Below are 72,089 nucleotides of genomic sequence, written 5' to 3'. Positions count from 1 at the left end.
GCAAGTGTCCAATATAAACTGACTACAAAGTAGCTAGCTCCTTTATGAGGAAACCTCGTTATTCGCTATAGGTGGAATAGATCAGGGTATACTAGTGGCGAGACTAACAATATATGATAATGTTATTAAGAGTATATAGCAAGAGTATATATCAAGTGTATTACGAAAGTATATAACAGGAGTATATAACATCTTTCATTCTTTAAAGAAATTAAGTATTACGAAAACGTTTTGGATTGAAAATATAAGTTATTGTTCGGGTTGACCTTGGTTGTTGTGTACTTGCTGTAAATGTGTAAATGGTGCTCGTGTGCTGGGTATGGCGGATACAGAAATTGTCTTGGGAAATGGGGAAGTTCCCGGGGAAATTCGAGTAGCGCTGTTCGGGTGTTGTCCAGCGTCTGATCAGTCGTCATGCCAGAAGGACTTAAAGTCCTAATGTTTGATATTGATGTTGTACGTGGCGGTTCGAGTTTACGCGGTGTAATTACAACCACTATTTGCTTTTGGTCTGGTCTTGACGTTTGAAGTATAGTAGGAGATCGGATCTGTGTTGCTGAAATCGGTGAATGAGTTTGAGTTGTTAAGACTGAAGTTTGATTTTGCAAGGGTCGTGGTGTTATAGATGTGTTCTGCGTTGCCGAGGTCGGTGAATAAATTTGAGTTGTTGAAATTGAAGTTTGTTTTTGTATGGGTGGTGGTAATCTTCCTAGTCTGACTCTTGAAGTGGTTCGGTAAGTATTGGCCGCAGGATCGGGTAGATTGGTTAAATAAATTCGTCGTACTGTGCGGTCGCATTGAATTTTGCTCCGTGTTTGTGTGCTTGCCGAGGCCCGTAGTTCTTAAAATGAAGGTTTCGTATCTGCCTGGTCTCGTAGGTATAGTTTACTCTTTATTATTTCTGACTTTTACTTCGAGACTATTTGCGTTCGGGTGCTATGTCGATTTTTGTGCTTCAAACGTATCTCATTATTCGTATATCGAATTTGCGAGACAATCCTCGTCTTACTCGTTCGATGTGTTTTCACCGTCTAAACAGTTTGCTTTTATTAAGCATAAACCTAACGCTAAATTGCCTAAGTCGCGTAATTTTAGCCTTTGGTGTGTTTGCACCGTAATTCTTCTCGCCGGTGATATAAATTTAAATCCTGGTCCAGCCAGAAAAATTCCGTGTAAGATTTGCTTAAAAGTCGCCCATCGTAGCAAAAAAAGTATTCGTTGTCATGAGTGTGAAATCGATTTTCACTCAGATTGTGTCTATTCTAACAATTTAAAAAATTTCAAATTATCATGCGATTCAAAATTTGTTTGTTTTGACTGCGGGATGCCGAAAATCGACGATTTGTTTTTTGTTAATTCAAGTATGTCTCTCGAGGAAAATTCTCTTAATGGGATAAAAATTCCTAAGATGCAGGGTGTCAAAAAAAACTAAAATTAAGCGACGAAAAAAACTGGAATCCATATCCTTCTATTTGTCTAACGTTCGTAGTATTAGACAAAAATTGCGTGATCTCGACGTGGTAGCTCGCAATATGAATCCGGATATTTTTTTGTTAACTGAAACTTGGCTTGGTCCTGATATTTGCGATACTGAACTCTTCGAAAGTAATTACAATGTGTTTCGACGTGATCGTGCTACTAGGGGCGGTGGTGTCTTGCTAGCCATAAACCAAAGTTTATCTCCGGTTTTGCTGGATATTGACCCTGCTGTTCGTGTCTCTCCTGGTGGCATTGAAATTGAAGCTGTGTTTGCTTCTGCTAAGGCGGATGATAGGTCAATCTTGATTGGTTGTCTTTAAGTCCCTCCGCCATGTATCCATGATAATGTGATAGGTGTTTGTGCCTTACTTAATAGTATCATTGATGAGATAAACAAACATGATATTTTCATCTTAATGGGAGACTTTAATATGGCTAGTCTTGGTCTTCCGAAACCAACCCCCGATTGCCTCTCATCACTTGACATGTGTCTGAAATCTTGGTTTGCATCAAGTTGTCTCTGACAAGACGAGGAATAATAATACTCTTGACCTTGTGTATATTAAGGAGAAAAGATTTATTAAGAATGTAGTCTCTGTGGATAATTTACCTGGTTGTGATCATAATGCTGTGACTGGTGAATTAATTTGTACAGTATCTCAGAATAAGGTGGTGCAGCGTTCAAGTTTTGATTTTCGCAATGCTGATATTGTCTCGCTAAATGGACTTATAAGTCACGCTCCTTGGGACATGGTTTTTAATTTAGAAAATGACATTGACGAGGCCTGGGACAATTGGTTATCAATGTTTTCTGCTTGTCTTGATGATAGTATTCCTAAGATTACTTCTCGCCCTAAGCGAAAATCAAATCCTTGGATAACGGGTCAGATAACTCATTTAGCCAATGTGAAAAAATCACTATTTAAAAAACTCAAATCCAATTTTACCGAGTTTAATAGAGCTAGATTCAGGCGTCTGACAAATAAGATTAAGGAATTATCTCGTACTTCTTATGCGAATCATGTTAGGCAACTCTCTAATAATTTACGCTCTGAGCCTACAAAATTTTGGAAATTTGTGGCCCTCAAATCGAAACTCCCAATTCCAAACTTTATGAAGAACAATGGGGATAGCATTACTGATTGTGCTATCATTGCTACTAAATTCAATGAGTACTTTTGTTCTTGTTTCTGTAAATCTGGCCCAATTCCTAACCCAGCTGACACTTTGTATGATCTTCCGCTACCAGTCGATGATGAGCTAAACTTATTGTTTACTCCATCTTTGGTTATCACTGCTATCAATAACCTGAAATGTAACTCTTCCCCTGGTCCAGATGGGATAACCCCAAAAATGTTACAGCTTTGTCGTGATAGTGTGTCGTATCCTCTGTCTGACTTTTTAAATTACTCGTTGAAAGTAGGCAGACTTCCGGCTGCTTGGAAAAGGGTTAATGTTGTCCCTCTATATAAGGGTTCTTCCTTAGACAAATCTGATATGGCGTCCTACCGTCCTATATCCTTATCCTCTGTTTTCTGTAAAATTATGGAATCAATTGTATCTGATTTCATTAATTCTAAATGTATTAAGCCTGGCGTGCTCCCTGAAAAGCAGTTTGGTTTTAGAAAGGGTTTCAGTTGCGTAACGCAGTTAGTCCAGGCTTTCCCTTCATGGGCTTCTTTGTTGGACTTACGTGTACCATCTGATGTACATGTCATAATTTTTGACTGGAAAAAAGCCTTTGACTCTGTTCCTCATGATCGCCTCATTTTTAAGCTTTATGGTGTGGGTATTCGCGGTCCTATCCTAGCTTGGGTTGCTGATTTCTTAAGGAATCGTGAACAGAGAGTTGTCTTTCAAGGTGAGTTTTCGGGTTATCAACCTGTTACCTCTGGCGTACCCCAGGGATCAATATTGGGTCCTTTACTGTTTATTCTGTACGCCCATGATCTTCACCTTGGTATTTCCCCTGATACTAACCTTTGGCAATACGCTGATGATTCCTTTCTCTCTCGAGCTGTGCGCTCTATGTCGGACACTGTGTTACTTCAGAGAGATATAAATATAATCGTTGACTGGGGAATTAGAAATCTCTTGTCTCTAAATGTATCGAAATGTTCATATATCATTTTAACTAGACGTCGTAATGTATTTAATGTTGATTATTGTGTATCTAATCAAATCTTGCCTCGGGTCTTTAAATGTAAGTTACTTGGGATTTTTATTTCGAGTGATTTAAAATGGGCTGACCATGTCTTATATATTACCTCTAAAGCCAGGCGCTTGACTGGTTTAATTAATAGAACTTTTGGTCGTTCAAAAGCAGCTATTATAGCGTTTAAGGCTCTGGTAATTCCTGTTTTGGAATATGGGTCTGTGGTATGGTCTCCTCATTTACGAAAGGATATTGACAGTGTTGAACGGGTTTTGAGACATTTTACTTCTTATCAATTGAACCAGTCATGGTTTAATAATGTGCAAAATTGCAATAGAGTACAATATGGTGATCGTTTAAAGACACTGAATTTTTTACCTATGTATGCACTAAGACAGTTTTCTAGTCTCGTCTTTTTATACCGGGTAATCTACTGTCATTATACCTTTCCTTTACTAGATTATGTCATTATTAATGAAAGGCATGAAATTTTGACATTTGCCATTGGTAAAGCTAGATGTGATGCACTTTTTCATTCATATTTTTTTCGTGTCGTTAGGGATTGGAATTCTCTCCCAATTGACACAAGGTGTAGTAATACGCTAGCCTGTTTTAAATTTAAATTGTATCAAAAATTTTTAAATGACGATTGTATATTATAATTATTTTTATTCCTCCTCGATTTCATCTATTTAACTATGGTTTTACATGACTATTGGTTTTTATAATTTTCTTTGTTTTAATTTAATTTGTGTATTTTTTTTTCTTTTTTTGTATTTGTCTGGGTCAACAAGCTCTGTACTGGGAGTTACTCCTTTTCTTGTTGGCCTCCAATTTATATATTGGGAAATAAAAATTATTATTATTATTATTATTATTATTATTATTATTATTATTATTATTTTATCGCCCAGAACGGCTTTAACTCGCTGTGTAATTTTTCGCATGCAGATCGCCATCCTTCTTTTATGTAAAACAGTATCGTTTGTGCAGGTGGCTCAGATGCGTTAGCGTTGTTGAATTGAGTTTGTACACTCCCGGCTCATCGGTTTTTAAGTAGGATGAGTCAATTTCTGTCGTGGATTGAGGAGCACGTGACAACGTGACGGGCACTTGTAAATGAGTGCCAGGTATGTAGACCGAGGGGCTACTCACTTCCCCAAAAAAGTGTACACCAGATTTCTTATTTCCAAATATTTCCGATTTATTTCTATTATTTTCGTATTTCTTTATTTCCCGATATTTCTCATAAATAATCCAATATTTTCACGATATTTCCTGTAAATTTCCAATATTTCCATTATTCCCTAGTATTTTTAATATTTCTAATATTTCTCAGTATTTCTATTATTCCTTCGTATTTCTATTATTCCTTCGTATTTCTAATATTTCTGATTAATTCTATTATTTAATAGCATTTTTGATATTTCTAATTCTCTCAACCATCATCATAACAATCATCTACAACCTATACGGTTAAATGAAGTTGGAATCGTTTAGAAAAGACTACTTTTGAATTCAAAGATACTTGATTTTCTGATTATAAAGGTTTTCAGTTCTAATATGAATTCAATTCCAAAAATATTTTAGTTCCATTGTTTAAAGATTTCATTTGTTTCATAAGTTCATAAGATATGTTCCATAAGTTTGTCACTGCTAATTGAGAGTTAGTAACGTAGGTGAAACGTCATATATTCTCGTAAAATGAACTGTAGAAGCGAGTGTAGTCAATTTTCGCATCGTTCTCGAACTAGCTCTCAGTAATTCCCTAGCATTACGAAGTGTAGGAAGTGTCATACTTATGGAACATATCTTATAAACTTATGGTATTTTTTATTTATTATGCTTCCAAATTAAAACCTAAACATATATTAGCAGGGAGGAGAGACTTGAGAGGGAGTGTTAAAGTGAATAGGCGCGTTCGTTCGCTTCGTGGCTAAATCGTCTCTCTCTGGCGCTGACACGGGGCCTCATCGCGGTGTCCGCGCGCATGCGTCAAATTTAAAAACCGGCTTTGAACTAGCAGGGGAAGGTCCTGTTTGAATTTCTGCCATGGTTAACTATAAGAAGTGTTGTTTTTTAATTGTTCAAGTAACGCTAAGTATTTAACAAGACCCGACATGGTAAATATCGTTTTCAAACCATTTCCCAAACCAAAAACGAAGCTTGAAATTTATTGAAAGTGAATAGAAGCTAGTGGAAATCGGTCTTCCACAAGCTAATATCCATCTTTTACATCTGAGTTTTTGGCTTTAGAAAGGCGTGGAAGGATATTCCTTTCATATATTTTCAAGCGAATACCTTGAATCATTCCTACAACCGTTACAAAAACAATTTGGCATTTTTATTAAGCCTCGGTTTCCTCCCACAGACGTTGATTGTTGGTTGAACAGAGTGAGTGGGGCAGCAGTCGATGGAAGCGGAAGCTGGCGGCAGAGAATTTTTAAATTCTCTCTGCTGGCGGTAGTAAACGACCAGGGTCGGAAATAAGGATTATTTTAAAACTGGACAATGGGCCAGCGACCCCTCTGGTCTGGAATAAATAAACTGGTCGATGACCACTAGCCAGGGCGCGTGGTCTGCCAAACTAAAGAAGTGGATAATTAAAATAGTTGAGATAATGTGTAGACTCTGGTTACCCTTGAATATTCTTTGTGGTCCCGTGGACCACTGAACCCCCTACGATTAATTTTTAAACTGGTCCAGGCAATTTTTAAACTGGTCATTTTCCCTGTGCAACCGCCTTACATCGCACGCTGTAAACGACGTTACTCGCGCATGCGCGTTAGCTAAAATTGTGGAACGGAGATAAAAATTCCTACCCCCACTTTCTTTCCCATTGGCCACTGTATGACGGTTTTTTTAGCATTAGATCAACACTCCCTCTAACGTTCCTTACTCCCTGTTCAAATGTAAAAGATTCCCGCTGCAACTTTGGATAATATCTCAACTTGTGACGTCACACGTTACATAAAGCAGACGACGCTTCAAAGCCGCAATAAACTTTTCTCAAAACGAAGACGGATCGAGACCCCCTTAGGCATAACCAGGGAATTTTCTGAATCACGAACTAACAAACCTTTTAGAGTAGATCGCCTCCCTCAGAAATTGCTGAGGAAAATACAATCTCTGCTTTACCAAGATTTCGCCATATTTCCCCGAATTTCCGATGATATTTCTATGATTTATGCCCCAATATTTCTGATACTGCCACAGATTTTAGATATTTTTCATTATTTCCAAATATTTCAGATATTTCTCATTATATCCCAATATTTCCGATATTTCTCATTATTTCCCAATATTTCCGATATTTCTCATTATTTCCCAATATTTCCGATATTTCTCATTATTTCCCTATATTTCCCCATATTTCCGATATGTCTCATTATTTCAGATTTTTCCCTATATTTCCGATATTTCTCAATATTAAGATATTTCTCGAAATATTGAAATATATTTCTTAAGGCTTGTACACCATATTTCGTAAGTGGCTAGCCCCTCGATGTAGACCATCGTTATTTGGTATCTGAGCAGGCGAAGAACTAAGCGCTGGATGAGTGGTGAGAGTCTTAATGATGACAATTAAAGGTTTATGATCGGCCTGTACGATAAAGGGGACTCCAATGACATAATAGTGGAATCTTTCGCACGCGTAGACTATGCCTAGAAGTTCACGTTCTATAGGCGCGTAGTTTCGTTGAGTGCGGGTGAAAGAGGTTGAAGCATACTCAACAGGTTTACCATTTTGTAGTAGTACTGCACCGACGCCTATTAGGCTGCTTTCTACTGATATTGTCCTGGTGGCTTGCGAATTGTAATAGGCCAGTACTGGGGACGAGGAGATGAGGCGTTTAGGTTTTAGGAAGACAGCTTCCCTCTTTGCGTCCCACATGAATGAGACCTCTTTCTTCAGGAGCTCGCGTAGTGGAGCTGTAATTGTTGAGTGTTGGGGCAGGAATTTTGCCAAATAATTCACCATGCCGAGGAATCTTGGTAATGATTTTTTGTCTGTTGGTGACGGTATTCATTGAATCGCTTGAACTTTTGTTGGTGAAATTTCGAGGCCTTTGGAGGACAGGATGTTGCCCAAGTATTCTATCTTGTCTACCGCTAGTTGCTGGAAATAATTCTGACGCTGAGGAGAGACCATAAGGTAGCCGGAGGAATCTGTCTCGTCCGTAAGGTGTTGCGATTGTACACAAGTAAGAGCTTGGTTCATCCAGCTCTATGTGCCAGAACGCACTTTGCGCGTCCAGGACGGTGTAGATCAGCGTAGATTTGTTGAGCGGTAGGCATTGGATAGGAGGGTTCCGGGTCTGACCTTCCTTTTGGTTTTTCCACTATTACCATTGGGTGGACCCAATCGGTGAGCTCCGTGACGGGCACTATGATGCCTAACTATTGCATGCGTTGCAATTCTCGTGGTACTCTTGATTGCACCCACACAATGCAATAATGGTTAGCGTCCTTTTTCTACGATGGTAAAAAAACGTTTTAAACCCCATCAAAGGTGATAATGTTAAAGATAAAAAACACTTCTTGCTAAATTGTGAACTAAACTTTATTCATCTGTTTTATTTAAATACTAGTAATAACTAATATGGATGCGACTAGTATCGCGCTTTGTACAGACGCATCTTCACGTAAATAAACTTGTTCACTATACGTAACACAGAAGTGATTTTTTTTGTATTTAACGATAGGCTACCTCTTTTTTTATCAAAAGTGATTCTATTTAACCTACCAATTATATCTGATGAGAGAATAGTAACTCTACCAACTGAACATACCAGTTTCAGCAACCCTTCATAACTAGATATCACAGATACCACTTCCACAGTTTCCAATTTGAGCGACAATTTCGGGCAGTAGGTTTCCAATTTGAACGACCATTTCGGGCAGTAGGTTTCGAATTTGAACGACCATTTCGGGCAGTAGGTTTCCAATTTGAACGACCATTTCGGGCAGTAGGTTTCCAATTTGAACGACCATTTCGGGCAGTAGGTTTCCAATTTGAACGACCATTTCGGGCAGTAGGTTTCCAATTTGAACGACCATTTCGGGCAGTAGGTTTCCAATTTGAGCGACCCTTACGGGCAATAGGTTTCCAATTTGAGCGACCCTTGCGGGCAATAGGTTTCCAATTTGAGGGACACTTGCGGGCAATAGGTTTCCAATTTGAGCGACCCTTTCGGGCAATAGGTTTCTAATTTGAGCGACCCTTTCGGGCAATAGGTTTCCAATTTGAGCGACCCTTTCGGGCAATAGGTTTCCAATTTGAGCGACCCTTTCGGGCAATAGGTTTCCAATTTGAGCGACCCTTTCGGGCAATAGGTTTCTAATTTGAGCGACCCTTTCGGGCAATAGGTTTCTAATTTGAGCGACCCTTTCGGGCAATAGGTTTCCAGTTCAAGCAACCCTATCGGGTGAGTTTATTTTACAAAGCTCCTAGAGCTAGGATTTCTACCAACCATTAATTACGGCTGATCATACAAAGCTCCGTGAGCTAGGACTTTCACCAACCCTTTAGGGTTATAATACAAAGGTTCTACAGCTAGGGTTTTCAATAACTTAAAAAGGTAAAGCTTCTAACCCATCTGGGTTATAAGTTCATTTTACAAAGCTCCTAGAGCTAGGATTTCCATCAACCATTGATTACGGCTGATTTTTACAAAGCTCCGAGAGCTAGGACTATCACTAACCCTTTCGGGTTATAATACAAAGCTTCGAGAGCTAGGACTATCTCTAACCCTTTCGGGTTATAATACAAAGCTTCGAGAGCTAGGACTATCACTAACCCTTCCGAGTTACTATGCAAAGCTTCTACAGCTAGCACTTCAACTCAATTTGGGCAACCCTTTCTATAGCAGTGGCGTAGCGTGACTTTATCCCACCCGAGGCTAACAAAAGATTTTCTGCCCTCCCCTTTTTCGCAATTATGCTTATTAAGCTCTGTAATAAAGCTGTGATAATGTTTCACTGTTTTCTAAAGGATTAAAATGAAATGTATTTCATTAAATACACTTTTATTTTGCGTTTTTTTTCCAATGCAAAGTCTTTAGTATGGTGATAAAAGTTGATTTATACCTATTGTTCGATTGTCAAGATAAGGAGATTTGTTAATCTCGACTTAGACATTGAAGACTAATACATTTGATCAATTCCGAGAATCTTCTCTCAACTCTCATACTTAATGGAGCTTTGATGAATATTATCAGCATTACAATGTTAGGTAACCGCTTTCAAGTTTCGACTAAACAGTACAATCTAATCCCCTAGAATAGAGATCCTTTCACCCCCTCACGCTACGCCACTAAATTATGCATTACTTTCAAAGATACCTCTTTCATCATACAAAGCTCCTATAGAGCTAGGATTTCCATCAACCATTGATTACGGCTGACTTTACAAAGCTTCGAGAGCTAGGACTTTCACTAACCCTTTCGGGTTATAATACAAAGCTTCGAGAGCTAGGACTATCACTAACCCTTTCGGGTTAAAATACAAAGCTTCGAGAGCTAGGACTTTTACAGACCCTTTCGGGTTATAATACAAAGCTTCGAGAGCTAGGACTTTTACAGACCCTTTCGGATTATAATTTAAAGCTTCGAGAGCTAGGAGTTCCATCAACCATTGATTACGGCTGACTTTACAAAGCTTCGATAGCTAGGATTTCCATCAACCATTGATTACGGCTGACTTTACAAAGCTTCGAGAGCTAGGACTTCACTAACCCTTTCGGGTTATAATACAAAGCTTCGAGAGCTAGGACTTTCACAGACCCTTTCGGGTTATAATACAAAGCTTCGAGAGCTAGGACTTTCACAGACCCTTTCGGGTTATAATACAAAGCTTCGAGAGCTAGGACTTTCACAGACCCTTTCGGGTTATAATACAAAGCTTCGAGAGCTAGGACTTTCACAGACCCTTTCGGGTTATAATACAAAGCTTCGAGAGCTAGGACTTTCACAGACCCTTTCGGGTTATAATACAAAGCTTCGAGAGCTAGGGCTTTCACAGGGTTATAATACAAAGCTTCGAGAGCTAGGGCTTTCACAGGGTTATAATACAAAGCTTCGAGAGCTAGGGCTTTCACAGGGTTATAATACAAAGCTTCGAGAGCTAGGGCTTTCACAGGGTTATAATACAAAGCATCGAGAGCTAGGGCTTTCACAGGGTTATAATACAAAGCTTCGAGAGCTAGGGCTTTCACAGGGTTATAATACAAAGCTTCGAGAGCTAGGGCTTTCACAGGGTTATAATACAAAGCTTCGAGAGCTAGGACTTTCACAGGGTTATAATACAAAGCTTCGAGAGCTAGGGCTTTCACAGGGTTATAGTACAAAGCTTCGAGAGCTAGGGCTTTCACAGGGTTATAATACAAAGCTTCGAGAGCTAGGGCTTTCACAGGGTTATAATACAAAGCTTCGAGAGCTAGGACTTTCACAGGGTTATAATACAAAGCTTCGAGAGGTAGGACTTTCACAGGGCTATAATTCGAAGCTTCGAGAGCTAGGACTTTCACAGGGCTATAATTCGAAGCTTCGAGAGCTAGGACTTTCACAGGGTTATAATACAAAGCTTCGAGAGCTAGGACTTCCACAGGGTTATAATACAAAGCTTCTACAGCTAGGACTTTCACAGGGTTATAATACAAAGCTTCTACAGCTAGGAAGTTCACCTACCATAACGGTATACTAAACTTCTACAGCTATTTCTTTTTAACGAAACATATTCCTTTATGATACGAATAGTACGATTCTCTGTAAGACGCCTCGAATTTGTCTTGAAAAAGTTTGTTTCCGAACGCTAAATCTAACTGGCAATGATAGTCAGTTGAAACTTTCTCTTCAAGACCCGGCAGAAGAGACATGTTAAAAGAATCAAAGAACTGTTTCAGGGCCGTTTTACTTTTTAGAAAATTTATATTAAAATCTCCGACAACAACTGTCGGAACAGAGGCATCGTATCTTATATCGAATAAAGGATTAAAATCCTCAAATACTGATCTCAAACTCGCTCCCGGCGATTTGTACAACAAAACAACAGTCACCGGTTCATTTTCAATGGAAACATCCAACCAACAACGTTCCACATGCGAATTTCTGAAAGGTCTATCGGATCGCAAAACCCTATTATGCAAATCGTTAACTACATTTTCGGGTGTATCTTTTAAATAAATGGAAGAACCAAACGCAATTCTACGTGCGGTTCTTGGCAGATATATACCACCCACTTCCCTAAAGGATGGCACACTAAACTCATCGGTATCTTTCTTCCACGTTTCAACAAAGCATAATAACTGGGCATTTTTTATTACAGTGTCTGATAAGATATCTTCCAAATGTGCGTTTAAGGACTGCACATTATGAACATAAATGTACACATTTTCGTTCAAAAACGGTAATTCAATACTATTTGTATCTCGTAATCTTCGAAGTTCCAATTCTACTTGATTGTTTTTAGGCGCATTTGGAACTTGAAATTTACCCTCAATATACAAACCGGAGGCGTTTCTCGCCCTACTGCAAGCAACATATAAATGAGTTCTCTCTAATTTCTTTCTGGGATTGCAATGCACTACTACAGAGGAGTATGTATCGCCTTGACTCTTGTGTATCGTAATAGCCTCAGAAATGACCAAAGGAAACTGTCTCCTAGAGACCGAAACATTATTTTGCCTCCATTTTCTACTAAATGCCTTAATAACCTTCTCGACAGGAGTCCAATTCCTGTTATAGTTATTCTGCTCGTACAATCCAAGACACTTTTGCCTCAACAACTTCCCAACATTACCATCAGCAAACTCAATCCAAACCCTGAACGGAATTTGTTCCTCGAGCCTATTAGTGCCGTACTCTATCTTCCTTAACCAACCTGTCGCACCATTCGTAAGTCCATCAGACGTATCGACATTGTTAGTCATCATATATCTCGCACCGCAGGCGAGTGTTAGTTCTTTAGGAAGACCATACGTATCAGACGTTGCTAACGTTTGAATTTGGGAAAGAATATTTCTTTTAACTTCGCTACTAAGATCACCATTTACAATATCTACTGAAATTGAAATGCACTTTTCCGTACTCATTTTTAAAAGAGTCTCTTGGTTAAATTGGTTGACTTCAACATAAGTAGGAAAAAGATGTATCGCTTCTTTAGCCGGTACACGCTCTCTGTTTACTTCAAACTTACGAATAAGTCAATATCATCCAGATTCATACTTCCCACAGCCATTCTATTCAAAGCTTCCGCAAACCTCTTGTCAGCTTTTTGCCTCATAATTTCTTCAAGCTCACTAAATTGGAATTCCTCCCATATTGGGTTACCAATTAAAGACGCATATGGATTGTCACTTTCACTTTGACATTGAAAAGCTAAATGATCCCGGACGAGTCTAAGTTGGTTAAAATCTCCAACTAAAAGTACAGAGACACCACCAAAATAATCTAGGCAACCCATTATCTCTTGCATTCTCGCATTAACTCGGTTAAAAACCTTCGCACCAACCATTGATATTTCGTCAATAATTAACAACTTCACTTGACCATACATCAATCTACAATTGTGAAGAGTTTCACTTTCTAATCTGGAAATGTTTCCGGTAAATTGACTAACGGGTAGAAAAAAGGTACTATGCAAAGTCGCCCCACCTATATTAAAAGCAGCCTTGCCTGTAGGTGCGCATCGCAGAACTTTAACCTCCGAGGGATTAGACCCTGGTTGTTTATTGTAAAATCTAGTAAGAGATTCAAATATGGCACTTATCAAAACGCTTTTTTCAACACCAGCGCCTCCTGTAACAAATAGCCGTGAAGGCGTTTCTTTGCACTTTATATGGTGCAGAACTTCATAAAATATTTCTTTCTGTTTCACATTTAGCTTTCTAACAAGGGCATTGTATTCTGAATCATTAACTAACGTGACTGATGGAGCAACAGTTTTTTCCGCATTACCATCAAGAATATCTCTGTTAATATTTCCTATTGCCTCTTCCACTGTATTAATTAGAAATTCAGAATCTTCAACAATTAAAGACCTATCTATTTCATTTTGATGTTCCAATTCAGGTTGGATATTAGTAAGATCAGCTTCAATCGCTTCACTTTCTAAATCTCTCACAGCCTGTTCAATGGCCGCTTCATCAATTTCATCATGAAATTCTTTTCTAGATTCCGTTATAATCTCAAGTCTAAGCCCATACTCAGATTTTACAATTTTTGTCAAAATATCTCTACTCTCATCACGCCAAGGCGAGAATAACATGACTTGTTCACGATAAAACTGCTCAGGATCTTTCACTAAATTGAATCTACGATACCGTATAATTTTAGAATGACCACGTTTTCTAATGAACCCTGAATCATTTTTCAGTTTTAACCATTTACCACATTGAACTTCATCGTTCTCACCGTCATCAATATGACTTTGAGTTTCCGAAACTCTACGACTTCTGGAAAATTCATACCAAGCCGCAAACTGAGCTAACGTTACTGCCTCTAAATCATCTGGCCTTTGAACATAATGGTCTAACATTCCAGAAGCGAAAACATCCAAACTATCTTTGGACAATTGTTAAAGCTCAACTTTGCTTTTGAGAATATGAACACGATTTTCGGGCACATTTGTATTAACATAAATGCAAGCCCGACTACACCTGGAGACTGGAATTTGTAAAGCACTATAAGCCGCTTCCTGCGCGCTTACCTCGTGCGCGTTCAAAGCTGATTAGCAATCACCTTCAATTTTTGCTTCACCGTGCATTTATCTGACTGCGCTCGTTTAGCAGCTTCACGCAGAAGCATTGACATACCACGCTGAGATTTCCCTATATAAGACACAATATACATAACCAGAGCGTAAGGATCAAGTACAAACTGAATGTCCTTATTCGCTTGCCAAAGGCGCAGAGTGCACGGGTTGTACGGATTAACCCTAGTATCTTTAGGGTGTCTTTTCAACAAAACCACTTTCCTTTTAAGGTCATACGTAATGGCTTTAATATAATCATCTTCAGTTATACGCAACTTTTCCAACAACTCCTCAAAACTATCTACCCACAATTCTTTTTCTTTCGATCGCAAAAGCTCACGCAATTTCTTGGAATTGTTCTTACACTTAAGTTCGTCGTCAAGAGTACCGGGTTCTCTGAAACTCGGATCATAAATAATAGTTCTTGGCATGGGAGGAAATGGAATTCCAAAACGAAAAACTGAACTATCATTAACCTTCTTCCTACACGTTGTCGTGTGTTTATGCATTTGCAATGACGTTAACAAATCCCCATTATCATCGTTCAATTTACCAGCGCAAGAAATAACTTTATCAATAAATTCCTCTACCTCTTTAACATTTGACAGGTCATCTTTAAGCTTAGGCGCATCTTTAATCCATATCAACCCATGTTGATGAGGAGAACCTCTTTGCTGTATCTCAACTCTGAAGTAATAATCTTTAATAACACCAAGAGGGCCTAGCTTTTGCAGAGCTTTAAGAAGAGCCCGAATACGGTGGTATCTTGCACAAGTAACAGGATCATCCTGAATCAACTTTGCCTTTACCGAAAAACTTAAATTGCCAATATCATCATTCGCTAAACGATCCTGACCCGAAGTCACCCTCAGTATGTTCAAAAGCTCAGGCCATTTGCTTTCCGCAGCTGAAAGCGTTATAAAAAAGGTACCCGTGCCAAGCTACCTAATCATAGCCATCAACTCTTTCTGCCTATGCTGCCAATATGAAGGAGAGGACTGCAAATTTTCTAATACTCTAAAACCATCATCGTGCTTAATAATTGAATCGAGTGCACCTGCAGACGATAAAAACCCAGCAGTGTAGTTTGAGCCATCTTTTCTCTTGGTTTTTCTCATACAAACTTGTATGGAATCTCTAACTTTCATTGTTTCTAACTTAACAAAAGAGTAAAACAATTTAGACGGATTTTTAGCACAACGCCTATCAACATTACGAAGCTCCCACTTAGCAATGTCCCCAAAACTACCTTTAACCTTAAGGTCTCTCTTTTGACCCACATAAATACTGGGGAATGACAATTCCTCCGCGTCCTCGTCATAGAGTAAAGACATCGGCGTTTGACCTTCACCAGGAGCAAACTTAACATGCATGGTATTAGTGGGTAGGAAATCAGACAATGACACTAACAACGTGTCTTGATTCCCAACTGGGAATGAATTAACTTCGTTAGATTCATTCCAAATTTCATCGCTATCATTCTCATTCTCTACATTCATTGACCCTTGTGGGTTTTCACTTAATGCATCACCATGGTTTAATTGGCGGTCATTTTCGTCTACAATAAATTCAAGTTCTTCTGCAATTGGATCTAACATATCGCTCTTAACAGTTATACCATGCTTAACATACAACGGTGTTTTCACCAAAACTTAAGCGCTTCGAGCATTGCTTTTGGCCTAACAGTTTCATACAAATAGGGTGTGTTATATCGCATTCTTCTCATAAACTCAATTTGTATAGTATCTGTCCCACGTGGCAACCTTGGTAACACTGAAACGGTAGACTCAACATTAACAGGAACATTAACCACATTTCCTTTAATTCCTCTTTGTTGATCACAGCCCAACCTTCTTATTTGCATAAAAGGTATTCGTGGTGAAATCATTCTTTCCTCTAAATTAGACAAATTAACTAGTTCTGCCGGAATTTCAGGAAATTCAAATCCATTTTCTCTGGAAAATTTGGAAATTCGTTTTTCTTTACAGCTTTGTTACAAGCACTACATAAAAACACTTTGTCGCCTAACCCACGACGGTGAATACCAGGGACTGCCAAAAACACTGCAGACTTCACAAGGCTACCAGATGCTTTAAAAAACAGATTTGAACACCCTTCACAAGGCCACGTTGGACCTTCTTTTATGCTTTCAAAATAAGTCTGCACTATAACAAGAGGATTCATCTTCCTTTCTGCGGCAGACAATCTATTTCTTGAACGTTCAGAGTTCCTGAACTCAACGTTTACACGACTGGCAGCCTTACTTGACTGGTTATTAACTAGTTCATTGTTTCTATACTCTGGATCTTGGCGTTTACTAGCCATACCCAACTGATTTCTAATACGTTCCGCTTCAACGTAATCTACATCTTGGCGTTTACTAGCCATACCCAACTGATTTCTAATACGTTCCGCATCAACGTACTCTACATCTTGGCGTTTACTAGCCATACCCAACTGATTTCTAATACGTTCCGCTTCAACGTACTCTACATCTTGGCATTTACTAGCCATACCCAACTGATTTCTAATACGTTCCTCTTCAACGTACTCTACATCTTGGAGTTTACTAGCCATACCCAACTGATTTCTAATACGTTCCGCTTCAACGTAATCTACATCTTGGCGTTTACTAGCCATACCCAACTGATTTCTAATACGTTCCGCTTCAACGTAATCTACATCTTGGCGTTTACTAGCCATACCCAACTGATTTCTAATACGTTCCGCTTCAACGTAATCTACATCTTGGCGTTTACTAGCCATACCCAACTGATTTCTAATACGTTCCGCTTCAACGTAATCTACATCTTGGCGTTTACTAGCCATACCCAACTGATTTCTAATACGTTCCGCTTCAACGTAATCTACATCTTGGCGTTTACTAGCCATACCCAACTGATTTCTAATACGTTCCGCTTCAACGTAATCTACATCTTGGCGTTTACTAGCCATACCCAACTGATTTCTAATACGTTCCGCTTCAACGTACTCTACATCTTGGCGTTTGAGTCCGTGTCAATAGTTCGTTAGCAATAGTTCGCGCGTCATTTGTTCGCAAGCAATAGTTCGCAAACAAATAGTTCGAGAACACAAACAGTACGCACACAAATAGTTCGAGTAAATAAACAGTTCGCTAGAAAATAAGTTCGCCAATTTTTTAGATCGTTTATTAAAAAATGTTAAAAAGCAAAATTATGAGCTAGGCCGCGAAGATAATCAATTGTGTCACGATTTTCAAAGTCGGTGACAACCCTCGCAATTCTTTCGTTAAGATCCCTGTATTTCTTTTTACTCAAATGATGTTTCTGACCGGATAAATATTGCTCAATTTTGATTTCATTTACACTCTGTTCGTGCTTTAAAACAGTTCCTCCGTTATTAACTCAACTATATGCTATACATGCCGCACTTATTTTTTCGCAGCTAGATGGTTTTTAGTCATTCAAACAAGGAGTATATACCGATTATTGGAATATATCGGCTTATTTTAACATAAAATACTTTCTCTTACAATTATCATCTCTACAAATCGCTAAAAACGTCTCTTTTATCCCTGATTAACAGTTTGCACAGTTTTCTAAAGTAATGTTAGAACCAAAGTTTATATAATTATTTTTTAATAAAGAGAAATTGTTTTGCCTTAAACACCAACGATTAAAATTATGCTGTAATCCATGGCTGCTAGATATCTATCACCATGGAGTAATATTAAATGACATATTAACAAAATTAATGGATTTTTAATAAAAAAATTCGTTCTCACTACTGTGATATAAGTCAACGGAAAATGCCAATGAAAAAGGTATCATTTTATGGAGATACGACACATTACAAAGAAGCACAAATTAAAACAATCAAAGAGGAGTGAAAGCTATGCCGTTTTTACGAAATGTAAATGCAAACGCTTTTCTTTTACATGTCAACGGTTAAATACGTTCTGTGTGTGTTTATTGTTCAATTCCTATACGAGGAACACCTAGTTTAGGAGTAACACGTCAAACTTCATTCGTCATTCATCCTAAATCGACTTCATTACTCCTTTTCAATTGACTAACGGTATCATTACTCGTCCGATATTTACTTTGATTAATACCAAAATTGATTCCTGGCAAGACGCACTGAAATTGATTTCGTTCAACTGAGAATGGAAACTCCGAAGCGTAGTCTGCGTTAATTATTAACCTATAGGCTAGGTCCGATGCCATAACACGGGTGCGTTCAGATATTTACTCACCTAGTTGCCACCACGACACTTTATTCTATTATAACACCTTAATCTGATTATTTAAAGTGAATTTTGGACTCACTCTGAATCTGAACCGTTAAAGTATCTTTATTGCAGCCACGAATAACAAAACCAACATTTTAAATCTTTTCACCTTGGGCTCTTGAGTTTTCATTTTGTTCCACCCTTAACAGAACACCATTAACTAAGCATTAGCGAGTTTTGCTTCCTGCTTACAGCTTAATAACTGACACTGCAACCAGGGAATTAGATCATTTATATATATATATATATGAATCAGAAATGAAATATTTTCAAATGTATACTATATTTATTCTGAACTATTATGGCAAAAGAAATATTTTGCCCCGTTACCAAAACCACGACATTAAATCATTTATAAACATCTATAGAGATATGAAATTTTGTTTTTTTTTCAAGAAAAACGTGTTAAAATTATATACCCTCGTTAATCAGATTTTGCAAAAAAAATAATTCAGATTGAAGAATTTACATTAAATTATATTTTAAAATTGTAGCAAATCTTTGTATAAACAATTTTCAAGATAACAAAATATAGATTAATTTTCCTTCTAAATGTTCTGTTATTAAACACTTCAATTTAAATAATTTCAATGAAATATCTTTTCAAACTGACACCGCAACCAGGGCAAATGGAATATTTTACCCCATTAACAAAACCACGAAATCAAATAATTTATAAGCTTGAGTCGATATATGAAATAGATTGTTATTTTTAAAACAAAAACAAATTAAAGTTATATAACCTTGTTAAACATAATTTCTAAAAATTAATATTATGAAAAGATTAAGAATGCTAACAATAGGTGCATACATTAAGTTCACTTTACATTGTTAAGAAAGTTTTCCTTGAACTTATAATTTCTGGTTTCAATTTATGAAATAAACCTGTAGCTGAAAATATATTTTGTAGTCTGGAAAACTGTTTTCAAGTTACACACAATGAACTAAAAATGGCGCACGTTTGAATATAATGCACAGCAAAATTGCGCTTAGAATGAAAGCCAAAATTCGTGCAAGTCCATTTTACATAACGGGCCATCAACTAAAAACTTCAACCCTAAATTGAAAACAGTAATTTCAAGAGCAAAATGTTATACAACATTTTTCACTGGAAATCGCCCAGAGAACCCACAATTCTTCAGTTCAAATACCAATTTCGAAGGCCATAAATAATAACTAACGACATTGTTTTTTTAAATAATTTTCGTAATAACTGATGATATTGTTGGTTTTTTAAATTAAACTTTAAAATAAATAATGACCTAGTTTAATTTTTTATAATTAAATTTTATAATAATGATATTATTTGTTTGTTTGCTTGTTTTTAGTTTGATAATGATTAACGACATTAGTGGTTTTTTTTCAATAATTTTCATAATTCTAGGAGAGCGATAGCTCTCTTAGATAAGACCTCATACTGACTTTAATGTATAAGGATGGTTTTTTGATTGGATATAACTTTTTTTGTATTGTATTAACTGCTTTAAAAAAATTCCACAGAACTACAATTCGGGCCCTCAATATGTGGTTAAAATTTCAAGAAGATCCACTCATTAGTTTATTTTATAAAAAATAAAGTTGCTAAGGGTGGTTTTCATTTCCATAAAATTAATCAGCCCTTTTGGTGAAAAAGTTGAATTTTCCCATAAAAACAACATGGAGTTTTTTTCAAATTTGGCCATTTTGTCGCCACCCTTTTGAAATGAAATATTCGTTTGTTACGTTTCGGAACAGTTTTATATCAAAATTTAAACCTTTTTCTAGGACCATTTTTAAGGTTTTGGAGAAATATTAATTTTAAGTATGTTTAATTTTAAATTTTAAAAACTACCCCAATCTGCGATATTTTAGCATTTATACACTGTTTTATTAGGAAATATCAGCGAGACCAATGTTGGCCTTTTTTAACGTATAGTTGCCTCATAATAATCCGATTGTTCCTTCTTAATGCCTTTTGGTTGGAATGGCCTGTCGATAGTGAGATAAGACGGCTTTAATATTGCTGCAGTGACGTTGACGCGGCCGCTACAGCGACGCCATCAAAACACACGGGTCTAAATTGTCGCGGATATAGTCAAATTCAAACTAGCTTAATGGACATTTTAACTTTTCCCTGCTAATTATTCTGGATTACCAATAAAAGATAATTAAACTAGACTCCCAATTAAAGATAAATAAACTAGACTCCCAATTAAAGATAAATAAACTAGATTACGAATTTAAGTAATTAAAGTAGTTTACCAATTAAACGTTCTTAGAATAAATTATCAATTAGAGTTAATTAAACTAGACTACCAATTAGAGGTTATTAAACTAGATTACGAATTAAGGGTTACTAATTAAATTACCAATTAAGGGTTACTAATTAAATTACCAATTAAGGGTTACTAATTAAATTACCAATTAAGGGTTACTAATTAAATTACCAATTAAGGGTAATTAATCTAGATTACCAATAAAGGGTAATTAATCTAGATTACCAATTAAGGGTAATTAATCTAGATTACCAATTAAGGGTAATTAATCTAGATTACCAATTAGGGTAATTAATCTAGACTACCAATTAGGGTAATTAATCTAGACTACCAATTAAGGGTAATTAATCTAGATTACCAATTAAGGGTAATTAAACTAGATTACCGACGACTGGTAATTAAACTAGATTACCGACGACTGGTAATTAAGCTAGATTACCGACGACTGGTAATTAAGCTACATTACCGACGACTGGTAATTAAGCTACATTACCGACGACTGGTAATTAAGCTACATTACCGACGACTGGTAATTAAGCTACATTACCGACGACTGGTAATTAAGCTACATTACCGACGACTGGTAATTAAGCTAGATTACCGACGGCTGGTAATTAAGCTAGATTACCGACGGCTGGTAATTAAGCTAGATTACAGACGGCTGGTAATTAAGCTAGATTATAGACGAATGGTAATTAAGCTAGATTACCGACGACCGGTAATTAAGCTAGATTACCGACGACCGGTAATTAAGCTAGATTACCGACGATTGGTAATTAAGCTAGATTACCGACGACCGGTAATTAAGCTAGATTACCGACGACCGGTAATTAAGCTAGATTACAGACGACCGGTAATTAAGCTAGATTACCGACGAACGGTAATTAAGCTAGATTACCGACGACCGGTAATTGAGCTAGATTACCGACGACCGGTAATTAAGGTAGATTACCGACGACCGGTAATTAAGCTAGATTACCGACGACCGGTAATTAAGCTAGATTATCGACGACCGGTAATTAAGCTAGATTACCGACGACTGGTAATTTAGCCGCATTACCGACGACTAGTAATTTAGCCGTAGTTCCGACGGCTGGTATTTAAGCTAGATTACCGATGGACGCGCAACGCCCTAGGACTTTTTCTCCCATATTTTCTAAAGAATTTTAATTAATATGAAGACTGAAGTGACAGATATTAATAAAAACCGTCATTGTAGACAAAGACTGGAAAGTGTAAAAGATAAGGTTTGAAAATGAACTGCCTGAAGTAACAGATATTAAAATTTTCACTTTTGAAGACATCATTATAAAACATCAATTATTTTAAAAAATTCTTATCTTACTTTTTTTCACCAAAATTACTTCGGGAAAGTATTTTAAAAAGGAACATGCGCGTTATTTTAAAAATACTACGGCTTTACATTTTATTTTTATCAAAAATTTAAAATTAGGTAGAAAATTGACCCTATAACGTGAGAAAATCGTTGAGAGCTTACAAAATATAAACCGTATTAAAACTTTACAAAACGTATTCTTAAATTGTAAAGCTTTTTAAAATATAAAAATTTAAACTCTTCAAGAGAAATCTTTTCAGATATCCAAGCATTTGAATCTCCTAGAATCAAATGTTAGTTGTAAGTAAAACCAGTACCAAGCTAGTATCCCTTAAACCCTTCTAGGTGACAACTACTATTGAGGACAAAATAGTTGGTAAATATTGCTGAAAAATATTTTGGGAAAATGAAATTTTGGTGAAAAAAAGTAAGATAAGAATTTTTTAAAATAATTGATGTTTTATAATGATGTCTTCAAAAGTGAAAATTTTAATATCTGTTACTTCAGGCAGTTCATTTTCAAACCTTATCTTTTACACTTTCCAGTCTTTGTCTACAATGACGGTTTTTATTAATAAATAATGATATGTGGGGGCTTTTATTTTTAAATTTCATAATAAATAATGACAGCGGTTTTTATTATTACTTAACAAATAACGATAATAGATAGTTTCACACATGGAGGATTCATACCATTTTCACCAGGAAGCCTAAATATCTGGAGGACAAAGGCAGACAGGTTTTTGTCCGCCAGATAATCCGGCCTCCTGGTGTAAATGGTATGAATCTTCCATGTGTGAAAACTTTCTATACCGGGTTTTTTTGTAAGTTCTACAAATATTAGTGAGGAATTTTCTTAAAATTTCATAAATATGAAATAATGCGGTTTTTTTTAATTTCATAATAATGATATTGGTGGGTTTTTTTTATTTCATAGTAAATGATACAAGTGAGGGTCTTTTTTGTACTAGGACCATCAAATATAAATTTATGGTCTTATAGGAAACTTTACACCCATTTTCCTGCTAAATGGTAAATAAATTTAAATTTCATCGACACATTTATCGACACTGAATAAATAGTGTTATCTGTCCCGCCATATATGCATAGTTAAATATATTTGTAACAACCCAGATAGCAAATTAACGTTGATTTAAAGTAGATTTTTGGTGCCAATGTTTTGAAAACGTTTCACGTGTACTTCACACGTAAGAATAACGTTTATTTTTGGTACATAAGTTACCTCAAGATGTTTAGGATTTTCTGAACGTCAATAACACGTATTTACAAGGTGATAATTAAAGCGTTTATTTCAGGTCTGCATGTTACGTTTGCAACACGTTTGGGAATGGTTTTCAATTGGCCGTTAGTTTAGCGTTATTACTGTATGTTTCGGCAACGTTGTTATCACGTTTATAGAAATTGATAAATAAAGCGTTTATTTCAGGTCTACATGTTATGTTTGCAACACGTTTTGGAATGGTGTTCAATTGGCCGTTGGTTTAGCGTTGTTACTGTATGTTTTGGCAACGTTGTTAAAACGTTTATACAAGAGCGTTTATTTCAGGAATATATGTTACGTTCGTAACACGTTTGAGAATAGTGTTCAATTGACCGTTAGTTTAGCGTTATTACTGTATATTTGGGCAACGTTGTTAAAACGATTATACAAAGTGAAAACTAATACGTTTATTTTAGGTTAAATTAACGTTTCGAAATGGTGTTAAGTGGAATGTTAGTTTTGCGTTTTTGATTTAAGTTTCGAGAAAGTTGTAAATACATTTATACAAAAGCTTTATTTTCAAGTCTTTATAAGAAGTTCGTTCACAACACGCGTGAAAATGGTTTTAAATGACCCTTAATTTTGCCTTATTACTGTACGTTTCGGGAACGTTGATATTTCGTACATGTCTTGAGGTGGTCTTTCGTATATACCGCATAGACAACAATCTGCAACATTAGCTTGTCGTTAGGGTTAAAATGTACGAGGCGAGCGTCTATGGTTACGAGAAACGTCTAGCCCCCGATGGCAGGGCTTTCGCCAAATGTTCACGCAATTGCATTTTTTCTTATCCGCCTATTTAGGAATCAATCTCCTTATATACCCTAAATTTACAAAAATTCTTAAAATGGTGTTCACTAGAAGTCAAACATTAGAAATAGCTATGTTTAAAATGATTTTAGGAATAAAGTTTCTTAAGTCGACTTAACTATAATTAAGGTAAAATAGTGACGATTGAAATAATTTATATCATTCATATAACCCTAATTATTTAAGAAAAGCCTCTTTCATCGGAAAGACATCCGTCAAATATATATAGAACGAGTAATGAAGTTGGAACTCAACGCATTTCATAGTTAATATGAAGCGAGTAATTAAGACGTTTTCCCATTGAAATACTAATCATGGGAACTCTTTTCAAAGTTAGTAAGGGACTTATGACATTGTTGAGAAGTCGATTTAGGATAGAGACGGTTGGTTTTTTTCACAATCAACAACGAAAGCCGTAGTAGGAATTAGAGCTTATTTAAAAAACTGTTGACATGTAATGCATAGGCCTGAGCTATAAATTTTTATAATTATAAGAAGTTTTCAGTTTCTACTCCTCGGTTAATACTCCCTTATTGCTTTTTTCCCTTGTATTGGCGTGAATAGAACTCTTACAAAACTGTAATTTTTTCGTTTTTGCTAAATATAAAATGAAAATATGGTAAATATGTTTCGGCATTACTATTATTTTAGTAGTTGTATAGCTATAAAGCTTTGTATAGTTTCAAAACTCCAAGAAAATCGTTTAATTTTAATATTTCAAAAGCCTTGTTTTCTTTTGATTTAGCTATACTACATTTATACATAACAACTGAAAACTAGTCTTTGTATTAGTCCTGTCATTGCTGTGATATTGGTTCGGATTGCATCTATAAATGAAAATGCCGAAGCTAATACTGGCAATGTTTCGGTTCCACTTTGAGAACACGAGTTAAATAATTACACAGGTGCTATTAACTAATTAACCACATTCAACTAACTTATTACAGACGTTCAACTAACTTCTTGCACACGCTCAATTAACTTATTATAAACGTTTAATTAAACAAATTTACACGTTCAATTAACTTATTTCACACGTTCAATTATTGTCTTTAACATTTTTAATTAACGTGTTTATCACACGTAAAATTAAACTATTTCGCACGCTCAAATATCTTATTAGACGCCTCAGTTAACGAATTTCACACTTGAAATGTCTTATTAAACGCGTTCAATTTATTTAAAACACAGGTTCAATTAACTTATTAAACTCGTGTAATTTACTTATTAAATACGTGTAATTTTCTTATTAAACACGTGTAATTTACTTATTAAACACGTGTAATTTACTTATTAAACACGTTAAACCAACGTTATACACAGATTCAACTAACATAAAAATTTTTGTGCACGTTCGATTAAGTTGTTACACTCGTTCAATTAACTTTTGAGACACGTTAGATAAACTTATTACATACGTTCAAATAACCCTAAAAATAAACCTAATTGGAACCGTTCAACACACGATTTATCCACGTTAACCTACTTTAAAATGCACGTTTTTAAAACGAGAAATAAACGAGATTTCTCATGTATTTGCGACAAAATAAACACGTTTGTAAACACAGTGTTTCAAGGTGACATGATCACCGTTTTAAAAACGTCATTTTTCCGAAAGAGGGAGTCATTTTTCCGACCGAGGAAGTCATTTTTCCGACCGAGGGGGTCATTTTTCCGACCGAGGGAGTCATTTTTCCGACCGAGGGGGTCATTTTTCCGACCGAGGGAGTCATTTTTTCGACCGGGGGAGTCATTTTTTTGACGGGGGAGTCATTTTTTCGACCGGGGGAGTCATTTTTTCGACCGGGGGAGTCATTTTTTCGACCGAGGGAGTCATTTTTTCGACCGACGGAGTCATTTTTTGGACTTTCGGAGTCATTTTTTCGACCGAGGGAGTCATTTTTGGGACTTTCGGAGTCATTTTTTGGACTTTCGGAGTCATTTTTTGGACTTTCGGAACCGTTTATTGGACTTTCGGAACCAACTTTTGGATATTCGGAACCTTTTTTTGGACTTTCGGAACCATTTTTTGGACTTTCGGAGTAATTTTTTGGACTTTCGGAGTCATTTTTTGGACTTTCGGAGTCATTTTTTGGACTTTCGGAACCGTTTATTGGACTTTCGGAACCGTTTTTTGGACTTTCGGAGTCATTTTTGGGACTTTCGGAGTCATTTTTGGGACTTTCGGAGTCATTTTTTGGACTTTCGGAACCGTTTATTGGACTTCCGGAACCGTTTTTTGGACTTTCGGAGTCATTTTTGGGACTTTCGGAGTCATTTTTGGGACTTTCGGAGTCATTTTGTAAACCAGTTCCTTGAATTGGAGAAGCAGATGAGAGACCAGTTCCTTGTCTATAAGAAGCACAATGTTCACGGTGAGAAATAGGATTTTCACGTTCGTTGCCTTCTAGAGTTACGACAGTTATATTTTGACACCCTGGACCAGAAGATGTAACATAACGTGTATATGGTAGTTCACGACCTCCTCTACTTTTAGAAACCTCATTCGGACAACTATATTTAGTTTGTGAAAGAAGAGATGGAAGTACAATACTCCTTTTAAATACGATTGAGTAATAACGAATACCATAAATTGTTAATGGGGCAAGATATTGTATTAAGAGGTAGAAATATATGTGGTCAACATAAATAGCACTGTCATAGACAGTTTACACCCACAGAGAATGCATACCATTTACACCAGGAGGCCGAGCTACCTGGAGGACAGAAAGCCGTCTGCTTTTGCGCTCTAGATATCCTGACCTTCTAGTGTAAATAGTTTGAATCCTCCATGAGTGTAAGCTATGTATGACTCAATAGGAGTCGGGCAACCCTGACCTAAACTGACAAAGACAGAAGCCAAAAGTTCTCGTGTTTCCGTTCAATGCCAATAAAAATATTGGGCAAATCTAACTAACACTTTAAAACTACATGCCTTAATATGAAAGCCATAACTGAATGAAACTGGGATTCTCGACTGTAATTCTGATTCTTGACTCCGGCACTTGGTGAATTCGGTATTTTATAGTAACTTTGCCCTCCAGTACTAGACTCAAACTCCGGTTCTTGGCAGTAAATCTGATGCTGGAGTGTTTCTCCTTGGCAGTAAATCTGATGATTGAGCGTAACTCCTTGACAGTTAAGGAGAACTACAGAAATGATGGCTGAAATGAAATGTTTGAATTATATCATTTGCACAATCGTCCTCTTAAAAGTATAAATAATAACATTCAAATTTCTTTATATTGACGCAACAAAAATAAGAAAAAAAACGTAATAGAAAGAATAACAATTGGTAACAAAAGGGTAGCAGTTAGATTGACTTACTCCACAAGTCAATTTTAGTTAGTTGAGGTAAATATACTAGTCTCAAAACACTGGCTGTTGAACTTGGCCAGCTCGACCCTTCCAAAGAACCATGTGGATGTGGCATCATGGCGACGACTTGAAGCATAGGCCTCGGACTTTCAAAAATCTATTGTAATCTAACTTCTTGTTCATTCAAGGAAGAAATTAACACTTGAATATCGTTTATAAATATTTAAACTTTTAACTTTTACGATTATATTTAAAACTATCATTCACAGATTGCAAAAGTTTAATCTCAAAATACATCGCACATGATCGCACATCCACACTCACCAAGAACCGGCAGAAAAATGGGAATTGGATTGGGAGAAGGAAAATGACACAAACTCCGGGCATAGCACACTCGATCTGCGCTCACGGACGCTGCGCTACTCGCGCTATAGTAGCACGAGCAGCTAGCGTCGTGATGCGCGTGATCGAGTTAGCTATGCGACAAACCATAGGGTATCATCTGCATGGCCGGAAATAAGATAAACTTATTATAGGACCTGTGTCCAGTGAAGCCCAATTTGACTGGATAAATTATTGGACATTATCCACTGGAGTGTGAAAATAGTGTGGCATTTTCAAAAGTACGCAAAATTCGTTGGTCAAAATGTCCAGTGACCTTCTTAGTTTTTAACATAATTATGGGACATTTTAAAATTTTATTGGACAATATCCAGTGTCCTAGGCTTATTTCCGGCCCTGATCATCTGCACCATGGGCAAAGTACCCCTAGCAGGGCTGTAAATAAAGCATGACCCAAGGCATTTGACTAATGAATACTTAAGGGGCCATCAATTAAATTCTGCAATCCTAACTTGAAAACAGTGGGCTCAACAGAAAAATGTCATACAGTATTTTTCACTTGAAAACGCCCAGAGCACCCATAATTCTTCAGTTCAAATACCAATTTCGAGGGCCATCAGGGTTGGGACGAAATTTTTATATTGAAAATCCCTCACTTTTCCAGTTTATCCCTGACCATTTTCACAACTTCATCACACCTGTCTCGTATTTAGCATTGCTCCAAGCATCTTTTGATATACCAAACGAAATCCCTGACATATCCCTGACTTTTTAGGAAAAACCTTTAAATCCCTGACTTGTTCCTTTAATTTTCATATCCCTGACTTATCCAGGTTCCGTACGAACCCTAAAATAATAGCTAACGACACTACTGTTTTTTTTAATAATCTCCGTAAAAACTAATGATAATAGTTTGTTTTTTATTAAACTTCAAAATAAAAAATGACAGTACTTTGTTTTTGTTAATTAAATTTCATAATAAGGATATTATTTGTTTCTTTGTTTTAAGTTTCATATGAAATAATGATTTTAGTGGGGGGGGGTTCAATAATTGTCATAATAGATAATGGTATGTGGGAGCTTTTATTTTTTAATTTTATAATAACTAATGAAATTTTAGGGGGGTACTTAATTTTATAATAATGATCATATTTGCTTTTTCTTAAGCTACATAACAAAAAATAATACTGTTTTTTTTTCAAATTTCACAACAAATAATAGTGGGGTATTCTTTTTAAAATATAATAATGCAATTAGTGCGGTTTCTTTTTTAATTTCGTAATAATGATATTAGTTGTTTTATTTTTTAATTTCAGAAGTTATAGTTTTTTTTAATTTCGTCTGTGATAATAGTTTTCGTTTTTCATTTTTAATCTCATAATAATGTTAATAAGCGAGGTTTTTTTAAATTTCATATTAAATGCTAAAGTGGGGTTTTTAAAGTTTCACAATTATGATAATGGTGGTTTTTTATTACACAATAAATGATGTGGGGGTTTTTTGTACTATGGCCATTAAATATAAATTTATGGTCTTATGGGGAAAATTTACACCCATTTAAATAAAGTTTCTCCATTTTATAATTCAGCAAAATAAATAAAGTTTCCCCATTATAAATAAATACACAAAACGAAATAAAGTCTCCCCATTTTAGATACAAAATTTACAATTCAAATAAGTCCCTTTCGTCGTCTAAGCAGTCTTGGCTTTTTGAAACACTTTCGATTCCATCCTCATTTTTACGATCTTCTTTGATTGCTTCCTGGCCCATACCTTTTATTATTGGAGAAATCTGGAATCTTTGTAACCGTCAAAAGGGGCAAACTTTCCCCAGTCGATGCTGTCGCGTTCGATGCCACATTTTCCTGCAAAATGGTAAATAAATTTAAATTTTTGACCAATTATTTCTTCCCTTCCATGTATGGCCTTAATGTACGCAAAAAAATACCTGTTTTGATAGTTCCTTTGTGTGACGTTGTCCAATGTCCCGTAACAGTTGTTCGTCTATGTTCATAGCTGTATCATCACTGAATGGAAGGTCGTTCTGTTTGTAGTACAAGGAGCTTGATTGACTTCGAGGAACACCGCCTATACTCATTTGACTATCGGCAACGTTTCTTTGACTGAGGGAGTCACTTTTTTGACTTTCGCGACCGCTTTTCGACCGAGAGAGTCACTTTTTCGACTGAGGGGGTCATTTTTTTGACTTTCGCGACTGCTCATTTGACTTTCGCGACCGCTGATTTGACTTTCGCGACCGCTGATTTGACTTTCGCGACCGCTCATTTGACTTTCGCGGCCGCTCATTTGACTTTCGGGAATGCTACTTTGACTAAGGGAGTCACTTTTTTGACTTTCGCGACCGCTTTTTCGACTTAGGGGGTCACTTTTTCGACCGAGAGAGTCACTTTTTCGACTGAGGGAGTCTTTTTCTTTACTTTCGCGACTGCTCATTTGACTTTCGCGACCGCTGATTTGACTTTCGCGACCGCTCATTTGATTTTCGGGAATGCTACTTTGACTAAGGGAGTCACTTTTTTGACTTTCGCGACCGCTTTTTCGACTTAGGGGGTCACTTTTTCGACCGAGAGAGTCACTTTTTCGACTGAGGGAGTCTTTTTCTTTACTTTCGCGACTGCTCATTTGACTTTCGCGACCGCTCATTTGACTTTCGCGACCGCTCATTTGACTTTCGCGACCGCTCATTTGACTAAGGGAATGCTCATTTGACTTTCGGGAATGCTCATTTGACTAAGGGAGTCACTTTTTTGACTTTCGCGACCGCTTTTTCGACTTAGGGGATCGCTTTTTCGACTTAGGGGATCACTTTTTCGACCGAGAGAGTCACTTTTTCGACTGAGAAAGTCATTTTTTTGACTTTCGCGACCGCTCATTTGACTTTCGGGAACGCTCCTTTGACTAAGGGAGTCATTTTTTTGACTTTCGCGACCGCTCATTTGACTTTCGGGAACGCTCCTTTGACTAAGGGAGTCACTTTTTTGACTTTCGCGACCGCTTTTTCGACTTAGGGGGTCACTTTTTCGACCGAGGGAGCCACTTTTTCGACCAAGGGAGTCACGAAGGGGCAAACCTTTACCAGTTGATGCTGTCGCGTTCGATGCCACATTTTCCTGCTAAATGGTAAAACAATTTAAATTTTTGACGTATTATTTCTTCCCTTCCATGCATGGCCTTAATGTACGCAAATACAATACCTGTTTTGAAAGTTCCTTTCAGTGACGTGGTCCAATGTCCCGTAAAAGTTGTTCGTCTACATTCATAGCTGTATCTTCATCACTGAATGGAATGTTGTTCTGGTTGTAGTACAAGGAGCTTGATTGACTTCGAAGAACACCGCCTATACTCATTTGACTATCGGCAACGTTTCTTTGACTGAGGGAGTCACTTTTTTGACTTTCGGGACCGCTTTTTCGACTGAGGGAGTCACTTTTTCGACCGAGGGGGCCACTTTTTCGACAGAGGGAGTCAATTTTTCGACCAAGGGAGTCACGAAGGGGCAAACTTTCACCAGTCGATGCTGTCGCGTTGGATGCCACATTTTCCTGCTAAATGATAAATAAATTTAAATTTTTGACCAATTATTTCTTCCCTTCCATGTATGGCCTTAATGTACACAAATAAAATACCTGTTTCGATAGTTCCTTTGAGTGACGTTGTTCAATGTCCCGTAAAAGTTGTTCGTCTACATTCATAGCTGTATCTTCTTCACTGGATAGAATGTCGTTTTGGTTGTAAGACACCCAGGGTAATTGACTTCGAGGAACAGTTAACCGACTTAGATCAGCGCCTACGCTCATTTGACTATCGGGAACGCTCATTTGACTAAGGGAGTCACTTTTTTGACTTTCGCGACCGCTTTTTCGACTGAGGGAGTCACTATTTTGACTGAGGGAGTCACTTTTTAATCCAGTTCCTTGAATTGCAGAAGGAGTTGAGAGAACTGTTCCTTGACTATAAGAAGCAGAATGTTCACGGTGAGAAATAGGATTTTCACGTTCGTTGCCATCTAGAGTTATCACACTTATATTTTAACGCCTCGGACCAGTAGATGTGACATCACGTGCATATGGTAGTTCACGACCTCCTCCACTTTTAGAAACCTCATTCGGACAACTATATTTCAAGTGGCCAACACCATCACAAGAAAAACACCTTTTGTGAGACGTTGTGGATGATGAAATTTGGGAGTCTTCATTTTCTCCATACTGGCTCTTGAAAATCCTTGATAGTTGAAGTTCGGTTAACGCTTGGGCTGTCGTTAGTGAAAATTTTCGCGTTCTAAAATGAATGTTTGCTCCAAATCCAAACAAGGTAATTGTTCACAACGAAAGAATTGATTCTTTAGATGTTATTAACACTTTATGTTTATGCAATGTTTTGTTTTCGATTTGAAGATCCACTAGTGTTGTTCCAATGCAATTAGTCACATCTTCTACCGATTTGATTGATTCGTTTAAACGTTGCAATGGTGCGTCACTCAATTTTTCCCAAATGTTTAGTGGCAATCTAGAATAATAACGATCGGTGCGGACAGTACTGTCACACACGATTCTTAAGTTTCCTACATTCACTCTGACCAGATATGGAGGTTTTTCCGTTCTATAGGCAAAGGAAAAATTATTATTAGAGATAGAACACTAACATTTTAAAGGTGTGAAGTTGGCTCTAAATTGAGAAAACACAAATAACTATGTTAGTAGTTGTTTTCAGGGCGTGGATGGCCGTTTAAGGCTTAGCACAAACTTATCAATCCCTCTCATTTGGTTAAAGCAATTGGAACTTCTGTGTAAGTGAATGAGCCTGGTTTAGTTTTGGGAAAGAAGAGATGGAAGTACAATACCCCTTTTAAACACGATAGTGTAAGAACGCATAAATTGTTAATGGGGCAAGATAATGTATTAAGAGGTAGAGATATATGTGGTCAGCATAAATAGCACTATCATAGACAGATTACACCCATGGAGAATTCATACCACTGACACCAGGAGGCCGGGCTACATGGAGGACAGAAAGCCGCTGCTTTTGCGCTCTAGATATCCTGACATCTGGTGTAAATAGTTTGAGTCCTCCATAAGTGTAAACTATGTATGACTCAATAGGAGTCGGGCAACCCTGACCTAAACTGACAAAGACAGAAGCCAAATGTTCTCGTGTTACCGTTCAATGTCAATAAAAATATTGGGCAAATCTAATTAACACTTTAATACTACATGCCTTAATATGAAAGCCATAACTGAATGAAACTGGGATTCTCGACTGTAATTCTGACTCTTGACTCCGACACTTGGTGAATCGGTATTTGATGGTAACTTTGCCTCTTGATGGTAGCTCTGCTCGTTGTCGGTAATTTCAATCCTTCAGGGGAACTAAGGCACTTGACGGAAACTCCAGTACTAGACCCAAACCCTGGTTCTTGGCAGTAAATCCGATGCTTGAGTGTTTCTCCTTGGCAGTAAATCTGATGATTGAGCGTAACTCCTTGACAGTTCAGGAGAACTACAGAAATGATGGCTGAAATGAAATGTTTGAATTATATAATTTGCACATTCGTCCTCTTAAAAGTATAAATAATAACATTCAAATTTCTTTATATTGACGCAACAAATATAAAAAAAACGTAATAGAAAGAATAACAATTGGTAACAAAAGGGTAGCAGTTAGATTGACTTACTCCACAAGACAATTTTAATTAGTTGAGGTAAATATACTAGTCTCAAAACACTGGCTGTTGAACTTGGCCAGCTCGACCCTTCCAAAGAACCAGGTGGATGTGGCTTCATGGCGACGACTTGAAGCATAGGCCTCGGACTTTCAAAAATCTATTGTAATCTAACTTCTTGTTCATTCAAGGAAGAAATTAACACTTAAATATCGTTTATAAATATTTAAACTTTTAACTTTTACGATTATATTTAAAACTATCATTCACAGATTGCAAAAGTTTAATCTCAAAATACATCGCACATGATCGCACATCCACACTCACCAAGAACCGGCAGAAAAATGGGAATTGGATTGGGAGAAGGAAAATGACACAAACTCCGGGCATAGCACACTCGATCCGCGCTCACGGACGCTGCGCTACTCGCGCTATAGTAGCACGAGCAGCTAGCGTCGTGATGCGCGTGATCGAGTAAGCTATGTAACACCTCAACTAGAGGCGATAGCAGACTGGGAAATAAGGATATTTTTTAAACTAGTCCTTGGGGCCAGTGACCCGCCTTGTGCACTAAATAATAAACTGGTCTCAGGACTGGTCCCCGCCTTTGTTCTATAGATTTGCAATTAATAAACTGGTCCCGAAGACCAGTAACCCCCACTTTTTTTATTAAAAAACAAGTCCAAGCAATTAATAAACTAGTTTTGGACCAGAGGAAGTATGCTATTTCCCAGACTGGGCGATAGGTGAAGAACTGCTATCTTTAAAATAGAAGCTAGTTCTCATACAAATAAAATGTGCGCGAGGTACATAGGGAGAGATACGGTGCCGCAGGCAGGGCTGGAAATAAGCGCAGGACACTGGACATTGTCCAATAAAATTATCAAATATCCCATGTACTATTAGTAGCAAATAAATAAATAACTTTTTTAAAAACTAAGGGAGTCACTGGACAGTTTGACCAATAAATTTTTGGAAGTTTTCATAGCTTGACTATGGAGATGCGACACTATTTTGCACACTCCAGTGGACAATGTCCTATAAATTTTCAAGTCAAACATTGAACGCGTGCCCTATAAGAAATTTTTCTTATTTCTGGACCTGGCCGCAGGTCGCCCATCATCTTTTTCCTATCCATCTCAACTCCCTTATCCCTGGAGGTACACTAGTGTAACAACGGACGGACACACACACACACACCCAAACACACACAGACACGGCCGTTACAGAACCTCTCCTGGACTACGTCACACGGAGAGGTAAAAATATCATTTGTCTTTTTTACCAATGCCTAACCGTTTGGATTTTTTTAAAGCAATCTTAGCAAGAAAAAAGATTTTTTGATACAAAATAAATGTTTTATATTCTTATTAAGAATAAAACAAGAGGATAAACAAGACGGCCCAAGGGCTCGTAATAGTAGCCATATCGTACGAGTGAATAGCCCCTCTATACCCTACCCTAATGAGTGAATAGCGCTATCTTTTTCAATGCTTAAATGATTTACCGTGCATAAAATGAGAGTGAATAGCCCATCGATTCCCTACTCTAAACAGTGATTAAATTATGACCGTATAAATTTACTTATGCTGTAGTTCTAATATTCCGGCGAATCGAAGAACAGATAGTTTTTAGTGATAATCCCCTCGATGAGTTTACAACATAGACTTATGCCGATGCACGCTTATCGCATCTTATAAATTTCTAACAAGGACTTATGCCCAGAAACTTTTGAAAGAGAAAGTTTAGTTATAGTGATTACGCATTTTAGTGATTATCCCCTCGAATTACCTTTAGCAATGCTAAAATGATCAAACGCATAACGCTCATTTAACACTATGTTAGCTCTATCTAAACCCACCTTTGAATTAACCGCCAAAACGTTCCAGTCAAACATAACATAGATGACGATAGCTACCGAACGAGAACGAAACACATGAGGAGCGCGGTAGGAAACGGGGAAAATCGTTATCTATTTAATTAGCACATACATAAAAAGAAAATAAATATAAAAACCCCAAACATACAAATTCATAAGTATCCGACCCCACAGATAAAAATTCAAAAGTATCCGATCCCACAGATTAAGAGGTACCCCACCCCACATCACCCGACATTTTAGAGATAAAAATAAATGATAAAAAACTCGGGGTATTTATCAAGTCTCTATAGTTCAGTGGTAGAATGTTTGCCTACTACGCCAGCGACCCGGGTTCGATTCCCGGGTTTGACCTGAAAAAATTTTAATTAAAATTAAATCTCTAACCGAGCCCAGTATCCCCTATGAGTGGGTTGTGGTAATATAAAGTTCCTTTTAAGCTAAAATCGGAGCCTCCGAAATGAACTAGGCCCATGCAAGTCAAATTTTATGTGGGGAAATATCCAGTTTGTTATGGAAAATATTTTCACCATAGATGGCGCATAATTGACCGTTGTGGCAGGGGTCGTCCTTAAATTATCGTTGATATTTTAGGGGTCAGTCATAAATTTTTATGATAGAGCAAAGTTTCACTCTAAAATTAACGTAAATGTTTTTGGTGCTATTAACTTTTTATTGCATCTTTGGTAAGATTGTATGGATGACAACAAAATTAAGTATTTTATTTTAGAATTGCTATTTTTAATAAAACGAAGCTTGTTGAAGTTGAAAAATTTGTTTATTTTCATGCTTTCATAACCTTTCTACATAAAGGTTTACCGTTTGTTTTTTTAACCTTTTCTTTTCGATCAGTTACATCTTTAGCACGGTTGTTTAAATAAAATTAGATGTTAAATTATTTCAATTAAAATAATTCAGTAAGAGTAATAAAAACTTACAATCCGCGACCTTGGCCCAAATACTTAAGCAGTCGACAGGGTCACGGGGTTGAACTTTGTTTATTTTACGGCCGTGTAAGCGCCCCCAAGCGGGAAAACACGGCGACCTAAATTAGTTAAGAAAATATTCTCGCTTCGCCACACGCATGGGCCTAGTTCATTTCGGAGGCTACGCTAAAATCTGACGATAACGAAACGACAACCCCGGCCACTACTACTACTACGGACGGCTCGGGTCAAACTAAGAGCCTATCGTATACTACGATATGGCTAAAAAGGTCTGTCCTCTCGTAATTTTTTAAGCTTTTATCATGATTACTCTATACAACAGTAACAAGGAGTATGAACCCATTAGTGGAAGCAGTATTTTTTCCGAAACAATCTCGCTTATGTTTATCCTCCCTAGACTTCGCTAAAAACGTATTACTCCTACGTAAAATATTAATAGACAGGCAAGGATTCATACCATTAAAGAAGGAGCGCAATATTATCCATATTTTCATTTCATATACAGAGAAAAGAAATTATTATGTTTCTGAGAGGAGCTTCCCATTTTTGTTGTTGTTTTGAAAAATATATCGCAATGCACGGGCCTTGATAGATATAGGAGGCAATGAATGAAATATATCACAATGCACGCTCCTTGATAGATATAGGAGGCAATGAATGAAATATATCACAATGCACGGGCCTTGATAGATATAGGAGGCAATGAAGGAAATGTATCGCATGCACGGGCCTTGGTAGATATAAGAGACGATGATAATCTCTCTCTTTGCACGAGAGGTTTAACTTTAATATTTAAATAAATATAATTATTTTTAATTATTTTAATCTTCAACAATTAACATTAATAATAGTTTGATCGTTTAAAATAAAGTTAAACCTATTATCATCTCAAACTTTGCTAATATTGACGTTTAAAGTGAAGGGTACCCCTCTTGCCCGCTTTCTTCAAATTTTGGGGTATATATACGATTCGTTTCCATTATAATAGTAAGGAAAAAGCGCAATTGCGAAAACCTTTGGTGGCGATCCCACCTAAGGGAGGCTAGACGTTTCTCCTAACCCTAGCTGATCGCCGCGTATATCCTAAAACCAAACGATGATAATGGAGTAGATGTAGAATAATTTTATGTTAAGTTATAATTTTAGTTGGCCAAAAAAAATGAATATGATTTTTTTGTATATGATATCGACATTAGTTTTTTATGCTTCCCTTTTAACGATATATAAAGAAACTGTAAATGCAATAAGTTAACCACACTCTAGTAACAACCTCGAATGTAACATTTGTTTGACGCGCTAATAAAGCAAACTCTTTTAATTTAAACCACGACTTTAAGATTATTATATGGTGCCGAAACCCGGGAGATAATTTGAGAGTATCGGAGACGAAGTTAAAAGTTTAAATACACGATTTAGAGTTTAAATTACGCGAAAAGTATTCGGGATGGCGGACAAATTAGAAAAGTTACGGAGAAAACGCTGTAACGTGAAAGCGCAAGCGACGCAAGTCATGAAGGCAATAGAGTCGGAGTTGATGGCTACAGTTACTGACACCGAGCATTTGTCAGTACTTATCCGACAGCTGAGCAAAAAGGAAGAAATCCTGCTGAAGCTCAACGACGAAGTATTCAACGAAATTACTGATGTTAAAGAATTAGACAAGGAGGATCAATTAACGGGAGATTATCACGATGCACTAACCGAATGGGCAGAGAAGGCTACTTATCGTATATCTCAAATGGGAGCCGGAGGTCAGACAGCAGCAAGCAATACGCCAACGGGGTCAGTAAACTCTTTAAATCTGGGAGGAAATATAAATCAAGGTCAAGCAACAGTGAAATTACCCAAATACGTAATCAAGAATTTCAAGGGAGACATTACTCTTTGGAGGACATTTTGGAGCCAGTACAGCAATGCAGTACACGATAACCCTGACATGCCAAAGGTAGCCAAGTTTACCTACCTAAAATCATATCTGGAAGGTATAGCAGCACAAGCGATCGCAGGATTGGCGGTCACGGACGAAAATTACGATGAAGCCATCGATATTTTGGTGAAAAGATTTGGGAATACGGAGGCAATCACACACACGCACATCAGGAAGTTGATGAGCATACCTGAAGTCAAACGGTCTACGGATACAACAGGTCTACGAGAACTCCACGATGCATGCGAAGTAGAAGTACGGAGCCTCAAGGCGTTGAACCTTGATACAGACGACTACAGCAAATTCCTCTGTCCAGTAATTCTTGGAAGACTGCCTCATGAATTATCATTGGAGTTCACACGCACAACTAAACAAGAAGATTGGAAGGTCTCAGAATTATTGCAGTTTCTTTGTCAAGAAGTCCGAAGTCGAGAACGTATGTCTGCCATAAATTCAGTGGAACCGTCTAGCGCAAGTGGAAGTCGGACATCGGAGGATCGAGAAATTACAAGGCAACATTACAACGGAGCAAAGAACTACGGTAATACGTCACGGAAAAGACCGGTATCAGCCTCAGCATTGGGGGTCGGAGCAGAACCAGTCACTTGCGTATTCTGCAAGACCGCAGATCACGAGTCAGAAGGTTGCCAATCTCTATCAGTCAAGGAAAAACGGGATGTCATCCACAGAGAAGGACGATGTTTCCTCTGCACAAAGCCTTACCATAACGCTCGAGTCTGTAGAAGTCGAAATAAACTTTCATGTAAACACTGCGGGAGGAAACACCATTCAGCCTTATGCGAATCAGAGTCGAAGACACTGGTACAAGGGAAGACTATGGAAGACAAGGAACATACCAAAAGGGATCAAGGAACTTCAGCAATATTAACAGCTACAGCCATCACGCCAAGTCCTAGTGGGAAGACTATATTACTACAAACGGCACAAGTACACGTTTCTAATGGCGGAAGTAGCACCAAACGAGTCCGTTGCATAATGGATAGCGGATCCCATCGAACGTTCATATGTGAAGATCTTTCGAGAGAACTTGAACTACATGAAATTGGATACGAAAATCTGGATATCTTCGCCTTCAATAATGCAAACCCGGAGAGAGTACGACAACGAAGAGTGAAGGTTATTTTGGAAAATCCCATGGTACTTGGTAAGAAGATAGAAATAGAAGCCCTAGAAACTAAGAGCATCTGTAGTGCCATGATATCGGTTCCTGGAGAGGAAGTTACTAAAACGTTACGCCAGAGAGGATTGCAAATAGCAGACGATCAACAAGACCCGGAAGCTGTAAAGGGGCCTCCGGGAATCCTTCTTGGTTCTGACTACTATTGGACGGTGGTGATTGGGAAAACCGTGAGATTGGGAGCTTCTCTCGTTGCACTAGAAACCAAATTCGGCTGGGCTCTACAAGGACCAACTAACGTATCTTCACTATCCATTGGAGTATACATGATTGCCACAAACACAAATCCAGACATGGAGAAGGAAATAGCGGAGACGATAAAGGCATTCTGGAGTCTTGATTCTATGGGGATTACGGAGAACCAAGGAAGGTCGGCGACAGATCAAGAAACACTTGAAGAATTCCGGAAGTCAATCACCTACAAGGATAACCGTTACGAAGTAGCGCTGCCATGGACAGAAGATAAACACGCACTCGGATCAAATTACAACTTGGCAAGATGTCGCACTGAAAACCTAAGAAAGAGGTTTTGCAAGGATCCTTTTTTGTTTGCCCAGTTCCGAGAGGTCATTCAAGAGCAAGAGAGACTTGGGATCATAGAAGAAGTTCCAGAGTTAGAAGAAGATTATGGAAACCCTAAGTACTACTTACCTTACCATGGAGTCTTCCGATCGCAAGCCACAACAACAAAACTCCGAATTGTCAACGATGCCTCAAGTCACGAAAATGGAGTACCGTCATTGAACGATTGTTTAAGACAAGGTCCGAACTTAAACCCTGAAGTCTTGGATGTCCTAATTCGCTTCCGGACACATACGATTGCCTTTACATCAGGCATCGAGAAGGCGTTTCTACAGATATCACTAAAGCCTGCCGATCGAGACTGCGTACGCTTTCTTTGGTGCAACGATCCCAATCCGACTGAAAAACTGAAGACCTACAGAATCACAAGAGTACCCTTTGGGGTTAAGTCCAGTCCTTTCCTGCTATCGGCCACAATTGGATATCACCTTGATCAGCATAAGGAGGAGCATGAAGATATCTGCGCACGTCTACGAAGAGATATCTACGTTGATGATTTTGTGTCTGGAGGCGACGGAAGAGCTCAGGTGGAGACCATCTACCATGATTCAAATGCAATACTCAAGTCAGCCGGAATGAAGCTAAGAAAATGGAGGACTAACGACATGGAGCTCCAAACTCAATGGAATCACGAGCAAGACATTCATGACGATAGCAAACGAATCCAATGCAAAGACACCATTTCTCATGAAAAGGTTCTTGGCCTGATCTGGAACTCTGAAACTGACAGCTGGGTCTTCGACTTGACAAGCCTCTTGCCATACCTTGCGAACTGCACAACGACCAAACGGAGTGTACTTCAAGCTGTCGCACGGATATTCGATCCCATTGGATTTCTAACGCCTTTCATAATTACCGTAAAAATGCTCTTTCAACGAATATGGGAGCTTGGATTAAACTGGGATGATGCCTTACCCGAAGCCTTGGCCAATCAATTCGAACAATGGCGAGACGAGTTACCAAGCCTGAATCTGATTTCAATTTCACGTCATTATTTCGGAGGTCACCCAGAGACTGAATTGGATAAAGTAGATCTGCACATCTTCTGCGACGCTAGCGAGAAGGCCTATGCCACCGTAGCATATGTCCGTTATACCACCACAGAAGGGAAAATTGGAGTATCTCTGGTGGCTTCCAAATCAAAGGTCGCACCCCTAAAACGACTAACACTTCCACGACTGGAATTGATGGGTGCAATCCTGGCGGCACGATTGGTCACTTACCTCAAACCGAATTTCCTAAAGAAACTCAATGACATCAGATTATGGACAGACTCTTCTATTGCGTTGCACTGGATCAAGGGTTCTGCCGTGCAGTGGAAACCATTCATCTCAAATAGAGTGACGGAAGTGCAATCGCTTACGGAACCAAGAATGTGGGGCCACGTTAGAGGAAGAGAAAATCCCGCTGACCTTCCAACACGAGGAGCGAATATTGATACCTTGGCAAGCAGCAGTATTTGGTGGCATGGACCGGATTGGCTCAGACAAGAAGAAAAATTATGGCCGAAGCCGACTGTTGAAACTCCTTGCAACATCACAATCAAGACAGAAAAACGAACGAAATACCAGGACGTAGCACAAGGATCCTGTATCGTATCGCCAAGAGAAACCCTACTAGATCTAAATACGTGTAGCTCCTACCGAAGGATTTTAAGGATATCAGCATGGGTCTGGAGATTCGTTACAAACTGTCGAAAGGCGAAAACTGACAGAATTCAAGGAGCTCTCTCTGCCGAGGAACTCAACAAAGCGGAGATGACCTGGGTACAACAAGCCCAAAGCGAAGACTTCGGCAAGGAAATTCAGCTGCTGAAGAATGGACAATCACTACAAGAGAACTCTAAAATACGTGACCTCAATCCACTACTAGACGAAAATGGACTTATATGCGTAGGAGGAAGGTTGGACAAAGGGGCATTCACGTATCGAGAAAAACATCCCTGGGTGTTGTCAAAGGATAATCACTTAACGAAGTTATTAGTGATGCATTATCATGAACGGAACGGACACGCGGGACTCAGTTTAACTATCTCGGACATCAGAGAACGATTTTGGATACCTCGTGGACGCCAGGAAGTCAAATCAATAATTAAGAGATGTGTTTTCTGTAAACAATTCAACGTCCAGGCAGGCCAAATGCAAGCAGCACCACTTCCAGCCGACAGGATAACCGAGACTCCACCATTTGAAACCTCTGGCGTTGATTTCGCCGGACCTTTATACGTTCTCAACGGAAAGAAACTGGAGAAGACATACATCACCCTTTTCACCTGTGCTATTACGAGGGCCCTACATCTAGAGCTGGTCACCAACCTTTCCACGGAGAAGTTTCTACTTGCGTTCAGTAGATTCATAGCAAGACGCGGTATACCCAAAATTATGTACTCCGATAATGCACGTACTTTCAAGCGAGCTGACCGAGATGTCCAGGAATTATGGCAAAAACTAAGAAGCCCGGAAGTGAAGGAGTTCATTGGCAACAAGGGTATCACTTGGAAATACATAACAGAAAGAGCGGCATGGCACGGAGGCTTCTGGGAACGTTTAGTACGCACAACGAAAGGCTGCTTGAAAAGAATCCTGGGGCGAGCCACTTTGGGATACGAAGAGCTGGAGACAACACTCATGGAAGTAGAGGCGATCGTCAATTCCAGGCCTATTTCCTTCGTAACGAGCCTGGTGAACCATCTCCCTTGACCCCTGGACACTTTCTCATTGGACAGAGACTCATGGCCTTACCCTCCAGAACGTTCCCGATCTCAGAGCCGATTCCTACTACTAGACAACACTTGATGAAAAGACTGCGTTATCGCCAAAATCTCCTCGACCGCTATTGGGCAAGATGGAAATCGGAGTATTTGTTCGAACTTCGCTCAGCGCACCATGTGAACCAGCCAAAGAGGGAAACTATCCTAAAGATCGGAGACGTAGTCCTCGTACATGAGGACAAAACCCCAAGACTATCCTGGAAAATGGGAGTAATCGAAGAAACATTCAAGGGGAGAGACAACAACATTCGATCATGTATGGTTAGAGAAAATGGTGGTCAACGCCTGCGTCGCCCTCTTCAACTACTCTATCCCTTGGAGATAAATTAGTCATATGTAAATAACAAAAATAGTTAGAATATGGATGAGATTCACTCATCGGCGGGCAGTGTAGAATAATTTTATGTTAAGTTATAATTTTAGTTGGCCAAAAAAATGAATATGATTTTTTTGTATATGATATCGACATTAGTTTTTTATGCTTCCCTTTTAACGATATATAAAGAAACTGTAAATGCAATAAGTTAACCACACTCTAGTAACAACCTCGAATGTAACATTTGTTTGACGCGCTAATAAAGCAAACTCTTTTAATTTAAACCACGACTTTAAGATTATTATAGTAGAAGCCAATGATACAGATTGGTGTCTATGTGGAATAGACGGAAGACCAGTGGATGGTGGTGTTAGAAGCCAGTGTAAGTGCAGACTGGTGTCAATGTGGGATTGACAAAGAACAGAAGCTGGTGGTGATTAGAAGCCAGTAAGAACAGACTGGTGTCCGTGTGGGATGGACGAAGACCAAAAGATGGTGGTGATTAGAAGCCAGTAAGAACAGACTGGTGTCCGTATGGGATGGATAAAGACCAGAAGATGGTGGTGTGAGAACTCAAGTAGAGGAGCCATTTCCGTGACTGTGAAAGCAGTTCGGAAATGGCGAACACGTTTGCTCCGATACGCAAACTGCGAACGCGGTCACGTGGGTGTGACAACAGGCAGACAGACAGACAGAGACACACAAACACACACACACACACCTACACACCCCTACGGGCACACGATTGACACTTGGGGACCGGTAAGGAGTGATTGACATCTGAGGACCCAATTAACTATAGTTCATTAAAAAGAGGATTTCATAATTAGTTGAGCGCCGTAAAGCATATAATTAAACACTCGCTGTGGAAAAGGAACCCAAGACATTTATATGTAGGGACCTGAAAACACACGATATTTTCACCGTATAAATGGGGACCTTAATTCCAGATTACTTTCAAATTTCAGATATAGATGTCGCTAGGTGAAAGTCCCCACTTGTCAATGAAGTCACTGCGTGGATCTTGAAAGTGTATAATCAAAAAATGTCCCCAGATATAAGGTAGGAAGACTGTTTAGGTCCCCACTTGTAAACCTGAAATCAGCTCAAAACTTACGTGTTAAGCCTTTAAAAGGTCCGATTACCTAAATTTCATTAAAATAATCAATATTTAAACTATAAATATAAAATATACATGAAAAGAGAAAATGTGTGTTTAAAAGACCCCACTTGTCTGTTGAAATGACGGTGAAGGTCCCCACTTGTAAATTTATCGAGTGTGAAAAATGAAATTGAAATACCTGATGGAACCATATAGGCTTCGACACTAATACAAAATCTAATAATTTATACACAAATGTCCCCAGATATAAGGTTGGAAGACTGTTTAGGTCCCCACTTGTAAACCAGAAATCAGCTCAAAACTTAAGTGTTAAGCCTTTAAAAGGTCCGATTACCTAAATTTCATTATAATAATCAATATTTAAACTATAAAATTAAAATATACATGAAATTAGAAAATGTGTGTTTTAAAGACCCCACTTGTCTGTTGAAATGACGGTGAAGGTCCCCACTTGTAAATTTATCGAGTGTGAAAAATGAAATTGAAATACTTGATTGAACACTATGGTCTTTGACACTAATTCAAAATCTAATAATTTATACACAAATGTCCCCAGATATAAGGTTGGAAGATTGTTTAGGTCCCCACTTGTAAACCTGAAATCAGCTCAAAACTTAAGTGTTAAGCCTTTAAAAGGTCCGATTACCTAAATTTCATTATAATAATCAATATTTAAACTATAAATATAAAATATACATGAAAAGAGAAAATGTGTGTTTAAAAGACCCCACTTGTCTGTTGAAATGACGGTGAAGGTCCCCACTTGTAAATTTATCGAGTGTGAAAAATGAAATTGAAATACCTGATGGAACCATATAGGCTTCGACACTAGTACAAAATCTAATAATTTATACACAAATGTCCCCAGATATAAGGTTGGAAGACTGTTTAGGTCCCCACTTGTAAACCTGAAATCAGCTCAAATCTTAAGTGTTAAGCCTTTAAAAGGTCCGATTACCTAAATTTCATTATAATAATCAATATTTAAACTATAAAATTAAAATATACATGAAATTAGAAAATGTGTGTTTAAAAGACCCCACTTGTCTGTTGAAATGATTGTGAAGGTCCCCACTTGTAAATTTATCGAGTGTGAAAAATGAAATTGAAATACTTGATTGAACCATATAGGCTTTGACACTAATTCAAAATCTAATAATTTATACACAAATGTCCCCAGATATAAGGTTGGAAGACTGTTTAGGTCCCCACTTGTAAACCTGAAATCAGCTCAAAACTTAAGTGTTAAGCCTTTAAAAGGTCCGATTACCTAAATTTCATTATAATAATCAATATTTAAACTATAAATATAAAATATACATGAAAAGAGAAAATGTGTGTTTAAAAGACCCCACTTGTCTGTTGAAATGACGGTGAAGGTCCCCACTTGTAAATTTATCGAGTGTGAAAAATGAAATTGAAATACCTGATGGAACCATATAGGCTTCGACACTAGTACAAAATCTAATAATTTATACACAAATGTCCCCAGATATAAGGTTGGAAGACTGTTTAGGTCCCCACTTGTAAACCTGAAATCAGCTCAAATCTTAAGTGTTAAGCCTTTAAAAGGTCCGATTACTTAAATTTCATTATAATAATCAATATTTAAACTATAAAATTAAAATATACATGAAATTAGAAAATGTGTGTTTAAAAGACCCCACTTGTCTGTTGAAATGATTGTGAAGGTCCCCACTTGTAAATTTATCGAGTGTGAAAAATGAAATTGAAATACTTGATTGAACCATATAGGCTTTGATACTAATTCAAAATCTAATAATTTATACACAAATGTCCCCAGATATAAGGTTGGAAGACTGTTTAGGTCCCCACTTGTAAACCTGAAATCAGCTCCAAACTTAAGTGTTAAGCCTTTAAAAGGTCCGATTACCTAAATTTCATTATAATAATCAATATTTAAACTATAAAATTAAAATATACATGAAATTAGAAAATGTGTGTTTAAAAGACCCCACTTGTCTGTTGAAATGACTGTGAAGGTCCCCACTTGTAAATTTATCGAGTTTGAAAAATGAAATTGAAATACCTGATGGAACCATATAGGCTTCGACACTAGTACAAAATCTAATAATTTATACACAAATGTCCCCAGATATAAGGTTGGAAGACTGTTTAGGTCCCCACTTTAAAACCTGAAATTAGCTCCAAACTTAAGTGTTAAGCTTGAAATAGGACTGATTACTTAAATTTCAATATAATAATCAATATTTAAAATATAAAATTAAAATATACATGAAATTAGAAAATGTGTGTTTAAAAGACCCCACTTGTCTGTTGAAATGACTGTGAAGGTCCCCACTTGTAAATTTATCGAGTGTGAAAAATGAAATTGAAATACTTGATGGAACCATATAGGCTTTGACACTAATTCAAAATCTAATAATTTATACACAAATGTCCCCAGATATAATTTTGGGAGACTGTTTAGGTCCCCACTTGTAAACTAGAAATCAGCTCAAAACTTAAGTGTTAAGCTTTTAAAAGGTCCGATTACCTAAAATTCATTATAATTATCAATATTTAAACTATAAAATTAAAATATACATGAAATTAGAAAATGTGTGTATAAAAGACCCCACTTGTCTGTTGAAATGACGGTGAAGGTCCCCACTTGTAAATTTATCGAGTGTGAATAATGAAATTGAAATACTTGATGGAACCATATAGGCTTTGACACTAATTCAAAATCTAATAATTTATACACAAATGTCCCCAGATATAAGGTTGGGAGACTGTTTAGGTCCCCACTTGTAAACCAGAAATTACGTCAAAACTTAAGTGTTAAGCTATAAGTAGGAATGATTACTTAAATTTCATTCTGATAATCAATATTTTAGCTATAAAATTATAATATACATGAAATTTGAAAATTTTGTTTAAAAGACCCCACGTATCTGTTGAAATGACAGTGAAGGCCCCACTTGTAAGTTTTTTGAGTGTTAAAAATACTTAAGAAAATTTTCCATTTATTCTATTAGTTGACTCTCACAACTTTCCTGAAGCACCGAAATATCGGTATGTTATCGATTAGGCGTGTTATCAAAACAGCATTGTCCAAAACGGCTTTTTCATAAACGCGTTTGCCATTATAGCCATTTCTCGTTTCAGCGCATTTTGATTACAGCGTTTACATCTTGAGCGTTGTTTCGTATTGTTGAAGGTATAAGTATTAGAGCTCGGCAATATCTATCCATCATCCACGTTATTTTATCCATAATCCATAATTATCAACAGAAGTTGTATATTAAATCGAATTATGTCTACAACATTTACCTATAAATAATCGATTATTCACTAATTTACGGATAACGGATGGATAATGCCGAGCTCTAATTAGTATTGATTTCAGCTTTAGGTTTGAATTTTAATGGTTGTCAAACAAACAATTTCGTGGTCTAGTTTGTTAATGCGTTTTAATGTTTGGTTGGGATGGATTATTTGAACTCCTATAAATTACCTTCCACCTTATCCAAAATATCCTCCTATTAATTAGCTGCCACCTTTTCCAAAATATCCTCCTAATAGTTAGCTGCCACCTTTTCCAAAATATTTTCCTATTAATTTGCTGCCACCTTTTCGAAAATATACTCATACTAGCTTTTACCCGCGGCGTCGCTCGCGTGTAAAAAGAACTTCCATCAAAATGATATGAAGAATGGGAAGATTTTACTGATGACTAATATTTTTGTAGCGCGCTAGGAGCGAAGGCACTCAGCGTTGCCCGTCAGCCCGTCGGGACATTTTTAATTGCTTTTCACGCGGGCATTATTACATAAAGAAGGTTTTTTTTCTGGTCGCCATTTAAAAAGATGGCAACAAATCGAACCCGAAAGACCATTCAGCCCGTCTATATGTTAAAGGAAACCAGTGTACTAAATATTTGTGAAATCGGTTGAAACGCGCGGACTTTGTTGCATAGAGAAGATTTTTTACATTTCTGGGCGCCATTTATTAAGATGGCTGCGGATTGCAAAAATCTTTCTTAGTACGCGCCTACTACTCATGAGTAACGTTCCTCCAAATTCTCAGCCTTCTAGGGCAAGCGGTTTGGGCTGGGCGTTGATTATCAGTCAGTCTGTCAGTCAGTCAGTCAGGACATGGATTTATATAGATATAGATGACTAGCCGTTACCCGCGGCGTCGCTCGCGTGTAATAAGAACTTCCATCTAAAATGATATAAAGAATGGGTAGATTTTACTGATGACTAATATTTTTGTAGCACCCTAGGAGCGAAGGCACTCGGCACAGTCCGTCAGCCCGTCGGGATATTTTTTAATACTTTTCACGCGGGCATTATTCCATAAAAAAGGGTTTTTAAGTTTTTAGCCGCCATTTAAAAGATGGCAACAAATCGAACCCATACCATTCAGCCCGTCTATAGGTTAAAGGAAACCATTGTACTAAATATTTGTGAAATCGGTTGAAACGTGCTGACTTTATTGCATAGAGAATATTTTCTTACATTTCTGGGCGCCATTTTAAAAAATGGCGAAAAATCGAACCCGAAAGACCATTCAGCCCGTCTTAAGGTTAAAGCAAACCAGTGTGCTAAATATTTGTGAAATCGGTTGAAACACGCGGACTTTCTTACAAAGAGAAGATTTGCTACATTTCTGGGCGCCATTTATTAAGATGGTGGCGGATTGGAAAAATCTTTCTTAGTACGCGCCTACTACTTATGAGTAACGTTCCTGCAAAGTTTCAGCCTTCTAGGGCAAGCGGTTTGGGCTGGGCGTTGATTATCAGTCAGTCTGTCAGTCAGTCAGTCAGTCAGGACTTTGATTTATATAGATATAGATTAATTTGCTGCCACCTTTTCCAGAATATATTCCGCGAACCAGTCCATAACCTGAGGATCACAAACGGTTATGAAACGCTGTAGCGCTAAACCGCTGGTTGGGAAAATAGCGCTATATTGAAAAACGCGGAAATAGCAGCCGCTGTTTTGGGAAATAGCACTGTATTGAGAAACGCGGAAACAGAAACTGCGGTTTTGCTTCAACGCGGTTTTGCAAACCGCTGTTTTGGGCATTGCTTTATTCCAAAACGCTCTTTTGAAAACCGGTCAACTACCCGTGAACCCGAAATATCAAGGTAATTACGTGAGAAATGTATGTCAGTTTTTACCCTAAATCAGAAAATGATGAATCGTTGGTTACGTTAATTTCAAAAATATATTGATAATTTCCAAACCGAGATTTCTTGAGATTTCGCTCAAACTCTGAGTATAGTTGCTAAACAAAGATTTTACTCGGGAGAAAGAGATACAAGAAATCCGAGCCGTGCTAATTAGTTAGTTAGCTATTTAAAAATCTAATTAATTGGCATTTTTCACTAATTGAAAATGGTAATTGAATTTTAATTAATTTACAGCTAATTGGGAAATAATTATAATAACTAAGTGTGCATCGGAAAGGCATTTATCTATTTTAAAATTAATTAGATTTAGTTTTGGCTTATTAGCCAATTGGATTTTCAATTAATCTCTTTCGCCGATTTGTAGTAAAAAATCGAGTTTCATCTAAACGGGAGAGAATGCGTCCCACTACCAGTAGTGAGGGGGGAACAAAATTGTTAACCCACCCACTGTTTCCTCTCTCTCCGTTTCACAGTGAAAACTGACTCTTTCGTAAATCGTAACTCCCGTATTTCGATCATGATTTTTCCCTCTTGAATTAATAGCAGTGCGCATGGATTTAAAACTCCGGAGCCCGTTTTAGGAACAGTGGCAAGAAAATGATGAAATTAAACTAAATTTAGCATGATGGAAGTTTCGAGGCTTTTCTCATTTCTCGAGAATAATACATGTTAGGCTTTCATACCCCTTTATTGAAAACAATAAATGCATAACCAAAGGCGGAGTAGGAAGTCCATGGGCACTTTCATGGTGTTATTTTTTACTTACGGTTAATTTTTTGACCTTAATTATACAGGTAATTAATTAGAAATTTGTAATTGAAATTAATTAATTTAAAAATAAATGACTAATTTCTTATTGAATTGAATTAGTTTATATGTCAAATTACTAATTGGCTAATTAATTAGTTTAAAACATTTTTCTAACTGCTAATTGTAATTATTTAGTTGCCAGCTTAATAGCATAGCTAGGCAAGAAATTAACATATTAGAAGTATTCGGATTTTTTTGTGATTTTGAAAGATGCAAACAGTTTTCACAAGAGCGATTGCGCTGAAATTTGTCTACTATTGAAGCGTTTTGTTATTACAGCCCAATAAAAGAAATCTTTATTAATTCTGTGATGCTAGAACAGATCAAATTAAGACTAGAGATTTTAAAGAAGCTAAATACGAATGATATTGCCAAGAAATTCGAGAAGAATTGGTTCGGCATTGTATTTTAATAACGTTGTGTTACTTATTTATAACAAATTTCTTTATAACGGTGTTTTCATTCCCAAATTTATCGACATTTCAAAATAAAAAATGGCTTGAAAAGAAAATTATTTGTAACCACTAAATATTTTGCTTTAAAATTGCCTTAGTTCTTTTAATTTACCTCCCTTGTAATTTGAACAATTACTTAAAAAGAAGCCTATTAAATATTTAACCCACAGTTTCTAAATACGATTGAAACAAAGTGTTTCTACCCTTTTTGTCTATTCATACATCTAGATTTTCCAGAGTGAAAATATAGTAGAAAATAAAGGTAGGATCCTCAATTATTCATAATAGATAAATCGCGCCGGCATTTATTACAATACTTTTAAATCCTACGACTCATACCGTTCGAAGCTCTCTGTTTGAACTTTCCATCTGTAGGCACTGATTGCGATTGAGTCTCAAGTAATTAATTATGGCTTTAAAAACTATTTAAACGCTTCAATTTTCCTAATTTATTATGAATACGAATTATTACTAATTAATATTTTCAATCCACCATAAGGTCATAAGATATGTTCCATAAGTTTGTCACTGGTTACTGAAAGCTTGTGTTGAAGTGACGTTGACAAAGGCTTAACACAGACTAAATAGAAAGATGGACTGGAAAACCGAGTGTACTCAATTCTAGCGTCCATCTCGATAGCTCTCAGTAAGTCTCTAGCATAAGTTTCATACTTACGGAAAATAACTTATTAACTTATGATCCACCTTATTCCCTATCGCCAGAAAATAGGCTTATCTTGTGATTCGTGGAGGAGAGGCACGGGAAGAAATTCGTCTGTCGGCTGCTACTGTAACATACCACAGACGAATTTCTTAATTTTCTTCCAGTTAATCCCCTCCAAGAATCCCGAGATAGCCCCAACTTAAGACGATTGGGATTAAGGTGGATTAGCTGTCATAACCGAGACAAAATAACTTCCCCACTGTTTTCATCTAAAAGTAATTAATCTAACCTTGATATCTCACAAATGTCTGCGGTAATTCAAATTACGCTTGGAACCAGTTTCCATTTAAACGACACTTTAATTAGGATTATTTTAAATTTGTGTAATTAGTCCAAAATTAACATGTTGTGAAGGAATTGCAAAATAAATGCGAACAAACCAGAAGCCTTCCAGAAGCTATATCAAACCCATAATAGGGACTTGGCAGTACTACATCATGCAACGTCAGTCTACCTTCAGTAGTGCTAAAAAACCTACCAGGAGGAGGGGCTTATATAGCTTTCATTCTGTTAAAAAACATACCATAATGGCGCTGGGGGCGGAGTTAAGCCCGAATTGCCAAGTTCCTATTCTTCCAATTAGTTGCAACAATTAATTCTCCTTTTCAACAGAGATTAACGCCGATAACGATGAAGACACTTGTACGCGACTCTTAAGTCACATAACACAAGCCTGCAGTGTACCACATGACCACGTCCACGTTTTTAGTTATTCGTAAACCTTCGGTATAGTAACCCATAATGTACCCAAAGAGAAACGAAGAGTGAAATTTTCTTGTCCAATTTTAAAAATATATTTAGCCCAAGTCCCAAAGGCCCCACGTCAAGTGATGCTATCTGTCTCTGTTATCCGATCTATTTTATCCCTTTCATGCATTATCATTATATATAAATCCGCCTACAATTCGTCACGTAGATTTTCTTGTCAGAAGTAAATGAACTTAAAGCTACAACTCTATGTTAAATTTTATTTTCAACAAGCCGTTAATATAATTTTAAACATATTTAGCCTTATCAAACACAATTAGAAACTCTCCCAGATAATAATAAATACATTTCAACCATAAGATTTCTGGAAATCAGAGGCAAAATTCAAAAATAAACTTTTCGCGCCACGGTAATCTACTTCTGTCTCCTTTTTACCAGTCTTTGAACAACACTCCTACCCCGAACCCGATTTCCATCTGTTTCTTTCATGTACATGTAAAGAACCAACAGTAGTTGGCAGAACAAAACAGAAGGTGTATAATTCTCCCCTACATTCTCTGCACTGTCATAATGGATGGCAACCAGACGAGATTCTCCTCTCCTCTCGTTTTGTTGTGAAATCATAAACGCGTGAGGAAATTTTTTTCTCGCTATAGGATAGGCGACTCCGAGGGGTCGGTCATTCACGAAATCCAACTTAAGAAATAAGAAATCAATAACAAAATCAGAAATCCGGAATGAAATCAAACTTATTTCGCTGATTTCGAAATTTTACAAAAATCCGAAATCAGTAACGAAATAACGAAATCAGAAAATCAGTAAAGAAAAAACAAAATAAAAAAATCATTAAAAAAATCACAAAATCAGTAAAGACATCGCGAAATTCATTAAAACAATCACAAAATCCAAGAAAAAATCTCAGAATCCAACGAAATCAACAGAAAAATCTGAAAATACGAGGAAATCACAGGAAATACCTCAAAATCCGTGGAAATATAATCCGACGAAATCCGTGGGAATTTATCGAATCTTGAAATGAATCAAAATCCGACGAAATCAAACGATACACGAAGAAATCAAATTGGATTTCGAAATCCCCTACATTTTATCCAAAATATCCAACCCCTCGCTCTACTCCTTACCTCCGACGGCAGCTGACGCGATATATACACTGTTCCAGCTTCGGTGGTCAGTTCGAGCAATGCTAGGTCTCTATGGGAGGTAGGTTTTTGCGTACTGCCAACAGAAGAAAGCAATACTGATATTTAGGATTTTAAAACGCGATATTCTGTATAATGAAACAAAATATTTGTTCGTCGTTACATAGAGACCTAGTTTTGCTTGTGCTGAAAGCCACTGCTGATAACCAATACTGGAACAAAGTATAAAAATCTATAAATCCACAGGAAAAAAACAACAAAATAAATCCTCCTCTCACAAAGACTTTAATAACTCACTCTAATACAAGAAACTTTTTCTGTTATAGTTAAAATATTGATTATCAGAATGAAATTTAAGTAATCAGTCCTATTTCTAGCTTAACAATTAAGTTTTGAGCTAATTTCAGGTTTACAAGTGGGGACCTAAACCGTCTTCCTACCTTATATCTGGGGACATTTGTGTATAAACTATTAGATTTTGAATTAGTTTCAAAGCCTATATGATTCCATCAAGTATTTCATTTTTCACACTCGATAAATTTACAAGTGGGGACCTTCACTGTCATTTCAACTGACAAGTGGGGTCTTTTAAACACACATTTTCAAATTTCATGTATATTATTACTTTATAGTTAAAATATTGATTATCAGAATGAAATTTAAGTAATCAGTCCTATTTCTAGCTTAACACTCAAGTTTTGAGCTAATTTCAGGATTACAAGTGGGGACCTAAACCGTCTTCCTACCTTATATCTGGGGACATTTGTGTATAAATTATTAGGTTTTAAATTAGTGTCAAAGCCTATATGGTTCAATCAAGTATTTCAATTTCATTTTTCACACTCGATAAATTTACAAGTGGGGACGTTCACCGTCATTTCAACAGACAAGTGGGGTCTTTTAAACACACATTTTCTAATTTCATGTATATTTTAATTTTATAGTTTAAATATTGATTATCAGAATGAAATTTAAGTAATCAGTCCTATTTCTAGCTTAACACTTAAGTTTTGAGCTAATTTCAGGTTTACAAGTAGGGACCTAAACAGTCTTCCAACCTTATATCTGGGGACATTTGTGTATAAATTATTAGATTTTGTACTAGTGTCGAAGCCTATATGGTTCCATCAGGTATTTCAATTTCATTTCTCACACTCGATAAATTTACAAGTGGGGACCTTCACCGTCATTTCAACAGACAAGTGGGGTCTTTTAAACACACATTTTCTAATTTCATGTATATTTTAATTTTATAGTTTAAATATTGATTATTATAATGAAATTTAGGTAATCGGACCTTTGAAAGGCTTAACACTTAAGTTTTGAGCTGATTTCAGGTTTACAAGTGGGGACCTAAACAGTCTTCCAACCTTATATCTGGGGACATTTGTGTATAAATTATTAGGTTTTAAATTAGTGTCAAAGCCTATATGGTTCAATCAAGTATTTCAATTTCATTTTTCACACTTGATAAATTTACAAGTGGGGACCTTCACAGTCATTTCAACAGACAAGTGGGGTCTTTTAAACACACATTTTCTAATTTCATGTATATTTTAATTTTATTGTTTAAATATTGATTATCAGAATGAAATTTAAGTAATCAGTCCTATTTCTAGCTTAACACTTAAGTTTTGAGTTAATTTCAGGTTTACAAGTAGGGACCTAAACAGTCTTCCAACCTTATATCTGGGGACATTTGTGTATAAATTATTAGATTTTGTACTAGTGTCGAAGCCTATATGGTTCCATCAGGTATTTCAATTTCATTTCTCACACTCGATAAATTTACAAGTGGGGACCTTCACCGTCATTTCAACAGACAAGTGGGGTCTTTTAAACACAAATTTTCTAATTTCATGTATATTTTAATTTTATAGTTTAAATATTGATTATTATAATGATATTTAGGTAATCGGACCTTTGAAAGGCTTAACACTTAAGTTTTGAGCTGATTTCAGGTTTACAAGTGGGGACCTAAACAGTCTTCCAACCTTATATCTGGGGACATTTGTGTATAAATTATTAGGTTTTAAATTAGTGTCAAAGCCTATATATTTCCATCAGGTATTTCAATTTCATTTTTCACACTCGATAAATTTACAAGTGGGGACCTTCACCGTCATTTCAACAGACAAGTGGGGTCTTTTAAACACACATTTTCTAATTTCATGTATATTTTAATTTTATAGTTTAAATATTGATTATCAGAATGAAATTTAAGTAATCAGTCCTATTTCTAGCTTAACACTTAAGTTTTGAGCTAATTTCAGGTTTACAAGTGGGGACCTAAACAGTCTTCCAACCTTATATCTGGGGACATTTGTGTATAAATTATTAGGTTTTAAATTAGTGTCTAAGCCTATATGGTTCAATCAAGTATTTCAATTTCATTTTTCACACTCGATAAATTTACAAGTGGGGACCTTCACCGTCATTTCAACAGACAAGTGGGGTCTTTTAAACACACATTTTCTAATTTCATGTATATTTTAATTTTATAGTTTAAATATTGATTATCAGAATGAAATTTAGGTAATCGGACCTTTGAAAGGCTTAACACTTAAGTTTTGAGCTGATTTCAGGTTTACAAGTGGGGACCTAAACAGTCTTCCAACCTTATATCTGGGGACATTTGTGTATAAATTAAGAGATTTTGAATTAGTTTCAAAGCCTATATGATTCCATCAAGTATTTCATTTTTCACACCCGATACATTTACAAGTGGGGACCTTCACTGTCATTTCAACTGACAAGTGGGGTCTTTTAAACACACATTTTCAAATTTCATGTATATTATAATTTTATAGTTAAAATATTGATTATCAGAATGAAATTTATGTAATCAGTCCTATTTCTAGCTTAACTTTTAAGTTTTGAGCCAATTTCAGGTTTACAAGTGGGGACCTAAACCGTCTTCCTACCATATATCTGGGGACATTTGTGTATAAATTTTTAGATTTTGAATTAGTGTCAAAGCCTATATGGTTACATCAAGTATTTCAAGATAATCTTTCACACTCGATAAATTTACAAGTGGGGACCTTGGCTGTCATTTCAACAGACAAGTGGGGTCTTTTATACACACATTTTCTAAATACATGTATATTATACTTTTGTAATTAAAATGTAGATTATTATGATGAAATTTTAGAAATAGGATCTTTACGGTTCCTTCAAATATTTGAAGATATTTTTTTAAACTAGAAAATTTTACAAGTGGGGACCTTCGCTGTCATTTCAACGGACAAGTGGGGTCGTTAATATACATGTTTTCAAGATTCATTTTAATTCACTTTTTTTTAATTAAAATATTGATAATTATGATGAAATTTACATTATATGTAACGTTAGTCCCATTTTAAAATGTGGGGAACTTGGCCATCTTTTTAATGTACATCTGGGGACATACAGTTTTTTAAATCGAGTTAATGTTTTAAACGAAGTTAATTTAATGACGCCTAAAGAATTAGGAAAAGTAGTTTTCGTACGTCAAGTGTAATTAAATTATGAAAAAATCACCGTTCGGTCTGTGAGATACAAGATTTTATATTGTTATCGCTGAATAATGTATATTTTGTATTTCTAAAGTAGCGACATCTATCTGTGCTTATTGTAATGAAAACCCATTTTTGAGCCCCCACATGTACGCCGAAGAGACCATATGGTCCTCATTTCGTACAACTGGGTACCCGGGTGTGTGAAAACCTCTGGCGACACCTCTCGGATATGTGTTAATTTCCATGGTCCCCACTTGTAATGTGAAAAGACCAAGTACCTTACAAGTGGGGACTTTTTTAAAAAAATTAATTTGGGCTCTAATTAGTCTAATTATATCATTTATCTAATTACTTACATGTGAGGACTTTAAAATGTCCCCACATGTAAGTCGGGTCCCCACTATGTGGGTGAAAAGATTGTCAGAATCCCCACTTGTCAATCGTATACAGACGCAGCCACGGCCGTTACAGAACCTCTCCTGGACTACGTCACACGGAGAGGTAAAAATTACACTGAGACGTAACATCTTTCGACTCAAACAGCCAATTCTCGTCAAATGATTCTTCTGAGGGAAATATATCCTCTTCCAGGGAAGTCGCCATTCTTGAAACCTCTACTACGTTCTATCTATATCTTCCGGAAATTCCGGTTACTCGCGCGGTGGCCGCTTGGTGGAGTTTTCGAAACTGTAGTGTCGAGACTCAGTAGAGGAGAGAGGCTATCTTGGGGTAGAAATATGGGGTTTGTGAGGAACTTGTGTTTAATGAATAAGCAATTGGACTCCAATAACTTCGGTTCATTTACTTCTGGCATAACTTGAAATGACTATTTAAGTATTTTTTGTAAATTTTCAACTTTATTTCAACTTTGCCAAAAGAGTTTTTATTGGCGGAGGATATTAGCCAATCTTGCCAATAATTTTGTTCAATTAAGAATACCGGTAAAAGAGTTAGTTCAGGCCAACAAAAGTTCTTACTTTCGCCAATGAAAGTGACCAAACATGCCATTTACAGCGTCCAACATTACAAACGTAAGCGTTCCTATACGCAAATGAAAGGGATCCAATTTACTCGTGTGATTGCGATTATAACAACTTAAGCGTGCGATAATGCTAATTAAAGCGACGTGACTTAAAGCGTGTGATTATACGAATTAAAGCGTGCGATTATACGAATTAAAGCGTGCGATTATACGAATTAAAGCGTGCGATTACGCGAACTAAAGCTTGCGATTATACGAATTAAAGCGTGCGGTTACGCGAATTAAAGGGTGCGATTAAGCGAATTTCGTCGAGCAATTATACGAATTTAAGCGTGAGATTTTGCTAATTAAAGCGATCCAATTTGCACGTTCAAATGTCCAACCATTCCATTCGTAGTGTTCAATATTGCAAAAAAACGTTTAACTATACACATTTTTCTAGCGTGCAAAATTGCGATTACGCGAATTAAAGCGTGCGATTATACGAATTAAAGCGTGCGTTTAAGCCAACTTCATCGAGCAATTATACGAATTTAAGCGTGCGATTTTGCTAGTTAAAGCGATCCAATTTACACGTTCAAATGTCCAACCATTCCATTCGTAGTGTTCAATATTGCAAAAAAAAAAACGTTTAACTATACACCCCAGGTAGCAAAAACCACGTGTTCTAGGGCTATTTGAAATAACGTGAATCAAAAACGTGATAATAACGTTTGCTATGTCACCTTTTTTACGTGTTTAATAACACCGTATAAACGTATTCTTCACGTGTAAAAACTACAATATTGCACGTCATTTTCATTTTAATTTTTATTATGGCCTTTTTTGTTTGTTGAGCCTGTTACGTGCCTGTTTCAACCACTCCTTTATTACATTTTCGATTTCGTTCTCCTGTGCCTTCTTGAAATTGTAATTTGAACGAACAGCACCTTCAAGGAAAATTTATATGGATTAGGCAAATAGCAGGTTGAAGATTTTTCGAGTTTGATCATTTTTAATTAAGCTAGCAGGCATACATTATATTATTATAAGCTCATCTGGGATGGTTGGGCTTAACGATTGGAGGTTTTTTTCTAGTTAGGCTTAACGATTGGAGGGTTTTTCTAGTTAGGCTTAACGATTGGAGGGTTTTTCTAGTTAGGCTTAACGATTGGAGGGTTTTTCTAGTTAGGCTTAACGATTGGAGGGTTTTCTAGTTAGGCTTAACGATTGCAGGGTTTTTCTAGTTAATTAAAAGGATAATGAAATAGAAAAGTTATAGATACGCATAAAACATCAATATAACTTCTCTAAAATTTATCGTTATATAGTCTTTTTTAAAAATTGAGACTTTAGCTCGCTAAGCCTATAATTCAATTTTGTAGAAAATTCTGAAGATGCAAATTTCTTTAAAGAACGGAACTTATTGCGACCAATCAGGGGCCGCCGAAAATGACTTGAACTCACTCTCTTCCTCGGTCAAGGTTCACCACCCTTCACCCCCCGTTAAACTCAATATCAGCGTTATTTTTGGAATTAAATGATGAAATCGGCTTAAATCTTCATGAATTAATTCCATAAATAACGCTGAAGTTAAGTTTAACGAGGTTTGAAGCGGACTAAACCTTGATCGGAGAAAAGAGGGAGTACTTGTACGTACAATTAAGCCATGGCTGCAATAAATTTTTTTAAAGCAATTTACATCTGCAGAACTTTCTGCAAAAATGTAGTTATAGGCTTAGCGAGCTAAAATCACAACTTTTATAATTGATTATATATTGATAAAGTCATGTTTTTATGCACATTAAAAATGTTTTCTATTTCATTATCCCTTTAAGCCTAAGAATATAGGAGGTTTTTTTTGATAAACTTTACAATTGGAAATATTCTCTCTCGCTGGACATAATCCTCAAATTGAAAACATCAAAAAATATTCTTACTATTTTGACACATGCCTAAGCCATAATCACCGGTTTACAAAATCCCCAAAGTCAAAATTAAGTAGGTATAATTGGTCGGGTTGTGTTAAGAGTACAATTTAATACTTCCTAATTACTACATCTTTCGCCATTAAAACTTTGAAGGGCAGCTTCCCATGACCTTGCAAATTATACTGTTGAGCAAGATTGTCTTTAAAAACGGTAGACAAAACTCTTCTAGTTCCATCCTCTACGCTTTCCCCCCCTAAACCACCAAGAAATGAAATCTGTAAGACAGTAAAATTAGTACGTTATTAGAATTGCTTATACATAAATGAAGCCGTTTTTATTGTATATAGAATTATGCTCACCACTGTTAATTGGTTTTTTTTATCTACTATAAACTCTTCGAAGTTCTTTAAAGATTCTTCAGAATCAAGGGGTAAATTGAGATGATCAACTTCGAGTTTAGAGCTTTGAGGATTTTTTTCTACTACAATTTTATCAAGCATCCTAGAATTCGACATCGATTGCGATTTAAGGGTTTCAACTTCTCGCAACGTTGCTTCTTGAAGCTTTTGACCTCGCTTTATTAAATCGATCAGCTCTCTACAACCTATTATATAGATGATAAGTAATTTGAAACGATATCCTCCTATTTAAACGCTAAGTGATATTCTTACAACATGATGTAGAATTAATTCGATTTAAGTCACTAGATTGGTTTAAATCTGGTCCATCATACCGTCTTGACTGTTCCGAATTTTAATTTGGGGGAGGAATTGAAACTTCATCCTCGTCATTTTTAGAGGAGGTAGCTGGTCTTGAAGGAGTACTTATTTCACTAGAAGAATTAATAAGTGATCCATTTTCTGCAAAACGTGGATTGTAGTCAGAATTAAAAAATAAATTTTTATGGTAATGATTTTAATGAAGAGTACTTTACACACCTGGATCCGAAGGTGATTCGGAATGACTGTTGTTCAACGAAAAATTTGGTACACTAGGCAAACTGGGTTCATTAACTTTTGACGGAGGATCTTAGAAAAAAAATTGTGTATTTCAATTCTAAGATAACGCTTACAAAGGTAGTGTTAGGTGTGTAGATATCGTAACACGCAATCTAATTACAATAGTATTTATTTCTCTAATTCATTTCCATACTACAGGTTACGAGCCGCGGTACATAAAATTTATTCGACTCCCGTTATCTTAATTGTAAACTAGGAAGCAACGCCCCCTTTGGTCAATAACCCCTAAGCTAAAACATTAAAATATATATATGTCTACTGTATAAAAAACATTAAGACGCTAAAACATAACATCATTTCCTTTTTTTTTTATAATAATAATATGAAGTTAAAGTTAATTATAGTTCCGTATAGTCCAGGATGTTGCGGAATGTTCTTTCTCTAGTAGACCTCCTTGGCTCAATACGTGGCGTATCCGCAAACGCATGTTGCGACCCTTCGTTGATTCGGGATTGATCGCGTGGATGTATGACCTCTGCTAGGTTGGATGGACCAGGTCCCTTTTCTTGCAACTCTCTTTGAACTGAACTGGAGCTTGTCGATGTGTTTTCTTGTTGTTGCTCGTCTGGTGGTAGCGATTCTGGCGCTTCTGTCGTGGCATCACTAAGTTCGTTAGCTTTTTGTTTTGTTAGGTGGATATTGATAAAGGACGCGGGATTTCTGACCGCTGGCGACGAGTTCTGTTCCGTCAATCCTTCAGGTGATGAAACGGGCGCCTTGGTGCTACTTGTGTCGACAATTGCAAGGAAACGCAATTGGTTGCGGTGTCTTCGTATTGTCAGTCCTGACTTTGTTCGGACCTCGTACATCAAGAGACCAAGCTGCTTGGTGATGACACCTTGGATCCATTTATCGCCTTGGCCGAAATTTCGTGCGTGTACGGGTTTTCCTAAGAGCCCATGTTCTTCTGTGTTGATTTTAGGGTATACGAGTTGCGATGGATGAAATAAGTCCAGCCGTGTTAGCATTGGTCGATTGAGCATCATTTCCGCTGGTGATGGCCCGCCGTTTATGGGCGTTCTTCGATAGTTCATTAAGAAACGTGCTATGCGAAGTTCTAGCGATCCCACTGTGTGTTTTTGTAGACCCTCGTCAATAAGATTGAGCTCGTGGGTGGAACCGCCGGTGATTTTCTTCAATGTGGTTTTCACCGTGCGCACCGATCGTTCCGCCTGGCCGTTGGAGGCGGGATGATACGGCGCTGTGGTGAGATGGCGAATACCGTTGTCTTTGACGAAGGATTGGAATTCTCCGCTCGTGAAGCACGTGGCGTTATCGGTGATTAAGAGGGGAATTATGCCGAAACGAGTCATGTGTTGTCTAAGGTGTTTAATGACTGTCGCTGATGATGTCGAACTGGTTATATCCACCTCTATCCACTTGGAATACGAATCAACTGTGATCATGAGGTATTTTTGTTCTATTGGTCCAGCAAAATCTATGTGGACCCTGCGCCAGGGTGCTGCGGCAGATGGCCATGGTGAAAATTGCTTCGGCGGCATTGGTGCGTGCTTCCTGCAGGTTTCGCAGGAGTTAGATGTTTCCTCTAGATCTTGATCTATGCCCGGCCCCAAACTTTTGCTCTGGCCAATTCTTTCATGGAACGCACTCCCTGGTGTGTACTGTGAAGTTCGTCCGTTATTTTCCGTCTGAGAGCTGCGGGTACGATGACTCTGTTGCCTATGAGTAAGATGCCATTGGCGGTTGATATGTCTGTTGAGCGTCTATGATATTTCTTCAATTCCGATGAAAGCGACTCGGTGTCGCCCGGCCATCCGTGTATGACATGTTTGGTAACCCGGGATAAAATCGGGTCGGACTCCGTTTCTTTTCTCATTGCTTTGGTATCAATCGGGCCGCGGTCGATAGCTTGAATCAGGAACACTGTTTCGGTTGGTAGAGGAGGTTCCGTGTCTCGAGTGGGTAAAGGAAGCCTACTCAATGCATCTGCGTTGCCGTTCATGCTTCCTTTCTTGTACGTGATTCTGTAATTGTAAGCAGATAGCATCAATGCCCACCTCTGCAGGCGAGCTGCGGCCATCGCAGGAACGGGTTTATCTTCTGAGAAAATAACAGTGAGAGGCTTGTGATCGGTGACAAGGGTGAAGCGCTTGCCCAGTAGGTAGTCACGGAAATGTGTGATGCCGAATATTATAGCTAATGCTTCGCGCTCAATTTGGGGGTAGTTCTTCTCGGCTGAGTTTAAGGTACGCGACGTCAACGCGATGGGCCTCTCTACGTTGTCGATGCGGTGCGATATGACGGCGCCGATGCCGACGGGCGAGGCGTCGCAAGCTAGTATGACTTCTCTACTCAGGTCGAACAGCACCAGCAAACCTGATGACTGTATGGCTTGTTTCGCCTTGGCAAACGTGTCTTGGTGTCTTTGAGCCCATTGCCATTTCGTGGATTTGGTCAACAACTCATATAATGGCGAAAGCATGGTAGCCGCATTGGCAACGAAGCGGGAGTAATAATTGATAAGTCCCAAGAAGGATCTGAGCTCTTCAACATTTCGCGGTGCTGGGGCATCTCGGATAGCGGCGATCTTCTCTTCTTGAGGGTGTAATCCGTCAGGGTCGAGGCGATAGCCCAAGAAATCAACAGATGTTTTCAAGAATTGGCACTTTTCTTGGTTAAGCTTGAGTCCGGCATCCTCAAATGTTGTAAAAACCTTCCCCAGTTTGTTCAACAGGTCATTTTCGTCTATGCCACCCACGAGGATATCGTCTTGGAAGGGAAGTGAGCATGGATGATCTTGCAATAAGAGTTCCATATGCCTTTGGAAGATGGCTGAAGAGGAAGATACCCCGAAGGGAAGGCGGTTATAGCGGTAGAGGCCTTTCGTGGTGTTGATTATGACGTAGTTCTTTGACTCGTCGTCGAGTTCTAATTGATTGTACGCGTTCCGCATGTCGATTCGGGCGAACGTTTTGCACCCCGCTAATTTGGCGAATATGTCGTTGACCTTCGGTAGTGGATATATTTCCGTGTCAATTATCTTGTTGGTAGTAATTTTAAAGTCTCCGCATAGCCTCACGGTGTTGTTTTTCTTGCGGAGAGGCACAATGGGTGTGGCAAAATCCGCATACGCCACTGCGGTTATTATTCCCTCTGATTCCAATCTTCGAAGTTCGTCTTCTACGTCCTCTTTCAAATGGTACGGCAAAGATCGAGCTTTGAAGAACTTCGGTACTGGGGCGTCTTTTCGGATGTGTAACTTGACCTTAACGTTTTTTAAGCAACCCATACCAGGTGAAAAGAGTTGTTTATGTTTCTCCAGTAACTCCTTCAAGGTGTTTTCGCTTGGTTCGATGCGCTGTACCACGAGGTGTGGGTTTGGTATGATGTTGAACTCCGAATATATCCAGTTTCGGCCCATTAAGCTGGGGCGTTGGCCTCCAACTATCACCAACGGTAGTTGGAGCGTCTTGCCCTTGTACGTGACGTCGACGACGATGTGGCCTTTAATGTCCAAGGCGTGTCCCGTGTAGGCGACTAAGCGTCCTGGCCCTGGTTGCAATGGTCCGTCATACTTCAATTGGGTTCGTAATGTCGCTTCGGACATGATGGTGTATCCCGAACCGGTGTCGAGTTGGAATGATATCGGGTTGTTGTTTACTGAACAGGTGATCTCTACCATTGGCGGTGGTCCAGTGATGCATACTCTCGACCCACGGGGCGTGGACTGCTGGCCTCTGTCTTTTTCTGAGATGGCGTTTGTCGTGGGTGTCGGTTCGCGCTCTTCGTGTACAGTGAATATGTCATATTCAGGCGAGTGTGTATTTGGCTCGACGTTGTTAATGTTGTATGCTGCATACGGTGTGTGTGCAATGTGGTTCGCGCTTGTCGGGTATCGTCTCCATTCTGATCGTCCCCTTGTGGGGCGGGTCGTGCGGTGAATGAGTTTCTTTCGGCATGCTTTCGATAAGTGACCAATGGTGTGGCAATCCCGACATTCGTACGTCTTATACGGGCATTCCCATTCTGGATGCCCTGTGCTCGTACATCTTATGCAAGGTTTGTGCTGGAAGTGTCCTGCACGACTTCTAGGGGATGTGTTTCTTGGCTGGGAAGCGGTGTGCAATTGGCGTGACCCGTAGTTCGGTTGAGTGGAGTTGGATATGCGGTTGACAGCTGTGTCGTCGGATGTTTGGCCTTTGATGACGCGGATGTCATTGTCGATGGATTCTAGTGCTATCGCCTTGGCTGTGGCTTTGTCAAGGTCGATGTTTTCGATGTCTAATAGATGTTTTTGCATGCAGTCGTCGTTTATGCCGCAGACGAGACGATCACGCAACATTCGGTTCAGCATTGTTCCAAAATTACAGAATTCTGACAGGTGGCGGATGGCGGTTATATACTCGGTGACGGTTTCGCCTGGTTTTCTATCACGCTTGTAGAATTTAAAGCTCTCGACTATTTCCTTCGGGACTGGTTCAAATTGGGCGGAGAGAATGATCATCAATTGGTCGTACGTTTTCGTTTGTGGCTTGTCTGGTGCTACTATGGTCCGTAGTTGAGTGTATGTGGCGGTGCCGATGACCATCAGGAGGATTGCCCGTTTCTGTTCTTGGACTTCTTGATTATGTATGGCGTTGGCTTCGCTGGTGGGTTTTTCTTTGATTCCGTTTGCGAGGAACACTAGTTCTAGACGTTCCGAATATATCACCCATTTGTCGGTGTCTGGATTGAAAGGCGGAAATTGTCCTATGGCAGTTTGTACTTTCGTCATTTTCGATGTTGTTGTTGTTTGTGGTCTTGCGATGTTTTACGCGGTGGGCGCACGGGATAACTTGATTATGTTTGCGGGGCCACGGTTTGTGACAGGGGCGCGATGTCGGTACGCGTCGTGGTGTTAGGCCTATTACTTTATTTGATTACTACTATTTAGCTCGACTTGTGCGCGATAGTCCGTATCCTATGTCCGTCGCCATTTGTTAGGTGTGTAGATATCGTAACACGCAATCTAATTACAATAGTATTTATTTCTCTAATTCATTTCCATACTACAGGTTACGAGCCGCGGTACATAAAATTTATTCGACTCCCGTTATCTTAATTGTAAACTAGGAAGCAACGCCCCCTTTGGTCAATAACCCCTAAGCTAAAACATTAAAATATATATATGTCTACTGTATAAAAAACATTAAGACGCTAAAACATAACAGGTAGGCATATGTATTTTGTGTGACATTTGTGGATTAGGCTTAAGATTAATGAAAGCAACATACCATCATCACTGCTTAAGTCACCCTCTCGCGCATTTTTCTTCCTTTTAGAGGAATGAGATTTAAGCGGGTCTCTCCTTTTCCTATTTTTATTCTTGTTACGATTGCTTTGATCTTCATTTTCATTGCAGTCTGTTGCAACATCGGACTTTAATTCACTTTCTTTTGCCTTATTCTCCGCAATTTTGTAATTGTCTAATATATTGCAGGTTATTTAATTAAATTGTAGTACTCCACCTTGGCACAGTATAACAGCTAGTTTAAGTACAATAACTATGTGCCAATAAAACGCTTTTGGATAAGATCTGATTTACACGCCATCCAATTCTACACAAGTTTCTAATCTAAATAAACTGATATCAAATTGTTTTAACGACCGTGACATATTCTGCTTAAATTTTATGGGTAATTGACTTTACGACGTACTTATGTTAAGTTATTGTACTTATGCTATTAGATAAATTTTAATAATACCTGTTTCGTAAAACACTTTGCTTATTCCATACTTGATCCATTTCTCTGATGGTTCTTCAGAATTCAATATTGCTTTGACTCGTCTTTCAGCATTACGATAAGGTGGCCAAAAGCATTTTTTCCCACTTTCATCTAGCCATGCTCTATTAATAACACGGCATTCGATGTCTCCAGTAGCAGATTTTTCCGAGAACTCTACGACCATAAACACGTTGTGGCAAGCTCACTGAAGCCAAATATCCTAGATATTAGAAGAACTGAAGAAAATTATGTTATTTTAGTGCACAATAAATTTAGAGGGTTAATCGCTAACTCCTCTCACAAACCTCAACTCTTAGTTGAAATGCAGTAGTGGGACTGCAATACCTGACGAGTTAGAGTCCGGCATGAAATAACATTTTTTGGCAAACCAGTCTGCCGGCCATGATTTTAAACATGATAAATGGCATACTTTTACAATTCCCAAGTTCGAGGAATTACAAGGATATTTGTAAGCATCAACTTTTTCTTTGTAATATTTGCCAATAATATAAATTGCGCCGTTTCTTAGAATAAAGTTATGTACCTCAACAATCTGGCCATTTTTCAACTCACAACAGTTATCGCCAGCTTTTTTGGTTAAAGTAAACCCATTTACCAAATTTTTTTTTAAATTGAGAACCTTTACAACTTTCTAATAATGGTTCATTATTATGCTCATATTTTACACTCATATGGTTTTGACTAGGAGTCGTACCAGGAATTACTTCAATCTGGTTTAATTCTACGAGTCGGTTAACGACCTGTTGTAGAGGTTTGCTTGGGCTGCGAACTAGTTTTTAAGCTGACCAAGATACGACTCAAATGAAAAGGCTGAAACATTGTCTAGCCCTCCATACACACGAGCGTGCGACGCAATATGAAGAAGGTTATGAATATTATACACATAAATACTTTTACCATAAACTTGTCTCGCACTAGAGACAAATGACTCAAGAAGTGTTTACGCTTAGTTAATATATTCTAATTTGGGACTCTTTGAGCATAATAAATACATTGCGCAATGCAACATTTGAAAGTGGTTCACAAGATAATCTGGTAATATTCCTTGAAATATAAAAAAGCCTGTGTATAACACAAACTGTCTAAATTCAGTGGCTTTCCATCGGTCAATTTCTGTTAAACTTCGAGGTTTACGTGAAAATTCTACAGGCGTTTGTTTAGAGATTTTAAGCAGCTTGTCTGACAGCTGATCAATGATAATCCTTTTCTGCTTAACTCTTGACTTTGGTTTCATTAAACTAACTAAAATTCTACGAGTGCAGCCCAAGCAAACCAAATGCATATAATCGATAGGAAAACTAGTTATCATATCAATTGGTAGGGCTAGTAATGGGGAATGAATATTCTCATTACGATGGTCAACTTGAGAGTAATTTCTAAACCTTTCATCAGTTCTTAGTGGGGCGTGGAATTCGTTAAAAATTACTTTATCCTTATATGTACCTTTCTGCTCGCAATAGTCGCACCCGTAATATCCATTATGGTTTTTTACACATTTTAAATATGCTTTTGCGGGTGCATCACACACAAAAGGTCCTAGCTTTATTTTGTAGAAAACCTCATTGTACACTAATCCATCAGTTGTCAGTTTCCGAGCCTCATTTACAAACTTTTCTAGATACAATTCTAAAGTCTTTGGTTTTCCATTGCCATAAAATATTCCTACCACAAATGGCGAATTGTCAACCGTATTTATGCAACGGGCGAGAATAGGCCAAAACTAACTATTCGAACTTTTAAAAACTGGAACACCATCAATATTGAAAAGTAGTGTTAACAAGTCAGTTTGATTTTGCAAGCCAAACTTAAGTTTTCCCCGCAATCCTTCTATTAGTCCCATGTGGTAGTAATCTCCATTTTGAAGATGATCAACTTCAACAGCTACCAGACTCTGAATATCAAGAATAGTCCTTGAATCTATGGGTAGACCCTTATGTAATGGTTTTAAAATTTTCAATAATCCGTTAAGTGCCGCATGACTAATGCCAAAATTTAAAACCCAGTCTTTTAAATCACGTTTTAGCCCCTCATCATTTTCCTCTTCATCACTGGATGAGTTTTCACTAGTGTTGGATTCATAACCGTAAACATTTCCTTCGTTATCTGACTCATCACTATGTTCTATACCTGTTATACCATCAGTTTCAACCAATTGGTTCGCTAAAGGCTCGACAAATTGGTTCGCTAATGGCTCGACAAATTGGTTCGCTAATGGCTCGAAAAATTGGTTCGCTAATGGCTCGACAAATTGGTTCGCTTATGGCTCGACAAATTGGTTCGCTAATGGTTCGACAAAATGGTTCGCCGCTAATGTTTCAGTTGGTTGTACATCAGCCAAATGTTTCGCTAGCGCTGCTGTAACATTCTGAATTCTTTGCCTTTTTGATACTTTGTACATCAGAGCCGCAGTATACTGTAGATACCTAAATTTTATATACAAGCGTCACCAAGGTGGTTCCGTTTATTCCCTCCCCCCACAATTCATTCCATATTCCCCTCCCAGTGTAGTGCTGCCAACCTCTTCTGGTGGACAGTTAGTAATGTTATGGACTAAGGTTTGTTTTCTTACTTTAAAATTATATTTTAATTTAATTGGCTTAAAGTTTGGATTATAAAACCATTTAGGCGCTTTCTTTTGAGGCTGATTTCATAATCCCTTCCTAGACCAAGCTTAGATTATTATTATTATAATTTTACAGCCGCTATATTGTACTCTGCGAAGTTTCAAAGTTTTTTAACCGTCTTAAAGGAGTTGGCTTAGAAAGTCTGGGCAATCTTGGTTGACAAAACAGAAAAATCCATCTTATTCCCTATCGCTGGAAGTTACGCTTTGAGCGGGATTCATGAAGGGGAGTAACGGGAAAAAGTGTCTGTCGTTGGCTACAAAAGGGAATAAAACGTACTGTAGCAGACGACAGACAAATTTCTTCCCGTACTCCCGAGTCGCCTCCATTGTAAGCTAGCACCTCTTCCTCAACAGCTCAACGCGTCAAGAAACAAGTTTTTTTCCTGAGCTCAGTGTCACACCGCTGATCAGTGTGACGTCAGTAAATTGCCGTACAGTGAAACACCGGTGAGCTCTATTGAACGCGGCCCATGAATCCCAAGTTAAGCCTAACTTCCGTCCGTAGGGAATTCAATAAGGTGGATTACTTTGCAAACCGGGTTGATATTACAGAAAATGATATGGGGAAAAAATATAGAATAATTGGGTCAAAAGCAAAACCGAGCGACGCTATCCAATTCTTAAACCGAGCTGGTATACAATTGTACGCTAGCGCACATGAAAATCTTTCACCACAGTGCTATTTTTGTCAAATAAATTTCATCACTTACTTTAACTTCACTCCTATCATAAATTGAAGGATCCAAATCCAGAAGTTTGGTGTTGTCGTTACCAATAAGCTGGCTATACGGTATAGTTTAGTGCGAGCGGCTTGTTGTCTCTCTTTTGTTAATTTAAAAGCAGAATGCTGAATTTGAGAGTACTAAATACAAACGACCAGATTTAAATACAAGCAAAGAATTCCTATTTTAATTAGCTAGAAAACCAAAACTCTAATAACTGACCTCCGATATAAAGTAGTACAGTAGGCTTTTAGGAAAAATCCATCTCTTCGAAAAAATGTTGCGCTATTTGAGTAATGAAATGAATTAAATATTGTTTAAACCAAAATTATTTATGCAATAAACAAATCTTACTTTAATTCCCTTTGCTTCAATCAACCTTCTTATTATGTACGGGAAACGGCCAAAGAAATTCAATTTAAAATTGGCTTGAAAATCTTTCTAGCCTTATAAGCCAAGGCCCGAAGCACGCGGACAATTTGCGACGAAATAATGAGGATCGAAATGTATTGCGCTATAAGAATAAATATGAAACGATTTAAATATTGTTAAAACCAAAATTAGTTACGCAATAAAAACATTCTTACTTTAATTCGCTTTGTTTTAGTCAACCTTCTTAATATGTTCGGGAAACGGCAAAGAAATTGAATTTAAAATTGGCTTGAAATAATTCTCGCCTAATAAGCCGAAGGCCCGATTTTATTTCGCTGAAGCACGCGGACAATTTGAGCCGAAAGAATGAAAATCGAAATGAAGTGAAAATGACGCCACGGAGAATTTGAGAAACGACCCAACTTAACGCGGAGCAAAGCGCGGAGAACGTCTACTCTTGAGGTGGTCTTTCTTAAAAAACATGTGTTAGCACTCAGGCAGGGTAGGAAATAAGACAGGTTTACAAGTCCAAAACCAGTTCATTAATTGCTCGGACCAGTTTATTTATTCAAAAGTTGGGGTTAGTGGTCCCAGGGACCACTTTATTAATTATGGTTTTTGGAAAAAAATAGACGGTGGGACCAGTTTATAAATTCGGGGTTCCTTATTAGAATTTTTCTAGCTCAACACATTTTCTAACAATTCTACTCCTAGGTAGTTAGTACTCCTTGGCTACAACTTCCCTTTTATTTTTTATGGGTGTCGTTTAATAAATTATCATTTAATTGCCACCGTATTTACATTAAAATAATACCGCCATCTAGTGACGATAACTACATCCTCTCTGCGCACAACTACGCGAACCAATCACAATGCTCCCGCTTTTCCCGTGATGCACTCTAAAATTTACCTCGACCATTGGGAATTTATTTATGGGTGTATTTACAAGATTACGCAACTTTTTACCTCTCCGAGTGACGATGACGTCACGGAGAGATATTGCACTGGACTTGTGGGTGTGTCTGTGTGTGTGTGTGTCTGTCTGTCACACCCCACGTGACCGCGTTCGCAGTTTGCGTATCGGAGCAAACGTGTTCCCAATTTCCGGACTGCATTGACAGTTCACGGAAATCTGGAAAATTGTGTTTGTCTCCGCTGGCTATTCTACTTGAGTTCCCACACCATCAGTTTTGGTTTTCGTCCACTCCACATGGACACTAGTTTGTACTTGCTGGCTTCCAAGCACCACCATCTTCTGTTCTTCGTCTTTCGTCTATACCACATAGACACCAATCTGCAACATTGGCTTCTAACACCACCATCTACTGGTCTTTCGTCTATACCACACAGACACCAATCTGTAACATTGGCTTCTACTCCATCACCGTCGTTAGGGCTAAGATGTACGCGGCGAGCGGCTAGGGTTACGAGAAACGTCTAGCCTCCCAAATGGCAGGGCTTCCACCATCGGTTCACGCGAATGCGTTTTTATCTATTATTATAATGGAAACGAATCGTATATATACCGCAAAATTTGAAGAAAGCGGGCAAGAGGGGTACCCTTCACTTTAAACGTCAATATTAGCAAAGTTTCGAAAGATAATAGGAACAACTTTATTTTAAACGATTTAAGTATGTTTAAAGTTATTTACTGGCGATTAAAATAATTAGTATCATTTATATTTAACTAATTATTTAAGATAAACTTATTTCTATGTACTAACACAAGTGAGAGTTAATATAGAACGAGTAATGAAGATTGCAAC

The 72,089-nt window shown here is 37.7% G+C and overlaps 3 protein-coding genes across 3 annotated transcripts; 1 reads left to right on the top strand and 2 right to left on the bottom strand.

Annotated features, from left to right (window-relative positions):
* Positions 1–32,911: 32,911 nt before the first annotated feature.
* LOC149680676 (uncharacterized) lies at positions 32,912–34,271 on the bottom strand. Its single transcript, XM_089834661.1, has 2 exons — positions 33,695–34,271; positions 32,912–33,534 (listed from the first exon to the last, which is right to left on the bottom strand). Exons 1-2 carry the CDS (start codon positions 33,819–33,821, stop codon positions 33,239–33,241), a joined length of 423 nt encoding a protein of 140 aa, XP_089690787.1. The 5' UTR covers positions 33,822–34,271; the 3' UTR covers positions 32,912–33,238.
* Positions 34,272–37,952: 3,681 nt separating this feature from the next.
* LOC149680675 (uncharacterized) lies at positions 37,953–59,450 on the top strand. The gene is made up of 6 exons (XM_089834625.1): positions 37,953–42,896; positions 42,941–43,241; positions 51,682–51,792; positions 52,190–52,278; positions 57,880–58,020; positions 59,292–59,450. The coding sequence occupies exons 1-6, from the start codon at positions 37,953–37,955 to the stop codon at positions 59,448–59,450; spliced, it is 5,745 nt and encodes a 1,914-aa protein (XP_089690751.1).
* A 609-nt stretch (positions 59,451–60,059) lies between these two features.
* LOC149680674 (uncharacterized) lies at positions 60,060–67,204 on the bottom strand. Its single transcript, XM_089834660.1, has 7 exons — positions 66,888–67,204; positions 66,562–66,818; positions 66,091–66,282; positions 60,776–60,865; positions 60,509–60,697; positions 60,197–60,441; positions 60,060–60,112 (listed from the first exon to the last, which is right to left on the bottom strand). Exons 2-5 carry the CDS (start codon positions 66,764–66,766, stop codon positions 60,591–60,593), a joined length of 594 nt encoding a protein of 197 aa, XP_089690786.1. The 5' UTR covers positions 66,767–66,818; positions 66,888–67,204; the 3' UTR covers positions 60,060–60,112; positions 60,197–60,441; positions 60,509–60,590.
* Positions 67,205–72,089: the final 4,885 nt, after the last annotated feature.

The sequence above is a fragment of the Phalangium opilio genome, unplaced genomic scaffold (genome assembly GCF_054372755.1).
Source record: "Phalangium opilio isolate 3A_F unplaced genomic scaffold, DU_Popi_V2 ptg000039l_2, whole genome shotgun sequence".
Lineage (NCBI taxonomy): Eukaryota > Metazoa > Arthropoda > Arachnida > Opiliones > Phalangiidae > Phalangium > Phalangium opilio.
The sequence above is the reverse complement of the archived record's forward strand: the minus strand, read 5'-3'. Positions and strand labels throughout refer to the sequence as shown.

Coding starts and splice junctions, on each gene's coding strand:
- LOC149680676 (XM_089834661.1), bottom strand. CDS start 33,821: ATGCTTCAAGTCGTCGCCATGAAGCCACATCCACCTGGTTCTTTGGAA. Junction 33,535..33,694: donor AATTAAAATTGTCTTGTGGA/GTAAGTCAATCT, acceptor ATTTCATTTCAG/CCATCATTTCTGTAGTTCTC.
- LOC149680675 (XM_089834625.1), top strand. CDS start 37,953: ATGGCGGACAAATTAGAAAAGTTACGGAGAAAACGCTGTAACGTGAAA. Junction 43,242..51,681: donor AGACAACAACATTCGATCAT/GTATGGTTAGAG, acceptor ATTTTCTTCCAG/TTAATCCCCTCCAAGAATCC. Junction 58,021..59,291: donor AAGGGATCCAATTTACTCGT/GTGATTGCGATT, acceptor TCAATTTTGTAG/AAAATTCTGAAGATGCAAAT.
- LOC149680674 (XM_089834660.1), bottom strand. CDS start 66,766: ATGGTCGTAGAGTTCTCGGAAAAATCTGCTACTGGAGACATCGAATGC. Junction 66,283..66,561: donor CAAAGTGTTTTACGAAACAG/GTATTATTAAAA, acceptor GCAATATATTAG/ACAATTACAAAATTGCGGAG. Junction 60,866..66,090: donor TGACTTAAGCAGTGATGATG/GTATGTTGCTTT, acceptor TTTTTTTCTAAG/ATCCTCCGTCAAAAGTTAAT.